Source organism: Ochotona princeps, chromosome 12 (genome assembly GCF_030435755.1).
Source record: "Ochotona princeps isolate mOchPri1 chromosome 12, mOchPri1.hap1, whole genome shotgun sequence".
Lineage (NCBI taxonomy): Eukaryota > Metazoa > Chordata > Mammalia > Lagomorpha > Ochotonidae > Ochotona > Ochotona princeps.
The window spans coordinates 35,749,019-35,821,107 of record NC_080843.1 but is presented as its reverse complement, the minus strand read 5'-3'; the positions used below and the strand labels follow the sequence as shown (position 1 = coordinate 35,821,107).

Here is a 72,089-nt window from a genome sequence, read left to right as displayed (position 1 = left end):
ACATAGTATGATTGGTACTTATGTGCACCCCCTTTTGTATCTATGATAACCTGAAATACTACTATGGATAATCAAAGTTTTGGCAAGATGGTCAAAAATGTTGCATCACCACTGCATATGTGGTTGTCCCCAAACCAAAATCTTTTTTTTTAAACACCTTTATTTGCTTTAAAAACATAAGACTTCTTGTACAATAAAGCATAAGCATGTTTCATCTACAAAGTCAGAATATCTTCCTCATAGAACACGCAGGAAGAAAGGAAAAACACACACATGGCAAAGTAGTCACAGATTACCTCTAAAATAATTAAGACTTTCGGCCAGAAAAATTAATCTTTTGAAAACAAAAGTGTAACAATAACAAAAAGCCATATTTCACACCTGGTACTAACAGTAAACATTCATAGTACAAAATTATCCGTTAAAATCAAATTCCTATATATTGAAAGTATTAATATCATCAAAATACCCATCGTACCAAAATCTTTAGATTTCTGGTTGCATGACAGAAAACATGTGAAAAAAATCTTATTTACCAAGGATTTTTTGCTGTTTATATAACGCACATACATATTTTAGAACAATTTCAGAATTTTAATAGTGCACTTCTAATGGAGTCACATTTTAAAGAACTCCATAACTAAGCTTTGCAAATTAAAAGAAAATAGTAATTACACTTCAAACTAGTGGACAGAAACTAAAAAAGATAATAAAAACAACTGAGAAGAAATGCAAAATGTATTTTAGGCATAGAATGTGGGCAGTTGCCCAGAAATTGTCCATGACAGGGGCCAAGCTTCAGTCTCTCATGAATAGTTGCTTTTTCCTCTGTAGGGCATGCTTTCTCTTACAGAATATATTCACATTTTTTGTGTGTGTCATTACCCTTTGTGAAATTCTTTTGTGATTCTGTATATATCAAAATAACCATTGCCTACTGTGTCCTCACCTTTGATGCAATGGGTCTGTTGTTTGGGACCCTGGCAGTCTATTTCACAGAAATTCCTATATAGACCACAGTTTTGTGGAAGCAGTGCTGGTAAATGAATTGCAAGTCAGTTACATAACTGTTCTCTTACTCTTCTGTGCAGATAATTGTTTTCCAACTGCTCAGTGGCTTTGCTGGTTTCTTTGGTTAAATGCAGCTTAAATTCACTAAAATCTGCTGTAATTTCATCACTGGAAGTGATGCAAATGCAGTCAGAGGCATGTTTTTAAACTGAAGTTTTAAAATAGTTTTTGCACAGGAGGGACAGAGGACAGAGGAAGGAGGGAGAAAGAGAGGAAAGGAAACAGGGAGAGAGGAGAGAAGGATGGGGGGGTGGAAATAACTGGTATAAGTAGGTTTACTACACAAGAACTCACAATGGATCCTGATTCTGTTAGATGCTGAAACTGGCCATGGAGAACTCATTTCAGGTCTCCTATATGAGTATCAGCACTCTAATCTAATCATGATCAGATTAAAAGTAGCAGAGGGGCCATGAGTCTGCAAGTATGTCACACAGGAAATAGCAACGCTGAAATAAAAGCTAGCCAAATTATTGGGAATGAAGTAGAGTAAATTAAAAATTCAATAGAATGTCTCAGTAATAGAATGAATGAAGCAGAACAAAGAATCTCAGAATTGGAAGATATTTCTTGTCACAATGGAAAAAACTATCAAAAAGCTGGAAGCAGATCTGGGTCAAGCTAAAAATAAGTATTAAAGAATTAAGGACACTATTAAAAGGCCAAATATATGGTTTATGGGAGTTCTAGAAGGTGCAGAAAGAGAAGCTATGTTTAAAACTGTATTCAATGAAATAATAAAGGCAAATTTCCCTAATCTGGAGAATTAATTGAGAAACAAAATCAAGGAGGTTCACAGAACTCCCAACAGGGTTGACCAAAAGTGATCTTCACCATGACACAAGATAATCAAGCTATCTTCAACTGAACATAAGGAAAAGATCCTTAAATGTGCACATGAAAAAAATTAATTGACATATAGAGGCATGGCAATTAAATTTACATCTTACCTCTCACAGGAAACTCTACAGATCATAAGACCATGGAGCAACATATTCCAAATTCTAAAAGCAAAATATTGTCATCCCAGAAAAATGTACACAGCAAAGCTTTCCTTTGTTTGAAAAAAAAAAAAAACAAAATCTTCCACAGTAAAGAAAGTTAAAAGATTCTACCTCTTCCAAAGCTGCCCTATAAATGATGCTTAAAGATGTTCTCTTGATAGAGAAAAGGAATGGTACCCACCAAAACCAAAGGAAAATGTGAAGAAGATCCCGTTAAAATAACAACAGAAGACTAAATCAGTGAACAACCCATTGCTAAAATGACAGGAATAAATTTACCACCTATTTATACTAACCCTCAATATAAATTTGTTAAATCATCAATCAAAGGTCATAGCTTAATAGCCTGGTTTTAAAAAAAATCGTATTTGTTGCCTATAGGAGACACATCTCACCAAAAAAGACCAGTGGAAACTATATGTCATGGATTTTAATGTTTTTTCTTCTTTTTTTTTTTTTTTTTTGGCTTCACCCTTTCAAAACACTATTTTTCTCATTAAATTCTTTACTGACTCATAGAGCATACATTACCATAATTCTCTTCAAGAACGTTCTTGATTTATTTTTACATTTATTCAGCAACACATTGGTCATTCAGTGCCATATTATTTAACTTCATGACATTGTATATTTTATCTTTCTTCCCACTGTTGATCTTAATTTTGTGGCTTTCCATTTAAGCGGAGGTATAGTAACTGTGTGATGGAGACTACCATATCCAGATGTAGGGATACAATGTAGCATACATCTCTACTTCCAGATTAAAATAGACTCCGAATGAAACTATTAAATATGTCTTGACAATAGGAAGCTGGACTCTCTACCATTGTTCATGCCTACAATGATGGTCTTATGACTGTTTATGAAGTACTACACTATTGTAATAATATAGGGGAACTCAGTGGGCGGAAGGGATTTTATAGGGGGTAAAGGGAATCCTGTGGCCAGTGGGACTGTATCATAACATACCAGCAATAATAATAATAAAATGGAAAAAAGAAAGTTTGGGTATTGGTGTTCTTCCTAGAAATATGGGAGAACTGGAAGGGTTTGGTATGGCCCATACCTGAATGTGAACATTTGGGAAGTGAACCAGTAGATGGAAGAACTGTCTTTAATCTCCAGTTAAAATAAATGGAAATAATTAAGCAAAAGTAAAATGATATTTCATTCTCCTCTTCTATCTCCTTACATTTTTAAAGTAAGTTTTGGATTTTAGGTGTAATTGTATATATAATGATGTGTTACTAACACAATGGCAGTCCTACTGCTGACAATTCTGATATGTATGAATTTTTGGCTTCTGTATTGCAGTAAATAGCATAAATTCTAAAACAGTATGGTTTAGATTTTAAGTACTATAATGTGCTAAATAGAACTACATAATGTACAGACATAAAGTAGTTGGTTTCTCAGTCCTCAACTAAGTCACCATTATGTACCATGATCCGTAATCAATTGTATTGGTTAGATCATGAAAAGATAAGAGCCAATAAAGTCTGCATTTGCATTGCATTCTTTGCTTAGTGATATATAAACATTAAATTTTACAACATTATTGGAAGAAAGAATTGGCTAACAAAAATTAGTGAGAGGTAAAGAAACAAAATGTTTTAAGTTTGGTTGGATGTAATTAGAAATTTTGAAGATAATTAAGAATGCTAATAAAGAATGGGTGCTGTGGCACAGTTTGTTAAAGTTTGGGACACTCGTTCACATAGTAAAGTGCTTGGATTGAGTTTTGACACAGGATCTTATCTACATTCCTCCTAATGCACCTAGGATACAGCAGATGACAATCAAGTTCTCCTTTCAGCACATGTGGGAGACCTGGATGGGAGGCCTGGCCATGCACTCAGGGTGATGCAGCACTTGCTCATGCATGCATCTGGATAGTTAGCCAGTAGACTGATTCTTTTTATTGCTTGCTTTCTTTCTCTTTGAGACTCTGCTTTTCAATCAAATAATTTTTTACTTAAAGAATACTTAAGAAGGGAAAAAACATAAAAATGAGAAAATTCAATGGATATGAAAAATAGTACAATTGCTTCAACATTTTTTATTGAAATTTCCCCAAGAAGAAAGTGTTGCGCTAGAAAGAAGACATTATCTTCTATTTTAGTTTGAATTCTATGTATAAACAAAGTTCATAATCAGTTTAGCATCAGGCCAAAGTGGTGAAATTTTGCACTATAATGAAAAAAAAGGATAATTAATTACAGCAATCTGAAGAATGCTTTCTCTAGTAAATACTGTTTGTATCATTTCAAAAATATGAATTGCTGATTAGTGTCAAACTCTGCTGAAGAGGCTTGTACAAGATGACTGCTAGTTAAAATTTGTCCATAAATCCCAAGGATTAGCTAATGCATGCAATTTGATGATCATCATATTTGTGGTTGATTAGATAGTTATTTTTTGTTTTTGTTTTGGGTAAGTGAGCTCATTAACAGATTATAACAAAGACAGCATTGTATAGTGGCCATTGTATGATGCTAGCTTTGCGGTCCATTTAATGAGGGTGGATTTTTTGACATAAATGAGGAACATAGTTGTAATGAGAAGGAGTGACATGTCACCAGTGAAGAGACATTGGAAAAATACTTTTTGTGACATTTCATGAAACTAGAATAAAAACATGCAGGGTGTTAGAAACATAAACGATAACTCATTGGAAAATGTGGTTGGCAACATAATGGGCTTCAAAAGATTTCCATATTCTAATCCCCGAAGCCTGTGAATGTATTAGTTTGCATAGTACAAAGGAATTAAGCTTGCAGATGAAATTAATTTTACTGATTTGCTGACTTTACAGAAACTAGCTGTACGATTCAGGTGAGCCTAATGTAATTGTAAGGGTCAATTAAAAAAAGGGAAAAGGATGCAGAATAGAGACACAAGGAGATGTGACTATTCAAAAGTGAACCAAGAAAGGCAATGTTGTTGGCTTGGAAAATTGAAGAAAGTTAGAGCCAAGAACTCATCCCAAGATGCTGATAAGCACAAATATGCAAATTAACCCTTTGATTCCACAGAAAGGAGAATAGTCCTTCTGTTTCCATGACTTAAGCTTAGTGAGATGTATTAGACTTTGACCAAGAGAACTGTAATATATCACATAAGAAACATATACTTACACAGCATTTGCTAAAATGAATAGAAATTAAGTGTGCATCACTCAAAAATTGAAAAGATAAGAGTAAACTAGTTGCCAATAATGAAATGTTGATTTGCAGTTCTACCACATGTAAATGTGAAAAAAAATTATAAATTCAAGAATGAAGTGTTGTAGTTCCCACTGGTGAGCATGAGAATCAGAACTGGGGGCAGGCCTGGCTAGGTAGGTGCTGGCAATTGCCAGCATGAGTGTGGGCATGATAATGGGGTCGGTTGGATTGAGCTAGGCTCCAATGCCTATTGGTGTGTACAAGAACTGAAAGGGATATTGGCTAGACAGGAACAGTCTGCTGCACATAGTGGCATGCACCGAAACTAGGACTGGGGCAGGCCTAGTGGGAGTTGTTGGAGATCATTCCGACTAGGCTGCAGCTCTTGCTGGTGTGTGTGAGGGCCAGTGTGTGGTGGCCAGGGTTAAGCTCGGCTGCAGCATCCATTGGTTTACCTGTGAGTTAGTTCTGGGGACAGAACTTCCAAGATGACTGCAATCACCAGTGTGTATGTAGGTTGATGTGGTTGATAGCTGGACCCCACACTGGTTGGCACACAGGAGTCAGGTTGGGGTCACTTCTAGTTAGGTTTCTTTCAGGGACCTTCCCAAGCTGGAACACTGGACTCGGAACGCCAACCACAGTGAAAATCACAGGATCTGTGGTCTGATTGTGAAGTTCATGGGTCAGGACTGGGTCTCCATGGTTGCTGGGGCCTGTGTGGTAGATGGCATGCCTAGATTTGCATAGGGGATGTGACAACCGGTTCATTGAGGCCTGCAGAGAACATCCTGCCATGGAGGGCAGAACAAATTGGACAAATCTCCCAACAAATATCTGGGCAAATTGAGACTCTGCAGCTAATGGGCCTTGGAAGGATTTCCTCAACCTTGGATTAATGAAATCAATAATATCTTAGAACTATCAGAACCACTTAGCCCTCTCCGGAATGTGTTCCACATCGGGGAACCTGGGATAACATTGGGTGAGCTTTCCCCAGTCCAAGTTACTGATGTGGTTGGGTTGCTGGGAGAAGCTCTCTCTTTTCTCTCTCCACTTTCCCTAGATACCAGAAAAATCAAGGATGTTGGAGGCAGTTGTCTCATCCAATGTCCCCCATTCCTCCACCTTTCTCACCCTATTTGGTGGTCCATATAGGCATGCGTCCCTCTCAACCATAAACATCATAAAAAATAAAATGAATTTATAGTTAAAAAAATGAAGTGTTGCTCCCCCCAAAAGTTAATAGACACTAAAAACATCTGTTATAAAAATGTAGAGGTTTTAAATCATAGCTTAAAGTGCTCTAATTTCTAAGGTTTAGTCTTAATGTATTTCATGCAATTAACTTAGCTAGGTATATAAATTTGTGGTATTGATTTACCTCTTAGATGTCAATAGACACTACCCTTATGCATTGGGAATCTGGAACCAAACATGATTTAAAGCCTTTTATAAAATGTGAAATACTGTTATTCATTGCTTTCAAAGGAATGCATTATTATTATTGAGAACACATGATAGGACTCCTGGTACTAAGTTAAGTCCAAAAGACAATTATAGTTTACCTATTCCTCGAAAGTGTCAATTTTATGCAAATTTTTTCTTTAGAGGAGAGAAGTATATTTTTAATGCTAAGCCACTTGCATATACAAGGATAGAAAACCATGAAACTTTAAGATAAAATGCTAAAATAGTTCAAAAATTCCTAGATGTAACAGAAAATTTAGAATATATTCTTGCTTCCTTATGGGTGCTTTTCCTTTTCCACTGCTGTTAATGCCTCTGTTAAAAGTAGATGAGACAAAGAGAAAAAAATCTGTATTTCAGGTATCTGACTTCTTTCTCTTCCCATTTCCTTATTAATATTTGGAATTACATATTTCAGAATTCATTGTATCATAGTCATTCTGCCAGAGCAGGGAGCCTTTTTTTTTTTTTCTGCAAAGGGCCAGTTGGACACTTGCAGTATCATTCATGGACCATGCTAATCCTTAATTTTGAAAGTAGCCTGGTATATTTTAATTAAATTTCGAGTCTTACTTGTGGTTGCCTTGGTAGGGACACACCAGTTCATTTTTTGAGCTTTCTAATGCCTGCAGGATAGATGTTCCCCAGCCCTGATAGATCAAGAAATGTTGAGAGAATTACAATACTAAGCAAGATAAAGCTGCATGTATGTGAATTTAAGAAACTTCTCATTGATTTGCTAATAAAAAGAATAATTAATTTAGGAGTAAGCAAAATTTTTCTAATGATTTATATATATTCATGTGCATGTTGGTCTTTTGATAAATCTAGTAAGTGTTAGGTGCATATTATGATTTTGGTATTGGTTTGAGCAATACATTTATGTATTCATCTTATTCCAGCACATGTGTGATTTTTTCTTTTTCCCTAGAACTCAGTTTAAGCATCTACTCTATCATTAGCAATTCTTTCAAATTACTACTTTAATCTTTATAATATTCTACATATCAGAATCTTTCTTAAACCATACCCTAATTTTATATTTTAGATATTTCTGGTTTTTAATTATTAGAAATGTTTTTTTTTTCTGGTTAGCATCATATACACATCTTGCTTTCCCATCCTGGCTTTTATCTTATCACAAATTATTAGAAATAAATTGCTGGGTGACCATATATAATTATTTTAATGCTTATGAAATTACCAATTCAAAACTTGAAAGGTTTCATTATCTTTATAGTTTTTGTAGACCCTCATTAACTGCATGCTGGTCTTTTAAAACGCCAGTTTTTGCTCATTTAAAATGTAATATGTGCTCGAATTCCTGAGCAAATCTTAATCCTCTTTCTGTCAGAGGTACCTTCTGAGGGCCAGAAAAGGAAGCCCCCACCTGTCACTTGGTTATGCAGTTCTGAATATGCGTGGAAGGGAGTAGTTATTATGAGGTAATTAGCTCAAGGTAAATTTTACCAATAAGGTTTTCCTCTAATGGTTAAAATAGACACACAAAAGCTGAGTAATTTACTGGAAAATATAAAACAGGCAGCCATTAAAATCAAGAAGTAATGTTATAATTCTAGGAAAGATATGGCTAGCTGTATGCAATTAGAAATGATCTACAGAGAAACAGTGAAATCATTAGAGTTAGCAAAAAGAGCAGAAGTCAATATAGGAACCGAAGAGAATTAGATATAAAAATGAAGAGAATGGCCACTAAAGCTCTGACTAATATTGGATTCTATGGAATTATTCTTCATCCTTAAATTAAGTGTATGGGTAACTTATTTTAACTTTTGCAATTGGGATTTTAAACACACTTACTAACAGATTCACCTGTATGAATCAATGCAGACTAGATTTTCCTTGATCTAGAAGGAAGAAGTTGGTATGACCACTATTTCACAGTCATAGGATCTGTATAGAGCCCATTGAAAGAAAGGTCAGCTAATGAAATGCTGTGACTGGAATGCTAGATACAGCGCAGGGTCAGACTGCATAGTATCTTAGAATTAAAAAAGAATAATATAAATTAATATATTTAGCTAATATAAGTTAAGAAATCCTATGGAGATGAAAGCAGCACTGCAGGTTACACTTAGCCCACTGGTGGACCATCTCTGGATATAATTATGATGATGAGATATCATTTGAGAGAGGAACCCATTCCTCTCTGTACGTTGTTGACCCTTGGGAAAACCAGGATGTCAGAATGCTTAGATTCTAGAATTTTGTTTCTATATGTGCATTGTGGTGATTGAATTAACTTTCTTATAAATTGCTATGTTCCTTTAGTTATTTAAGGGGGAAGCTATCTGATTATTTATTTCAAAAGTAAGCTAGCTAAAGAAAGTGAAAGATCAAAATACTTCAAAAATTACAGTTACATTGTCACTGATTTATCATTTTGTTAGATTGCGGACATCAACCTGTTAAAATTGGACCACTATTCCAAAGTGGTCAGGATGACATAGATTTTCACAGTAAGTTCTCTAATTCAGTCTTAAAATGTTAGCAGAATACTGATGAGCACTTGTTGACCTCAATGTTGATAGCATGCTGAAAGTTACACCTGATGCTCTGAATGACGATGATATATACTTGACAATGGATTTTGCCAAACTGATATTGTTATTTTCTACTGACTACATGTAGCTAGATTTTTAGTTAATAGTTTTTTAACATGACAAAATTTTTGAATGTTTTTAATCAAAACCATCCTTAGGCTGTTTTAGAATAATTTGATTAGCTGATAGAGAATATTCTAATGATAGGCCAAATGACCAGATAACAGTATAACAAGAGCATAAAATAATTTTCTAGAAATTTTACTGTCTATATTGAAGTCATCCCCAGCTATTTTCTGACATTTATGGCTGAATGACTATGTTATGTTAAAAACCACCTCTGTTTTATTTCCCTTATGTAAAATTAGCTCTTATCTTTAAATATAATTTTTATGTTGTCTGGTTGAAAAGTAACTTGTTCAAGGTATGTCAATGCTATTTTGATTTTATATTTTCTATAAAGTATAACTTAATATCATGATGCTATATTGTTTCAATACTAATATAACAATATTGAGTCATAGAAATGTCCAGTGTTGTTGTAGTATTAATTTCAAACACTAAATTTCATTATAATATTAAAACCACTATATCAATGTGAAAACCCTTTTTGTTGACAAAGTTTCAAAATATTTCATGATCTCCTAGCACACATTACTATTAACCCATTTTAGTCTGTTGTTCCATTTTGAAGCCATTTAAAAAATACTTCCTGGAAGTACAGTTAATTCATCATGAGAATGCCTGGATTATTTTATGCAACATTTTATTATAAGGATGGTTTTATTATTTATCATAATTATTAAAGTTACGTTTATTCTTTTTTAAATTCATTAATTACATTGTATTATGTGACACAGTTTCATAGGTACTTGGATTCTCCCCACCCCTCCCCAAACCCTCCCACTATGGTGGATTCCTCCACCTTGTTGCATAACCACAGTTCAAGTTCAGTTAAGATTCCCCCATTGCAAGCATATACCAAACATAGAGTCCAGCATCTTATTGTCCAGTCAAGTTCAACGGCTTCTTAGGTATACCCTCTCTGGTCTGAAGACGAGCCAGCAGAGTATCATCCCGATCAATTAAAAGTTCCAACATACCATCAGCAAATGTTGGAAATACTCTGCAAGATCTAGGGGTAGGTCCTGACTTCCTAAAAAGGACACCAAAAGCATTAGCAATAAACACCAGAATAAACAAATGGGACCTCATCAAACTAAGAAGCTTCTGTACAGCAAAGGAAACAATCAATAAAGTAAAAAAGCAGCCCACAGAATGGGAGAAGATCTTTGCGCACTACGTAGGTGATAGAGGGCTAATCTCCAGAATATGCAAAGAACTACGAAACAGCCAAAACACCAAAACGAACAAGCCACTCAAGAAATGGGCACAGGAAATGGGCAGACACTTCACAAAGGAACAAACCCAAATGGTAAATAAACATATGAAAAAATGCTCAAGTTCCCTGGCAATAAGGGAAATCCAAATTAAAACATCAATGAGGTACCACCTAACGCCAGTAAGACTGGCCCACATGAATAAAAGCACCAACAACACTTGTTGGCGAGGTTGTGGGGGAAAAGGGAACCCTACTCCACTGCTGGTGGGGCTGCAGGTTGGTACAGCCTCTATGGAAATCAGTATGGAGAACATTCAAACAACTCAAATTCAACATACCGTATGATCCAGCAATAGCACTCCTAGGAATATATCCAGAACACTTGTTTTATGAGAAACCAACATGCACTCCTATGTTCATAGCAGCACAATCAGTAATTGCAAAAACATGGAAGCAGCCAAAATGCCCATCAGCAGAGGATTGGATAAGAAAGCTATGGTTCATCTACTCCATAGAATACTACTCAGCTATTGAAAAAAACAAAATGCAGTTCTTTGTGACCAAATGGGCCAAACTGGAAACCATAATGCTAAGGGAAATGAGCCAATCCCAAAAGGTTAAATACCACATTTATTCTTATAATTTTAGTCAATGTGATCCATATGCAGTAGAAATAAGATCTAATTCTTCAGTTAAGGTGGTCAACTTAGTGAAAGCGCTACATCTTGCTTTGAACTTAAACATATATGAAATAAAACATTACATATGAAGTTAACTATTGAAATGTGTGAAGCATTTAATATAAAAATGTCACAATTATATGGTGATTTCAGGTGCTTTTCTACCCTGTGAAATATCTCTAAAAATGTCAGGTAATGAGTCAGATGAAAGTGAAAATATCCTAGTAAGTATTGATGGGAGAGTTGAATTTGTCTCACAATGACTTGGTAAAATTGTGAATAATATTTGTGTTCCAATCAGTATCAAATAAATTTTTGCTGCTTGTAATTTTATGTAAGTTAAATAAAAATAACTATTTCTGGAGAACTACAAGAAAACTATTATTTTGAGATTCAGAATACAATGGATGTGTCAGTGAAAATTTCTCTTCAGGGAAATTGCTTTATAACAGCCGTGATTTTATAAGATGGTTCTGGCTCATTAGCTGGGCACAAAAGTCAAGATAGGAAATGTCAAGCCTTAAATCTGTTAAGATGCTGATAATGGAAACTGATAGAAACAGTGGGAAAGAAAATGGGACAAGATTTGGCTACCAATTGGCTTATGAGTGGAAATAGCAAGATATCTTTTTGTCTATAATACAGGAAGCACCACTGAGTATAAACTAAGATAAAAATACAGATTTGGGACCATATCAGATGAGCAGAGATTCAGTTGAGTAAAAATAAAATTGGAGTAATTTTCCCTTTGAAAATACTATTGGTATTTAAAGTCATGTAATTTCATAAATATGTGATTGAACAGACACGAAGGAAGAAGATCTAATGGTATAAAAAAGCAGAATAAAAAATAAGCATAGCATATGATTAGAAATATTGAGGGCAGTGAGAAGAAACACTTTACTCATAATGCTTTTTTAGACAGAGAAACTAGAGTAAAGATGTGAAGGAAGCTAAGATGATGTATTGATAGGGAGACTGAAACTATACTAATTTCAGGGGGTGTTTGAGCAGTCAATGAAAAAAATGTTGGATAGGCAGAGCAGAAGAGAAGAGATGATAGAGATAGGTGTAATACATTACTTCCCTGAAGCATCTGCAAAAATAAATAAATAAAATGAAATAACAGGTCATAGCCATTGATTATTTATTGCACTTTTTGGTTATTTTGAGTTGGGGCAGCATATCCTTTGGCAGAAGGAACAAAACCCATCAGGAGGAGTGGGAAGAAGCAGTAGCTACCTTGAAGGTGCAGTCTTCAGAGCACACATCTTCTCAAGTAGGCTGTCAGAGTCTTTCACCATTTCCTGAGACCTAGAGCGGAGTACAGCAAAGGGAGGAGTACAGAATAGCAAGATGTCCCATGACATCTACACTCTTCTCAAACTGGATACTTCTTGGTAGCAAGAACATTTGATAACTTGTTTGGACTGCTTCTGGGGATCAGTTGAGGACCCAGGATAGTCCTGGAAATTGGTGGAACTGAAACCACATATATATATATATATACATAAATACACATACATATATATATATATATATGTATATATTTTTTCTAGCTCCCTCTTTGTTAGTTTACAACCAGTTAGGCTAAATCTCCTGAAGACCTTAGTCTTGCTCTGACTATCCTCAACATGTGTTTAACTCTGTTGTTCTAGCCCACACTCAGCAAAATTAAAGGCTACACCTTATACATCAGCACCATTATCCACATTTTTAATAGTTACTTTCAAAAACATTATTTAACTTCTTCGGCTTTCAAAGGGTCATGTGTTTCCCATTTTGGTTTTAGAATAATGTTTATGATGAGGTGAAAATAAGAGAGTGTTCAGTAGATCTTCAAAAATATTGAGTAAAGAGAATGAGGGTGTGGATTCTGGATGAAAAACATAATTAAAAGAAGGTATAAAGCTTTATTTGGAGAAATTTATTAGAGACCAGATCTTTTTTTTCCTTGTATATAGGATTTTCTTCATCAGAATTCAATTCTGTTCTCTGTACATTTATTTAAATACTTTTCTGATTTCAAATTTGCTATTTAAGTCTTTTATGTTTTTGTTTTATTTGTTTTTAATCATTCCCCTTTGGATCCATAACCCTGTTTTTAAAAGAAACTGATAAAATTTGGATAAGTTAGTAAATCACCATATTTTATCCTGGAAAGCACTTCCTCTAGCCATATGGATATTCATTCTAATATGTGTTTTGACCAAATTGTCATAAATTGCATCTGAAGTGAATCAAGTTAGAATTATACATTTGATCATGAAGCAAATATTTATCAGATACTAAAGTGATCATAAAAATAAGAAATGTCTCTGAACCTCTGAAACTTTCAGTCTGCTGAGTGGCAAAGATTAAGTAATGGAGATATATTTAAGGTAATTTTAGTGAGCATTGAATTCAGTGAAGAGAACACTGGGCACAGTAGTAGCCAAGGAACATTTCTATTTTATTGGAGTTGAGACGTAAAAGAAAATAAAGGGTAGATGGAAAGAGAGGTAGTAAAAAAGTCATATACAAGAAGATCTCAGTATGGCAGTTGGAGGATTGGTAAGGACTACATCAAGGTGGCTGGAGAGCAGGTGACACACATTGACAGTGTAGTACCAGGTCACTGATCTCTCTATGCCCATAAAAGTTAGGTTGAAATCGAATCTCCATGTCCAGCAAGTTCCTGAATAAATATTGTGGTGACATTATTATTATTACTATTATTATTAAATTGTTAAAGGCATTCCTGTTAGTGCTGGAAGAAGCATATATTGGATACTGCTGATACAGTTTGTAATGGAATCAGTCATAGGGGCATTTGAATGCTCATTATTGCAAAGCGTGACATTTTCTTATTTAGCCTCAAAACACCCTGTGCTTTAGCCACTGACATTAGATCCAATTTGGAGATGAAGCTACCCAGAGGAATCGAGCAAGCTGTTCTGTGTGACATGATTAGGATGAGGTAGAGGGCAAGTTCAAACTCAAGCAGTCTGACCCTACAACATTCATTATTGCACTGTGCTCCTAATTATGGAAATGTATATTCATTAGAGTTGGCTTTTAACCCAACAACCAATACTGAAGTCTTCAAAAATAATCTTTTATCATAGCAAAACCTGTGTCAGTGGGCGGAGGTGGAAAACATTAAAAACATTAACAGCAATGAGAGATAAGACAGTGAATTACCAGACCTCAAAAAATTTCAGGACAAGCTGTTCACTTACAAAAGCTTCCCTTTGGCGCTGTTTAAGCCAGGTCTTACATATCTCAAGTCTATTTTCTTTCCCTTGAGATCATTTATTTTAAGCCATTTTCAAATTCAGAATGCTAGATTATTTGAACAATTTTTAATATGGAAATTTTGGTGATCTCATTGCTTAGAAAGTTCAATGTAGAATTCTAAAGATTAAAAATATAACACTGCTACAATGACTCTTCAGCTCAGAATTTTCCTTTTTAAAGCACATCCAAAAATAAAACAGATTTGAATGAGGCTTACAAAGCATCAGTGTTCTGGTAACACAAATGGCAAGTGAAAATGTGGCAGTGACTAACAAGTTCATTACAGATGGCAATAAGCAGTTTGTAATCACCTCTGGCCAGGAAATATGCTGCCATACAAAATGAGAATGTCCCATAAATGCAGAGTACTAAAAGCTTAAAGACACATTTATAAAGTTAACTAAATGACCAAAAATATGTCTATCTCTTTTGCCCTTCTAAGTGTAATAATGTGGGTGTAGCTGTCTGTTATTTGACCCTAAAGAGTAATTCACAAGTGTGGTTATAACTGGGTTGTATGCTACCTTTCTAACTCCTGCTTTCCTTACCTGGGAAAGATAATGCTGGTGAATTTTTTTCTGAAATGCCATCTTTTTCCTGAAACATGAAGAAAAGAGCTTTGAAGTTTAGACATAAATGTATTCCCTAATTAGAGAAAAGTTCATCTTTCAACAAGAAAAAGTAAAACCTTTTGCTGTATTTGTTATAAGTAAATACTCATTGAAAGCATGGTAGTATAATTCATTAAGACTCTCTGACAAATACAGATTTATTTTTCTTACCAAGCTCAAAGCTATGTGTGATTTCATACAATAGCTGGATCTGTTTTATTGACTGAGTCCTAGAACTTTATACTGGCCTTTAACAAAATAACTTCCACCAATTTTTCATGCCTTTTGACAGATTGCCCCCATTTTCCTCTGTTAGGCCTTCTATCGAGAAGCCACAAGACAATTATTAAGTGTCATCAAGATTGAAGAGTAGGATATATACTTTTATTCAGTTTGAAGGGCCTAATGCTCAAAGGCTTCGGAAATTTTTGTTTTCAAATTAGGAGCTCAGAAAATCTTATGTTGGATTATTCTAAAAAATACATGTAGTAATTAATGAGTAAAATTAAATGAGAATTCAGAATACTATTTGATTTAACAATACATTCAAATAGAAGTATTTGGAACAGGTTTTGAATAGTGCTAAAGTTGCAGAAAAATGATAGAAGTAAAATATGTAGTATTTAAAATGCATTATTTTCCTTAAGAAGCAGCATTTACAAATATTAGAGATCACTTTTAGAAAAATATCATTCAGTTTTTATTTATTGGGACAAACATGTTTTCAGTGTTTTTTAAACAGACAATAATGCTGTTTTAATCAAATCACATTGAAAAATTATGTTTTCAGTTGGAGGTAAAAAACAGAAAAAAATTCAGCCTGATGAAATCTTCTCTAAATATGGAGTAAATGCTGCTGGAAAAAGTTCAAGGCATTACAATTAATTCATTTGCTTCACATTACAGACTATTCCATAACTTTATTAAACAATAGAAATTCAAGTGAAGATAACATTTGGGTTGAAGAAAATAAGATTTGATTTTTGAAAGATTATTATGGTGTCCTGTTTTGAATAAATTAACACATTCTGTTAAGTGTTCATATTCTTTGAGAAGAATCTTTTCTGTGTTCATCTCCATTGTTCCTTTTCCAGTGACCGTTTTCTGCCAGAGTTCAGCAAAACCCAAGAAAAGATTTATAAGACATCACATAGGAACAGATAAAACTATTTCTGAATGATTAGTCTTTTGTGAAAACCCTTATTTGATTGTGAAGTTCAGTAAAAAACTGGAGTGAAATTCAAAGCTCTTGAAGCATGAATGAAACTGCTATGTCAGCTGCTCAGTGATGCCCAGTGGCAGAAAGCCCTGAGCGGATGTAATAGAAGAACAAGACCTTGGGTATCAAGCTTGTGTTTTGCTCCTGCGGCAAAAGTAACAGCTGTAAAACTTCAGAAAATGAAAAGTTAAAATCATATTTTGGAAGCATTTTGATAAATAATATAAATCCTGTTAGCATTTTAAGGAAAACTTATATTAATCTACAGTGTTCTTCTATAGCACTTGTATATTGTTACTTTGATTTCTTAAGAGCTTATTTTCTCCTAGATTGTTTTACATCTCCCTTCGCATCTGTTTTCTCTTCCTTTCTTCTCTTTTTTCCTTCATATGAGTTCAGAATTTTTTTTTTTCAAAAACATGCCATTGCTTTTAATTTATCTCAAAGACAAACATCTTCACTCCAAACTTCTATTTTGTCTGGAATATATGAAAGCAAACTGATGCCCATCTAATGTAGGATAAAGTGTACTTTGTTATCTTGAAGTTACAATTTCTTTTCTTCATTTTCTTAAGACCTGGGATTTTTGGGGCACAGCAGTAGAGCTTAAATGAAGTGGAGTTATCCCAGTACTTTGTTACTTTTTTTTCTAAAATAGGGCTGTATTTCCAGTATCACAACCCACTCTTCAATCCTCTGGTTTTACTTATGGGACATTTCATCTAAAGTGACCTGAACTCTTTTCCCACTACTTTTGGCATGAGAACATTTGAAATGAATTTTGCTTTGAGTTTTGCGTCACTGGAATTGACACATATATGGATAAGCCAACTTGTGTCTTGGGGACAGTTACCTCTAGTAGTCAGTGCATTTGGCCTGCTCATTGGTTCCATTATTTTATTTTATTTATTTACTTTTTTTTTTTTTTTTTTTTTTTTTACAAAAGTAGCTCTTCATGTGGTGAGTTTTGTAGAATTTGTTAATGCATGGGTAAATAAGTCTTATTATATAATTTGTGTTAGGCAGGCATATACAGCGTTCACATGGACAGTTTTATAAGTAATATAGTCATTTTTATCCATATACTAATCATTTTCATCTTAATTATTGACAGATTCAGATAGAATGAAAGTAAAAGCAATGCTTGCTGGCCTCTTGCGGTCTCTAACTTGCCCTTCATAGTTTGGGTAGTGTTCTGGGGGCCAGGGAGCTATGAATACTCCTCTAGTCTTTGTTTAAGTTCTCAGAATTTGTCAGAGCTTCTACTCCACAAAATCTTTCCCTTGGCTTTTGCTGTTATTTACTGTCCTTTAATTTATAAAATTAAAAGATATCATTCAGCGAATTTTTTCCCCTTGATTCTGTTTGAACTGTCATGAGAAGAATAGAAGGAGCCGGATGCTATTTAAACTCAGAGGCTTTAGTTTCTTTTTTCCTGTTACATTAGGTGAGTTTAAAAATTTCATGTACAGGGCCCGGCGGCGTGGCCTAGCGGCTAAAGTCCTCACCTTGAACGTGTCCGGGATCCCATATGGGCGCCGGTTCTAATCCCAGCAGCCCCGCTTCCCATCCAGTTCCCTGCTTATGGCCTGGGAAAGCAGTGGATGATGGGCCAAAGCCTTGGGACCCTGCACCCGTTTAGGATACCCAGAAGAGCTCCTGGCTCCCGGCTTCAGATCGGTGCAGTACCGGCCATTGCGGCTCACTTGGGAAGTGAATCATCGGATGGAAAATCTTCCTCTCTGTCTTTCCTCCTCTCTGTATATCTGACTTTGCAATAAAAATAAATAAATCTTTAAAAATTTCATGTACAATTTAATTAAAAGAATTATGGCCCAATGCTGTGGCACAATTTCTACCATGTTGAAGCCTGTTTGAACCCCTGCTGCTCCATCTTCAAATCAGCACCCTGTTAATGAGCCTAAGAAAGCAGCCGAATATGGGCCAAGTGCTTTAGTCCCTGCCACCCATGTGGGAGACCCAGATGACTCTCCTTGACTCCTACCCTTGCCTTCACACAGCTGTACCTGTTGCAGCTCTTTGGGGCATGTCTGTTGCTGTCACTCTCTCCCTCTCTCCCCGTTAACTCTGACTTCCTTACGATTGTTTGATGAGAGGAGGAAGAGACTTGGCATGGTGTATGGCTTTTGCTAAAGCTGTAAGAAACTTAAAAATCTCTCTCCATGATCAGATTTTTTCATTCTTTGGTCATGTGGAATATCAATAAGCAAATGACTAGAGCTTCTGAAAGCTGTAGTCATTACCTTTGCTCCTGGCCAGTCTACTATTGCTTTGAGCCATATCCACCTCTGACTTTGATCCTGCTGTCTTTAGGATCATATTCAGAAACAGATGTTTCATCTCTTGTTCCAGTTCTTTGAAGAAATGCTTCAGGATTCTGATCCTGTTTCTTTAAACCATTTTCTTTGAAAATTTTGCTCTTGTCTGCAGCTGATGTGGACACAATGATCTTGGAACCCAAAAAGCAGAAGATCTATTCCACTCTAATTTTCAGTTAAAATCAGGTCAATTGAATCACTTTAGGTAGCCAGATTGTTGGCCTTGGTGTCTGCTGCTCTCAATTCTGTTTAATTACAGAATTATCCAGATTATTTCTTTCTTTAAAAATTAATGTAAATGGTCTGCTACTTTAGATCTCACCTTCAACATCATCTCATTCCCTTTATTATCTGTTTAACTGTTGATTTCTTTGGGGGCATGGTTTGCATAAACTCTTTCTAAAGTATTAGTGATTCATCATTCTTCCACAATGTTTCACTATAAATTGAATTTTGTGTTCATGTTTCAATTATAGCAAAATTCATATTGTCTCGTTAGGGGCTTTTTCTTTGTTCTTTTTGTTATTGTTTGTTCATTTTAGAGATTTATTTATTTATTTATTTGAAAGATGGAGTTACAGAAAGAGAGACAAGTAAAGAGCTATATCTTACTCCCTAAATGGCTGCATTGACTGCAACTAAGCTGACCTGAAGCAAGAAACCTAGTGTTTCTTGCTGATCTCCCAAGTGATGTGGAGCCAAGGACTTGAGCCATTCTATGCTGCCTTCCCAGGACATAACCGGGGACCTGAGTTAGAAATAGAGCAGCTAGATCTAGAATCAGTGAGAATACGGCCTGGTGGTTCTCCAACCTACTAGCCAGGCCACTGGATGGGCTCTTTTCAAACACATGTATTATCCTTCTTAGTGCCTGTGAATATAGCCTATTCACACCTGATATTAAAAATCATCATACATTTTTGGATGTAAAATTTTTGGAATTCTTTTAAAAATTTTGACAAATATGTATTTAACCCTGTTTTATCAGCTATCAAAGAAAAATGCTATATAAAATAACCTAGTAATCTTAGAGATTTGTTTATTTTCCTAACTTGAGGATTATCTTGAAATATTTTTAATATAAAAATAATATATTTAATGTGTTTTGTAGATAACAATTTTAAAAGATTCCTCTGCCCCTCTCTTCCCTGCTCAAGTCTCCCTCCTCCTTTTCTTTCTTTCTTTCTTGTCCCTTTAGTATTTGTAATAATACATTTTCAATCTAATCTATCATCAAAAGCTTAATGTACCACTAACAGTAAGGATTAGCAAGTAAAAAGGGAAAGACCTCTGTATTGCTGAAATATAGTCAAGGGGTATAAACAGTAATCAAATCATAAGATTTCAGCTTTCTCCTTCTAGTTTGTAGTCTATATTATCTGATACATGTCAGATAAAATATCTTTGTCGTTTTGATGACTGGATTATTTAAGCACAGTCTCTCATTGAATCAAATTTGTTGTAAAAGACACAGTTTCATTCCCTTTATGGCTAAGTAGTATTCCTTCGTGTATGTGTGTGTGTGTGTGTGTGTGTGTGTATTCACATATATATGACAGTTTTTCAGATCATCAGTTATTGGATCTGCATTGATTCGGGGTGCTGTACACACAACATTACAAGATACACTTTCTTTTGCTGATTTCATTTCTCTTCAATAAATTCCTAGAAATGTGATGATTAGATTATATTAGAAATCTATTTTCAGATCTCTGAGGATTCTGCATATTCTCTTCCACAATGCTTGTACTAGTTTATATTCCCACCAACAGTGTATTGCTTAATAAGGTACCTTTTCCCACAGTCTCACTGGCATTTATTCATTTATTTATTTTGAGTTTGGGGGATGAAAGCCATTCTATCTAATGTAAGATGGAACCATGTTGTGTTTTTGGGTTTGTGTGTGTGTGTGTGTGTGTGTGTGTGCATTTCCCATGCATTAGTGATCCTGAACATTTTTTTCCTGTGTTTTTTGGGCATTTGTATTTCATCCTTTGAAAAATGTCCATTCATGTCCTTTGCCCATTTCTCAACTGCATTGTTTTGTTATTGAATTTTTTGAGCTCCTTCTACATTCTAGATATTAATACTTTATTGGCTGTATAATTTGCAAACATTTTCTCCAATTTTGTTGGTTTCTTCTTCAATTTGTTCAGTATTTCCTTTGCTGTGCAAAAATTTGCTAGAAATTCTTGCATAGCTTTTCGTGATACTTTTTTCCATGAAAATTTTCAATTAATATAAAGAGAACACATTTCATGTATTTCATAGATACTTAATTCTAAGAAGAAAACCATAATTTCTTTCTTTAATTCTCTTTGCTTCTTTCTTCCTCTCTGCCTTTCTTCTTTCCTGTATTTCTTCCTTTTTTCGATTTTTCTTTTCCTTTTTGAAATAACACACTTTGAATTTATTTATAATCATAAACTCATTAACCATAATATTTCACAATTAAAATATTTTTGTTTCCAATTTATAATTGCTGCTGGTTTTTACTGAATAATTATTGTATTCTGTGCATTTTTAAAATATTTACTTTTATTTGAAAGCCAAAGTCACAAAGGGAAGGCGGGACATATAGAGTTCTTTCATCTGCTCTTTCACTTCTCAAATGGCACCAATTGCCAGAGCTGAGCCAACTCAAGCCAGGAGCTTCCTTTGGGCTCGCACATTGGTTCAGGGGCCCAAGGACTTGAATCCTCTTCTGCTGCCTTCTCAAGCTGTATGCAGTGAGCTTGATTGGAAGCAGACAAGTAAGGACAAAAACCAGTACCAATATTGAATGCTGGCTACATAGGCAGAAGATAAGCTTGCTTGGTCACAGCTCTGGCCCCATATTTTGTGTAATAAAATTAACTAATGGCTTCAAGGGATTCCAAGGGTTTATTCTCTTCTGAAGTTTCCCAGATAATAGGAAGAATAGCAAAATTTGAAGTAGGAAGTAAGCTATAGAGATGTATTACATAAAATTTCTTATGCCTTCTGAATCTTATCATGTCCTATACTTCACCAAATGGATTACATCAGAGAAAGAAAAATGGATATTTCATGTTCTAAACTATCTGAGCAAGATCACCTTGTGTTTCCTTCTTTCACTCTCCTGGAAACATACTCGTTTCAAACAAATTTTGGTACTGACCTAAACAAGACTACTTCTAACTTCACATTAATAATCTTAGATATTTAAATGGACTAATGATCAGAGTATGCTAAATAATTGGCAAGTAGAAGCTCCAAAATAAATAAAATTCTAATTAGACTTCCTGAAAGGCTTAAACTGTGCCAAACTCATCTAGGAATACTATTACCCCCAAACTGACTTATTAATGCTAATTATGATGTATTAGTTAATAGCAGGGGCACTAATAAGAATAGAGCAACAATAAGCAAATAGGACTCAAAAAAGATGGTATAACATACAGAGTGAAGGTCCGCTTCACCTTTGTTTAATCCTCTGAATCTTCAACCTTACTTTTGGGGTCTTGACTTTACTGTTAGTCCTGGAAAATACATAGGAACAATCCTTAGCTTCTAAACCAGTTTGCTCCCAGTTAATTTTCTCATATAATTTAGAACAAGTAGCGTGACAAAGCACTGCAGATGGAAATCTAAACACTTTTAATCCAAACATTAACAGAATATTTAACAAGAAACAAATCACCAAAAATGTTATTGTGTATTTTCAGGTATAAAGATTAAAAGAATGAAGACAATATGTACAATTCCACCACGTTGACCATCGAGCCAGCTAGTTAGCAATGAAAGGACCACAGAAGCCTGTAAGTGGAAAAATTGATTTTTGTGTTCAACCTTTACTGTTTGAAGTGTGAATGTGTCCTGGTGGGTGGATAAACGGCTGAATATTAATCATCATTTGCTGCTTGGCATCGTTTCCCAGCTTCCATGGCTGTGATGGATACTTTGCTTAGCTTGTTGCTAGACTGGCAACTGCTCTTGAAGAAGCACCCGTGCGTCATTTTTGCTGCCTAAGGAAAAGTTTTACTTTTCCAAGTTCATCTCTTTTACTCAAAACACTTAAAGCAAAACCCACTGACTAATGCCTTGTGTTTCTATCTCATTTACCAGGCCTCAGCTTGACACTGTAGGATGCCTCAATATGGCTTATTATTGCTTGGCTTGAGTTGCCTCAAGCAAAATCTAGCCAAAGCTTAATAACATTTCCAGTCAGCTCCTCACTAGTCTATTATTTATTTTAATGTATTGATTATGCTTATAGCTACAGCACCATACCTTGCTTGTAGTAAGTACTCGGACAGAATTTTGCTTTTTAGAGAATGAGAGAAATTAGTGTAGGTGTTTAATGGTTATTTTATTGTAGAATAATTAAATATTAGAAACCAAATCTTTCCTGCACGTGTGTTCACAGAATGTTAGGTTGAGATTAAGGAAGAATATTGATTCAGTGGGAGAATGCTAATGATAAAATCCTCAGATTCCCAATTGTTTCTTAGCTGACAAAAATTAAGATTTTTGCTGTACTTGGCATTATTCCCAAAAAAAGAAAGTCTTGTAGGATTATACAGAATTTATTGCCATGATCATCTAGTCTTATTTTAGCTTATACTTTACATTGGAGATTTTTAAGTAAATAAAGTGAAATTAATCATAGCACTGTGAAGAAATTACATTCAGCTCAGTAGCCATGAAAGCTACTTAGAATTTCCTAAAATATGAAGAAATATTTTTATCAAGATTGCTGCTTGAGAATACTTTACTTTCAAAATCCAGACAACAAATGATAACAACAATTTTAAATTTAGAAGACTTGCAGTTCTTTATCAAACTCGTCAGTTAAGAATAACAAAATTTACTCTATGATGTTTGATTAAGCTTAAGCCATTTACATTCAGAGTTTAAAATACATGGGTGTGACGTTGGTCCTGTCATTTTAGGAATGGGTTGTTCATTGGTTTATTCTTCTGTTGTCATTTTACTGGGATGTTCTTCCCATTTGCCTTTGGTTTTGGTAGGTGCTATTCCTCTTCTCTGCCAAGAGAACATCTTGAAGTATCATTTGTAGGGCAGGTTTGGAAGACACAAATTCTTTTAGCTTTTCTTTACTGTGGAAGAATTTTACTTCATTTTCAAAGACGAAAGAAAGCTTTGCTGGATATGTTATCCTAGGCCGACAATTTTTTTCTTTTAGAATCTGGAATATGTCACTCCATTCTCTTCTTGCCTGTCGAGTTTCCTGTGAGAGATCTCCTGTGAGCTTAATTGGCATTCCTTTATATGTCAATTGATTTTTTTCACGTGCACATTTAAGGATCTTTTCCTTATGTTCAATTGAAGAGACTGGATTATAAAACAAAACCCATCTGCTTATTGTCTGGAGGAGACACACTTCAACAAAGATTAGCGGAAACTGTATCACATGGGTTTTGTTATTCTCTGTTAGTTTTATCTCTTCAAAACACTTCCTTCTGATTAAATCATTCAATGACTCGTATATCATACGGTAGCATCATTTTCTTCAAGAAGGTTCTTGATTTTCATTTCTTCAGCTACACGTTAGTCATTCAATAGCATGTTATCTAACTTCTTGGTGTTGTTAATTTCTTTTTTCTTCCTGTTGTTGATTTTGTTTTGTGGCTCTTCATTTAAGGGGATGTATAGTAGCTGTGTAATGGAGACTGTCATATCTAGTAACATGTCATTTAACTTCAGGCATTGTAAATTTCTATTTGTTGATTTTGAAACATGACTTTTCATTTAAGGGGATGTACAGTAGTTGTGTAATGGAGACTATCATGTCTAGTAACATGTCATTTAACTTCATGACATTGTAAATTTCCTCTTTTCTTTCTATTGTTGGTTTTGATACATGACTTTTCATTTAAGGGGATGTACAGTAGCTGTGAAATGGAGACTAACATTCAGATGTGAGGATGTAGTGTGGTATGCATTTCTGCTTCCAGACAAAGATGGACTTACAATGAAACTGTTTACTATTTCTTGACAATGGGATTCTGGACTCTCTGCCATTGTCCAGGCCCGCAATGATGGACATATGACCGAGTATGAAGAACTATATGTTAGTAATGATATAGAGGAATTGGGGGGGGAGGGAACTGGGGAGGGGATAAGGGGATATGAAACTGTACTGTAAAATAGTAAGAATAATAATAAAATGAATAAAAAAGAGTAAAAAACAAACAAAGAATAATAAAATTTATTTCATGCTATTTGGAAAGAGACAAAACAGGACTAAGTCTGAGTTAAAATCATACTCATATAAGCACAAAAGTAGAATGTGAAATGTTAATGTAATATATAAGAAAGATACAAAAACATGTGAGTGTTTAAGAATAATATGGGTATTTTTCTCTGTTAACATTGTCTACCCCAACAACAGAAAATATTTGTGGAATAGGTATAATTTCTGAAAGATGAAAACCTTGATTCCATACAGGCTGCTACAAAATGTTCCTAAAATATATTTGAAATATAAGTTAATCTTAGGATAATAATTTGAAATATATAAAATAGTGCGAAATTTCTTGGAAAATGTATTTGATAAAAGAATCATACACTGACTTAAATGGGTTTCTTATTAAAATAGCCTAATTTTAGCACCATTTCTCTATGAATTTTTATGAGTACCTTTGTATTTCATACACTATGAAAAAAAATACTCATGCATTTGTACACACTTATTTGTTTCTAGACAAGTATAGATGTACACTAAATTCAATTATACTTCAAGGTAAAGTATTGGTTAGTCAACATTTCTTGGTTTTTTTTTGTGTATCTGTTTTGTTTTTTTAAGATTTCTTTGTATCTTTGAGCTCTTGATATAATCCTCACTCACAAACCTAATCTGGTAGGCAAATCTTTCCTGACATTTATTTCCCAGAAGCAGTACCAAAGTTCCACTCATCTCAGAGATTATCCCTAGGATTGAAAGCACCTCTAATGTTGGCAATTATGAATCACGACCTTCTATTTTTAATCCGTTTATGCCTATGAAATTAGATCTCCTGTATTATAGGATATTTTCAGATGACTTTTTGGAGGATATCAACACTGATTAATATAAATACTTTTCCTTCAGGAATTACTGATGAAGTAGATCTTATTTTAAGGATTATGGGTAGTGCTTTAATTTCCTATTGCTATTTTAATAAATTATCACCAACTTGGAGGCTGAAAATATCACCCTGTCCTGGTTCTCCCGGGAATCAGCATGTGCTGTGCTATAGACTGGTCCAGACCAGCCCACCTCCAGACCTGGTTCACACAAATGCCAATGGATGCTGCAGCCTGGTTGGATAGTCTGTAAAACAACTGACAGATACTGTTCTAATATATTAGGGTCATGAACAACAGGCTTAGTAACTGTATCATGCTGGAAAATCTGAAGTCATCTTGATAAATAGATGCAATGTGTAATAGTGGACAAGGGAAAGAAAAGTAGTGAAAAACCACGTGAAAGATTAGTGTTGTCTGTAATTTAGTTAGCAGCTTGAATCAATGTAACTATTAATTTATTTATAAATAATAAATTATATAAAATTCTAAAATAGGTCTGAGAGAAGCTGAATTTGCTTTACAATGTTTGCAGCTTTTATGTAAATTGAAAATTCTTTCTAATGTTGAAAATTCCTTCTCTAATACTGCCAAGATACCAAATCGGTTAAGGTTAACCAACTTCTCCAAGTCTCTTTAATTTTCTAAGGTTGTTGCTCCTACCTACTTTAAGGTCAGTGTCATTTTGATGATTTTTTTGGTATCATCATTGTCTGTTTTTTGCCACTTTGTGAGTAGGTGTGACATCAACATCTTGGAAGCTATTTTATTTTTTCTGGCAATTATTCTTGTTTAGATTTACTGGTGCATATATTTATGTTGGATATTACTCATAAAGGCATCTTCTTTGTTTGCAACTCTGGTATACAGTAAAATAAGCTATTGTGGATTATTCTGTTCTAGAAGTTTTTGTGGCATAGTTACAAACCAGGATTTTTGTTTGTGTTGTTTTTCGGTTTACCTTGTAAGTGTGTTAGCTTAATAAATGATTTGGCTTGTCTTATTTACATTACTAGTCTCAAAGATCAGCTATTCGATATCCTGCAATTACATCATAACTTCTTAATTCCATGTGGTCGAAAAACAGAATAAACAAGTAAGATTTTTAAAGATGATAAACAATATTCAAATACTGTGCTGTCTTACACTAAAGTTTGAATTACTAATTTTTTTAGGCGTGGTTTATGCATAATTCATTTTTTGCTGGTTCATTATTAATGAAATGTTAGCTTGTCAGCTGATGATCAAACCAAGTCCTGACATTGCCACTTCTGAATTCACTAGAGTACAACTTTTTTGAAAGATTATTTATTTTAAAAATAGAACTAGAGAGCAAGAGCAAGCAAGTGAGAGAGATTGATTCCATCTGCCTGTTCATCCCCCAAATGACCAACACGCAAATCTGGGCCCATTACAAATATGGGAATCAGGAACTCCATCCATCTGGGTCTCTCACATGGATGGCTTGGGCTGGAGTACTTGGGTCATTTTCTGCTGCTTCTCCAGGTATGCCCCCAGGAAGCTGGATTTTAAGCAGAGTTGAGATTCAAACCCACATGGGATGACAAACCTCTCAAGCAACAGTTTAACCCATTGCACCACAATGCCAAACCCAGAATACACTTGTTGAATAACTCTTAAATTTAGGATCTTTAATTATAAAATGAAGATGTAAAATTATTTGATGCAGTAGTCTTAAAAAAAACAGATTATTTTTCTGGGCTTTTAATCCCTTCATATGAAGGGTAGCTAAAAGTATACTCAGATGATTAACAGACTTTTGTATGGAACAAATAAAGATAATCATTAGTTTCAGAGAATATAAAGTGTATTAGTCTAAATAATGTAGTAAACCAGCCTCCTCTACTATAGTGTCTTGAAATTTAATGTCATTTGAGAAAAAAATCACAGATTTTAACTTTGTCTCCTGACATTTCTAAAAGTGGGAAAGGTGTTTGGAGGAATACCTGTAAATACAGTGGCCTTTTAATTTTTAGCAATTATTCTTTGGAAGCTGGTATCATTTCCTCCTGGCATATAGTGGGTAGAGACCTGGGATGCACAAGGCCATGGTATTTTAGATTAAAAAGTGAACAGTGGGAAGGTTGAGATATAGCCACAGGAGAAATTTCATTAGAGCTCCTTCCTAGTTTAAATAATTACAGTGATTTTATTGTTCTCCTGGTTATTTTGTTTTTGTTTAAATTTGATTTTTATTTTTAATGATATTTGCATAGTTGATCAGTGTGGGATAGATCGAGGGATCTGGGAAGGTGGCTGAGACCATTGTTTCCAAATTTTCTTTTTCTTCTTCCTGTATCTTCAGGAAGGGAGAGGAAAGGGGAAAAGCTACACACAAGCTCCTAACTTCTCCAGGAACCCAGGTATAGGGAATGGCCACCTAAAATCAATCTACAGTCTCCGATGTGAAGCATGTTCCTGGGTTCTGCTTAAGTGGTTTCGATAGTTCTGATATGTCAATCTTGCAGATCCAAGGATGAGGAAATCTTTCCAATGACCATTGGCTGGCATAGTTGACCTTAGAGTTTTCATTTGCCCAGGTACTTGCTGTCATCACTTGGTTGGGATAGTTGTCCAGTTTGTTCTGTCTTTCTTCCTCTGCCATGGTACCAGATATCCTCTGTAGGCCCCAATGGGCTACCATGTCCACCTTCTGCATCTATACCTGACATCCACTGCTCCAGCTTTTCTGCTGAGGAGGCAGAATTCTGACACATGCACGCTTCATTCAACCCAAAATCCTGGACATGAGCTCTCATGTCCCCTTATATCCCAACCTGTGTCATCCCACATACTCCCTGCAACTTCATAACCGAGCCCCAACCAATACACCACAGGGTGGCCAGTGAGCTTCACCTAGTGCCATTGGTGGCCCAGGTTCCCCGACCTGGGCCTCACTGAACCCTCTGCCTCTGAGGCTCACAGACTCAACACCCCTGATGTAGGTGGGCCTATGGACACAGGCCAGGCATCCCAGGCCATGCAGGAACCCCTGTCCCTGGGGTTTATGGACCCAGTACTTACCATGCAGGTGGGCCTAAGGGACTCCTGGTTGTTTTTAAAAGCTAATTTTCTCACTGAGCGTCTTTGCCTTTAAAACTGAAGATGAAACAATTTATAAAGTAGTTTCTTCTAAGATTTTTCATATTCTGGCTGATTTTTCATTCTATGGGTTAGCCTATCACAGAGACTGGGAAGATTCCAAATATAGACTGATTCCACAGAAGGACGAATAGTTTTACCTTTTGGGAAGGCAAGTTCACATTTATGACAGCTTTTCCTCCTATGCTATTTTTGCCTCTGTGTGTGTGTGTGTGTGCATGTGAGTTTTTTACGCTAAGACTATGGAGTGAGTATTCATAACATCAAAGGAAAGTTTGAAACAATGCACTGGCAACCCAAAAAGAATTGCAAAGACAAAAATTAGAAATGATAGTTATTTTTATAACATGGCCAAATATAACTTATGTTAGAAATTTGTTATTCTGAAATCTGTTATTATTTTGTTTAAAGTATATCTGTTTTAACAGTTCTAAGAAGTGAATAAAGGCAATGGAGTTACTTATGATAACAGAGATTTAGTAAACCATTTGAAGTTCATGGTTCAGTTGGCTGAGGAACTCTGAGTGTCCCAGCACAGACAGAGCATTGTCCTCTCTCCATACTTTCTGGCTTGTGATCAGATCAAACATGCAGATCTTTAAATCTTCCCTAAAGTTGGCTCAGGGTCAACCCTGTATCATGGGTAGAATTAATGGTTAATGTATTACATATAAAACTCATTTTGATAACATGCCCCAGGCCATTTGGCACTACTCTGAAGGATCAAATGTATTGTTGACACACATATACCGTATATCATCCAAAGTTCAAATTGTAACCTACAGGAAATAGTTTACGCCGATTTTCTCAATATTAGGAAGTCAGTTTGAATCTTACATGTAAAATGTAATATCCATTATTAAGTATCTATCATAAAAAGATCAAAATGATAGCTATTAATGTGAACAACTTACCTCCTCCTTAATTCTTTTAACTCCTAGCTTTTTATTGTCTATTTTTCCTGTGGTAAACGCGTTTCATAACTCACTAAAGCCTGAGAACAATTTATAAATAGGAGCTAAGAGTCAGCTGAATTCAGATGTAAGACATCAAACAATTGACCCAGGACTTGTTGTTTTTCTTATTAGTTTCTGTAAAACTAAGACAAGGGCATTTTCTTGGCTTCTATTTAGCAATATGTAAAAACATGAATCTTTTAAAGTGGAAGAAGAAACACAGAAGGCAAGCTTTTATTTCACTATGAAATCCCAGAAAGTTAACAAGAGACAAGTTCTTAATCAGCTTCCCTTGTTGATGCTACAGGATCAATTTGTTGATATTTGTTATACTTGTTGGCGAAAATAAAGCCAAGAGTGGGGGGGAAGGGATTACAGAGCAGTGACTGAAGAACATCAGTGGCCTTACAGTTTGCTCTCTGTTCTCCCACTTTTTTATTTGAAAATTTTAGTACTGTGTATGGTTGTTTCAACAACTGTAGCACAAAGTAAATCCGTGAAAAATGGTTCAGCATGCATGCCTCTACAAAGCCATATATTAAATCACAGGTATATCATCAACTCATGAATATCTCTTAGAGTTAACTTGTAACTACTGAGAACACATGGTGGGGGAGATGCTGAATAATTTCTAATGCAAAAGAAAAAGAAGCAAAAAATTTTGACCTGCTGGGAGTTCCTCATTAAATATCTAGAGTTCTATTGGTTATTATTTCCTAATTTAGTTATTCATTGTTTAGCATGTGTTTTGAACCATAAAGATTACATTATCCTTATTATACTGAAAAATTCATACTGTGTAATCTAGTTCTCCATATATTTTCACTTGTCAGGCTTCCAAGCTATAGATCAGGGTTGGGAAACATTTGTCTTGCGTATAAGGCCAGGTAAATCATTTGATATGGCCTTGTCAAGGCAGCTACAGGCAAGACTCAAAATTCAATGCACATATAGCAGGCTAATTTTTAAGTTGATAATTTCTGTGTCCTGTGAATGATGTCACAAATATCTAAATGACACCTGACAGAAAAATCTTCCCATCCCTGCTGCAGACAGACATTCTTTCAGATCAGATTTACTCTTTAAAAGTTGAAAGTTTGCAGGGGGGAGAGCAAGTGAGAGCAAAAGTGTGTGTGAGAGAGAGAGAGAGAGAAGGAATTAGGAAGAGGGATTCATCTGCTGGTTCGTGCCCTGAATGCCCAACATGGCCAGAGCTGAATCAGGCAGAAGCCAAGAAAATAGAACTGCATCTGGATTTTTCATGTGTGTTGTAGTTGCCCAAGCATTTGGATCATCTTCAGCTACTTTCTCAGATTCATTAGCAGGGAACTGGATTGGAAGTGGAGCAACCAGAACTTGATCTGATCTCAGATGTTTGCATTACAGGCAGTGCCTTAACCCACTGCTTTAAGGTGCTGGTCTTAGATCTATTTATTACCAAGAGCCTTAGTTCTTTTAAATTCCCTCTATGAAGTTATTATCTAGAGGAAGACTGGTTGTAAGATTAGCCAGACACACAGGGAAATGCCAAGGAGCCCTTTGTTCAAAAGTTATTAAGCATCTTAAGATGGAAACAGCAAAGCATTTAAAATCATGGAATGTTCTCTGCGTAGGAAGCACACTCATGGGACATCTGTGCACCTAGCACCCCCATGATAATGACTACTGTTCATGAAGGTCGTCTCGAAATCAGAAAGGCCATTGCACACAAGAAAATCCCTATTTTTAATATTTTAAACTCTGAGGCCAGCGCAGTAACCTAGCAGTTACAGTCCTTGTGTTGTATGCTCCAGGATCCCATATGGATGCTGGTTCTGCTGCTCCACTTTCCTTTCAGCTCCCTGTTTATGCCTGGAAAAGCAGCAGAGGATGGTCCAAAGCCTTGGGACCCTGCACCCATGTGGGACTCCTGGAAGAAGCTCCTGGCTTCAAAATTAAAGTTATTTCATTAGCATGTAGATTCAGCCAAAGGAACATTTGCATGGGGAGAGTAATAATTATTTCTGTCATTCCCCTACAAGTTTTCTTTTTTTTTTGGTACTCTTTCTCTCCCCAGCTCATCTGCAGAAAATTCCTAACAGGCTTTTCATCGCTGCAAAACAGTTTTCAACACCTAGACATAGAATATGCACCTTTACCTGGATTTGCAGTCACTATTTGAAGTGATGATTAAAGAATTTACTTATATTGATAAATTTATCGATAACACATTTTGAGTTGATAATACTCCCATGGCTGGATTGTTTATTCATCCCAACCCTAGTGGATACTCAGGTCATCTCTAGTATTTGATTCTTTTATATAAAGTTGTTATAATTACTATCCTGTTGAGAATATATTTTTCCTTATAATAATTCATTGTTTTAAAATTAACAATAATTGTACATGTGTATGGGCTGGAGTGTGACTTTTCAATGAATGTGTCTACAAGGCATACAGTAACCACAGTAGTCAACATTTGTGCTTCTATGATTAGGTTTGGAGGCTTGGATGATTTTTTGCTTTTAATTGTTCATACAATATATACTAGGTTAAGTTGAAGTTTGTCTCACTATGGTATGCAACAATAATGACTTGTTTTTTTGAAATAACTCTGATTTGGTACACATTATGTCAGTTCCCTCTAATTTCCTACCAGTCTCTGTAGTGATATATTTTTTTTTTGTTCAGTTTATGGCTTTTTAAGCTTCCATAAATAAGGGAGAACATGTAGCATTTGGTCTTTATGTGTCTGGCTTAGTTCACTTTACTATGACATCCTTTAGTACACACAGATTGGTGTAAATGAGAAAAAAATCAAATTTGAAGGGATAAATGATACTCTTGTATATATATAGTATTTTCCTCAACCATGCATTGGTGATATATACTTTGGTTGATATCTTCATTATTGTGAACAGTACAGTAACAAACATGATGCTTTACCTTTTTGACACAATAATTTCATGTCTTTGAACATAAATCCAGTAGTAGATTTGCGGTATGATATGCAGGATATGAAAGTTCGATTTTCAACTTGTTAGGAAATGTCTATAGTATTTCCTGCAGTGGTTATGCTAATGTGTATTCCCACTGGGTGTGTGTGTGTGTGTGTGTGTGTGTGTGTGTTTGCATGTGTATGAGTCAACCTTTTCCCACATCCTCACCAGCATTTGTTATTTTCTGTCTTTTCTCAATTTTATCATTTAAAACCCATTATGATAGAGATAATATCTTATTGTAGCTTTGATTTGCTTGTCCCTGAAGGTTAACATTGAACATTTATTTGTATATTTGCTGACCCTTTGCATTTCTGGTTTTGAGAACTGTTTATTCAGATAGTTTGCCTGTTTGTTTTTTTTAACTGCAATGATCTGTTTTTGTTGTTGACATTTTTGGATTTCTGATATATTTTGCATATTAAATATGTTTTAGATACAGAGTTTGCAAATATTTTCTCCCATTTTGCCAGATGTCTCTTCATTCTTGATCATTTCCTTCCCTATGAAGAAGCTTTTGAGTATTTTTTTTATTCCTGTTGTTCTTATGTAACTTTTATTTCCTATGCTTAGGGGCTTCTATTCTTGAAGTCATAACCTGTATCAATGGCTTGAAGAGCTTCCCTATTGTCTTCTAGAAATGTCAGAGTTCCAGAATTTTCATTTAGCTCTTTGATCAATTTTGAGTTGATTTTTATACTTTGTGAGGGGGTAGGGGATTAATTTAATTTGTCTACTTATATGCATCCAATTTTGCCAGTTTTATTTATTGAAAAGACTATCCTTTTTCAATATATGTTCATGGCTGCTTTGCCAAAAATCTTCCTGTGCAGTGGTAGCATGCTTTCAAATAATGTATTGTGAAAACTTCAGTTTTATTTTTCCAGCTCATGATTTTTCTGTAAATTTTGTGGTTTCATATGGAGTCTAGGATTTTATTAATGCTGTGATTGCAGCTGTTTAATGGCAATTGTATCAAATTTATACATTGACTTAGTTGTATAAATATGTTGACAATATTAATTCTCAGAATTCAGGAACAAGGACTATTTTTCCATTTTTGGTGTGTCCTTAATGTTTTTTCCCTCACTGGTGTCTTACAATTTTTTTTATAGAAATCTTTTTTAGTGCTTTGATTACATGTATTCCTACACATTTATTTGTTCTAGCTATTGTGAACCAGATTTCTTTCTTGACATTGCTTTCAACAATATCACTATTGGTGCATAAAAATGTCCTTTTCCCCTTGCTGATTTGATGTACTATGAGTTTACTTAATTGTTTTTCCAGTTCTAACAGATTTTTGGGTAGTATTAACAAATTTTTGGTAGAATTAATAAATTCTTAGGGTAATATTTAGTATTTCTTATGTATAATATGCCAACTGCAAACACGACTAGTTTTATTTTGGTATTCTTCATTTTTTTCTTTACACTGCAAATAATTACAGTAGTTTATAAGTATATAAACTACATAAAGTATATAAAGTACATAAAGTAGTAGTTAATAAGTACATAAACTTTGTAATTCTGAAGTATGTTCCTTTTATGCTTATTTTGTTGAGAGTTTTTATCATGAATCTTATTGTTAGGCTCAGAGGTACTTGGACTCACTTTTGGGATGGAAAGAGAATGAGAGAGAGAAGGAAAGTGAGAGAAACAGAGGTGGGGGGGCTCTTGGTCTAGGCAAAGAGCTTTTTAAACAGAATCTGAAGGATTGTTCCCTTGGCAGCAGATGGCCATTGACCTCTTTCACTTGGCAGGGTGACCCTGTGAAGAGAATGGCCATCTAGGGCATACAGTACTGGATTTTTGTAAATCTTACGGGAGGGGGACTCACGGAGGGATGAGGTCAGAGTAAACTCCTCACTCTATGCATGTGTATAACATGTAGCACAGGGAACTCATCATGGCAGGTGATGAGCTTTTGAACACTGAGATAAGTTCAAGGTGGTTTTAGCTCTGGAAGTGCATTGCAAGCATTCCTGGATGGGAGTGTCCATTTGAGAAGGCAGTGGCTTTAACAGGTTGATCATCATGGAATTACTTCTGCTCCACCCAGTGTTAACACCAAATACTTGTATCCAGTGAGATGATTATACAGTTCTTGTTGTTAATTCTGTTATGTGATTTATTCAACTTATTGATTTGTGAATATCGAACCATCCTGGCATGTCTGGCATAAATCTTAGTTGACTGTGACATATGCTTCTTTAGAGATTATGATGGTTTTAATGTAATTTAATTTTATTATTCACTTGGCAAATCTGTATGTTTCGAATAAGAACTTTATTCACATGTAAAATAGATATCAACTAAGCAGTCATATTGATTGCTTAGTTATTGCTTTGCATATTGTTCGTTAATTTCTGTCCAATTATTTACTTTTGTTTCCTAGTAGCTTTCTTCCATCATAAACTTGGTTTGTCTTATCTCATAACCTTTTGCTGTTTCTGCACATATGAAATGCCAGCTTCTTCTTGGTGTAGCTTTCATTGCAAAAGATATTTGTGCTTACATGGAATGCAGGGTGTCAGTTGGGTAGTTGACTCTGTTTTGGTTCTACGTGGCCCTGGAAGCATAACCTTTGAGTGACATCATCAACTGTAAAAAGTCATTACTTTCTGAGTGCCACAACTGTGTAGTTTTCAGCAATTCATAGAGATGAATGTTTCTGAAATAGAAAAGGGCTGTCATCAGGTGTGCATTTACAAGCCTTAAAATTGTGTGTCAAGGGCCTGGCTCAGTAGGCTAGTAGCTAAAGTCTTCACATTGCGTACCCTGGGATCTCATATGGGTACCATATTGTGTCCCAGCTGCTGTACTTCCCATCTAGCTCCCTGCATGTGGCCTTGGAAAGCAGTAGAGCACAGTCCAAAGCCTTGGGACCCAAAACCTGCATGGGAGACCTGAAAGAATCTCCTGGCTCCTGGTTTCTGATCAGTTCAGCTCCAGCTGTTGAGGCAACTTGGGGAGTGAAACAGCAGATGGAAGATCTTTCTGTTTCTCTCTTTCTCTGTAAACCTGCCTTTCCAATAAAAAATAAGTAAATCTTTTTTTAAATAATCAGGTGTCAATTATACTAGGATTTTTGATGCTGGTATACATATTCCAGTTTCTATGGGACAGAAAGTCTCTGCTTTTCCCACCAAGTAATACTGAGTGATGCTAGGATTTTTAGCATCCATAGCTGTAGCCCTAGAAAATATCATGTGAATGTGACATTCTTCAGGCCTTTCTTGGTGGAGGTGGGTGATGTTTATATCACAAAAAACCCATTCCCAGCACTGGCATATATGAAGGGGATATTGCACTTGTCATGTGGGGGGCAAATCCAGGTTATGCTGGGGGTTGTGCAATGGCAGGTGTGATTTTGGAGCAGATACCTTCTTTCCTTTGTTCTGCATGGTGAATTCAAATGACTTTGAGAAATGCAGTATTAGCAGTCAAAGCCCCAGAACTGCATGACTGTAAAGATGCCTCGCCCACATTATACAGAACAGCATAGGCTACTCTGGGGATTGTACATCAGCCGCTATAGTATTTAGCTACAGTAGAGACAGACTTTTCTGTTTCCACAGTCATGTACAGGTGTTTTTAGGACTTTAGGACCAATAGTACAAGTTCCATATGTGCAAGTGGCAGCAGAGATCTTACCTAAGTACCACTGTTTATGTGTAGATTATTTTGGATGCCACACATTAGCAAACATGTGTTTGGAACAATGGAGTGCAGTTTGAAATCATCACAGGCCCTATAGGGTGAACGTGGGTGATTCTTAAGTTAAACTTTTGCACTTCCAGTTCCAGAGTGACAGGACTCGGAGTATAACTTAATCAAACCCCACAGGAAGGTCACAATTTAAACTGAGGGTGCACAGCAGATACAGGCCCACAGTCCAGATATGCAGACAGGGTCTTCTGTAGGTGCTGGTGTAATATGCCTCTTGTTTTTATAGCATTGCGGGATGTAATCCTACCCTAGTTTCTGCATGGTGAATTTCAGTATACTGAGGATTGTGTCCTAACAGCAGTCAGCATGAACCAGATAGCACACACCAAATTTCTCAAGTATAGCTGATACTTCAGGGATTTTAGCAGCAACAGCCATGAGTTCTATAGCTGAAGGACACAAAAGGGACTTGCACCAACTCCAAAGAACACATAGCAGTGATGTTAGGGCTTGTGATTTGGCTTCCAAACCTGTGTTAAGATGTATAAAAGGGGACTTCCTTAGATCTGATTCTCTGGGTGTGTGTATCAGCTGTTGCTGATTCCAAACCCCATGAAATAGAAGGGAATCCCCATGGACTGTGCAGAGTGAGCAAGCCATGGCTTCAGGGCTTGCACTTAGTCATCCTGAAAGTGCAGAATATAGGATATTTTGTTTTTTGCCTTGTGAAGTGGTTGTGTGCACTGTGGCTGGTCTTCTGTGGGCAGTGGGGCTGTGGCTTTGCTGTGCTCTGTTTCCTTCTGCTGGTTTCCCCAAATATTGTGCTGTTTAAGGTTCTGCAACTCCTTGTTTTAAAAGGACTGTATTTTATATAAAAGCCAGAGGAAAATGTGGAAATACAAAGAGATAAAGCTTCCATCTGCTGATTTGTTACCCCAAAGTCTGCAACATCCAGGCCTGGGAGAGACAGAATTTAGGAGCCTGTAACTCCATCTGGGTCTCCAATATGGGTGGCAGGGATCCAGGTACTTGGTCAGTCATCTTCTGCATTTTCAGGTACATTAACAATCAGCTGGATCAGAAATGAAGGATCTGAAACTTGATTTGGAATTCTGATATGGAATGTCTGTGTTGCAAGTAATGTCTTAGTTTGCTTCACCACAATTCATTTGTCTCATTTTTTGAATGAGATTTTATGAGTCAATCTGCTAGAAACATAGTATTTCCTTTGTTGTTGTTCTTCTCTGTGATTGAAGCAAACAAAGGGCCTTCTCATTCAGCCATTTTGGATCTTTCAGAATACTATTTTTCTGGGCCTGGTGTGGTAGCCTAGCAGTTAAATCCTTGCCTTGCACACACCAGGATCCCATATGGGCAACAGTTATAATCCCGGCAACCCGGCTTCCCATCCAGCTCCCTGCTTGTGGCCTGGGAAAGCAGTAGAGGATGGCCCAAAGCCTTGGGACCCTGTCCCTGTGGGAGACCCAGAAGAGGCTCCTGGCTCCTGGCTTTGGATTGGCAGTTGTGACCACTTGGGGAGTGAATCAATGGAGGGAAGATCTTCCTCTCTGTCTCTCCTCCTCTTTCTATATCTGACTTTCCAATAAAAATAAAATAAATCTTTAAAAAAATATGAGTTTTCTTTTCTCAAATATCCTAAAAAGGAAAGACTGAGTCATTTAGTAATTATAATCACCTATTTATAAGGTGCTTCATTGTTTGTCTGTTGTTTGTTTTCCAATGGCTTATGCGCTAGAAGGTTGGTTCCCAGTGTGGTGAAACTGAGAGTTGTAGAAATTGAGGATGATGGAACCTTGTGGAAAACAATTACCACAAGTAAATCACCATCAGAAGGGATAAGTGCCCATCACATAGACGTGGGTGAAGTCTCAGGAGACTGGTTTAGTCACCTTCTCAAAGGGTTGGTCCAAAGTGAGGCTGACCTGTGTGACCTTTTCTGCACTTGCAACTGAGCCCTAGTCATGTGTTCTTATCACAGAATGCTGCTGCTTTGCTGACATAGAACAGAGTCTGCACCAGAGAACAGATTGATGAGCCTGCCCAATGTTGGGCTTTCATCTACAAAAACTGTGAGCCAAGGAGTTGTCATTGTGGAATACTGGGTTAAACCACCGCTTGGTACACCTGCATTTCATATCAGAGTGCTGCTTGAGTCCTACTTCCATTAAATCCAACAATCTGCTAATACATATGAGAAGAAGGAGATGATAGCCTAAATACTTAGGTTTCTGCCATATTGTGGGGAACCTAGATTAAGACATGAATCCTTATGTTTGACATGGCCTGAATTGGCTGTTGCAGAAGTTTGGCAGTGAGCCAGAGATGAAAGATCTCTCTCGCTCCTTCTCCCTCTCTCTCTTCCCTTCTCTCCTTTCTTATATGTCTCTCTCTCTTTCTTCCCCTACCCTATTGTCTCTTGATTGCTCTGCTTTTCATGTTCTTACTTTTTTGTCCATCTTGCCTATCTAGCTTTATACCAGAAACTTTATTGGGGAATTTTTAGATGAATATAGCGGAAATGGAACGAAGAGAAGTCCAATTTTATTTGTCAGTTAGAAGAAGGTGGAAAGTAATGGTTAAAATTGGATTTTTAAACATCAGTGGATATAATTTATTCCATCATGCTGGTTCCCTATTTGACTTCACTTCATTGCAGGTAATGGAGAATTAGTCACAATTGTTATTTTTAGCACTCCTTGATTTTGTCTGGAAATGGAAATTAAAGTATAAAAACAGGTAAAAAAAATAAAGACTCACAAAATATCCTCCAAAATGTTTTAAAAATCAGAACTTCTGATTGTTAGCTAGGAAATAGTAGGAGACTCATAAAAATATTGCTTAAAATAAAAATTTAGTTTGTTCTTTGGGGGGATATTATTCAGTTTAATTTAACCCATGATTGGAATGACTCACTGAAAAAATCTACATTTTCACACACCCTAAATTTAGCATCTTGTTTCTAAGTGGAGAGCAGGGGCACTCACTTCATTTATTCTATTGCAAATGCTTGGTACTGAAGGAGAGAGTTCTGAAGTTTGTAATGCTTATTTCCCTCTCCACTTATCCCTAAAATGTTAAACATTTACACAAATTATGTTTCCAAAGAAACTGCCGTAGTTGCATTTAAGAATGTGGTCAGTAGAATTTTAAAACCTAACCTGGAAAAAAAAAGAGAGAAGGAAGATTTGTATTTCCATTATATTTACAGGTTTCAAAAAGAAAAAAAAAAAGGTAAGGCTCTCTTGATAAGTTTTTAAATTCATGCACTGGCTATTAAAATGAAGGGCATTTGAAGTTTGAATTATGATGCATCAGTCACACTTGAAACCTCAGGCAATTAATATGCACAAACATAAAATTCCCTAAACAGTATTTTTGTCCGTAGTTCATTTATACATGCTTATAAAAATTACTCATGTTAAATCGCAGTTTATCAAGTCTCTGGTAACGAAACAAATCACTCTGTCATATTATACTTAAAGATGTCAATGTTTAATACTGACTACTTTAGATAAAAAGTATGGCCTTTAAGTGCAACTATCTCATGATGCCGGGGGTTTCAATGATTAGATGGATAGATATTTCACTTTATGAGGCAGTGTGCTAATTAACAAGTATCCATTTAATAAATGATTGCTTCCTACATTAGTGTTGTCTTCCAATGTCTGGAGACTTACAGCACATCTACTAATTGAAAACTATTCACTTATCATCATATAGGAAATTATCACCTCATACATGTACAACATATATGCACTTCAAGTAACAGTGCATTCCTTTATTCCATGATGAATCATGATTAGAAAAAAAGATTTCTTGGGGCTGGCCCTTTGGAGTGGTGGGAAGCTGCTCTCAACAGTGTTGCGATGGGTGCTTGTTTGAATGCTGCTCCACTTCTGATGGAGCTTCATGCTAATGCACCAGGGAAAGCAGCTGAGGATGGCCCAAGCGCTTGGCTCTCTGCCTGCATGTGAGACAGGGGGAAGAAGCTCCTGTAAATGAAAATCTCTCTGTTTGTGCTTGTTTATCTGTAACTCTGCTTTCCAAATACATTTTCATTAAAAAAACTGGTAAATATATCTTGACAATAGGATGCTGGACTCTACCATTGCCCATACCTGCAATGTCAGGAAACACTTAAATAGAAGAGTGATGGACTTATGACCATTTGAGGTACTATATTATTGTAATAATATTTTGTAATTGCAGTTATATGTAATAATTGTATTACTGTTGTAATAATATAGGGGGAGCCACTAGGGGAGGGTAGGAAAGAGGCAAGGAAAAATCCAGAGCCTAGGGAACTGTATCATAAAATGATAAAATACATGCATTTAAAAATGTGTATCTATTTTTATTAATTTGAAAGAGAAAGCAGAGAGAGAGAGAGAGAGAGAGAGAGAGAGAGAGAATCTTTAGTTTATTTGTTCATTTTCCACGTATCTGCAAAAGCCAGGCCTAAGCCAGGCTGAAGCCAGGAGTCCAGAACTGCATCTAAATCTCTTACATGGGTATTATGGACCCAAAAATTTGGTTCATCTTCTAGAAGTCAATGAGAATCTTAGTAGCCAGGACTGGGATGCTGCTATCCCAACTGACTATTTCACTGTCTGTCCTACAACACCCACACAACTTGTTTGATTTTCGTATGAATAATCATGTAGCAATCCTCTGTCATTAAAAACTGGTAGAAATAACCTCTGAATAAATAAAAGTAATGCATTTTACACAGATGTATTCACAGGAATTTATTTTGCTCATTCTTTTGTTTTTTCTGTTAAGATTTGAGTCTTCAGAGTGCTATGAAATTTTAATAATTTGAATAATATTCATTTCGTAGAAATACAGGAAATAATCTAGTTATTTTAATGGTTTTAGATGTTCAAATTTAATAATTGATAATTGTAAAAGATAATTAAGATAATTAAGATAATTAATATATTTGATAAGATTTTTTTTAAAAGTATGGCGTTGTATGGCAAAAAATGGATTATAAGGATTTTAAATTTATAGAAGCTTTACTTGTCAAGTTATTCACAGAAGGGCAACTTTCTAGTTTTATTCCATAATTATTACTCTGCCTAACTTCCCGGTCTCAGCTTTTTCTAGCACTTTTATATGGGATTGACTCATACTTTCCAATGAGTCCAGAGAAAGATTGGGCATGGGAACTGATTATACCTCATCTCCTCCAACTAAAAAGTGACTCTCTTTCATGAGTATTAGACTCCTTTTAAGAGAAAAAAAAAAAACTGAGGTTCAGGAGAAATATTCTGATGGATGCCAGTTTGCCTTGAGGGAAAGAAGGCAGTTAATTTGAAAGGAGCATCATGTTCAAACTGCAGAATGCTCCCGAGCCCTGTGTTTGCAGCTCTTAACTCTAACACTCATTCTTTCTGAACCTACAGATGTTTTTATTGTTTCTTTAGTTTCGACCATCCTTTCTATTTGACATTGTAGCCCCTCTGAGCCTCTTCTTGGATATTTACTTACTATTTTTCTACTTTAAAATTCTGATTTTTCTATCCACACATACTAGAACTTTTCCACAGTATGTTGTCATCTTGACTGAAACTCTGCCCTTTTCATTTGTGAATCACAGAATGTACTGCTGTCTCAAAATTCGGTGAGGCACTCCAACTTTCTCATTTCTGGGATGCATGCATAATTATAGTAACAGTTCATATGCTAATAGGTAGATCCAGTGTCATCTTCTCATTCTCTGCTTTTAAATGTATTCATTTGTGTTAAGTGGAAAATTTATTATATATATTGCAGAGCACATACTTATACTTACTTTGCTACGCCTGCTCCTGCCTGCAGTCCCTACCCACCTCCTCCTTAGTGTTGTTTTTACAATAGAATAATTTCATTTCACTTTGCACCCACAAGTTTAATATTCCATTAGGTAAAGACCTCAACATCTGGCCAGTAGAAAATAATAATAACAATAAAGAGCAAAATAATCAAAACCAAACCTAACCAAATCAAACCAAACCAGAACAAAATATTTTTATTCCTCAGGCATATATTAAATCCTAGAATGTCATTCTAACATCTATAGGTTGCACTTTTAGTTATCACAGATTAGAGGAAACATATGCTATTTGTCTTTTTGGGACTTAATTAAGCATAAGGGTTTCCAATTGCATTTATTTAGTTGCAAAAACACTGTTTCATTCTGAGTAATGTCTGAGTAGTCGTCCATTGTGTATGTTTTCGCTGATCTTCACGTCTTTGCTATTGTGAATTGGGTTGCTGTAAACACAGGAGTATAGACAGCTGTCTCACATGTTGATTTCATTTCATTTGGACAAATCCTAAGAGTAGAATGACTGGATGAGAAGAAGGTCTATTTTCAGACTTCTGAGGAATCTCCGAGTCAACTTTCACAATGATTGCACCAACAGTGGAATAGGGTGCCTCCCCCGAACCCCCATCCTTGTCAGCATTTATGCTTTTTTGATTTAAAGGTTGTACATTCTTTGATGACTTTGCAAATAACTTTTACCTTTATGTGACCAGTCACTGGGTCTAAAGCTTTTTAGTTTTTCCTTTCATCTGCTACTGCGAGAAATTTGTCCTTGGGTTTGTACTCTTTCTAAATTGATACTTTTGTTCCGCTGGAAATCAGAAATAACTTGTGACCATTACATCATATGTAATTTTTTTCCCACAAAGCATTTGAAAATAACTAGATTCGTTTAGGAGAGTTTTATGTTTTTGAAGTCAGGCACTACTCTAGAGTTCTACAGTAGATGATTACTAGAGAATATGGATTGCACTTCTATTTATTTGTTCATGACATGTTTTAAAAATACATTAGTCTTTTTAAACACTCAGACTTATTTTATTGAAAATCAATTTCCTAAGGCCAGGAGATTGGATATTACTATTAGGCATTTGCATAAGGACCAGATTTGTTAATTTATTAAAAGGAGGACAAATAATGTGATTACATATTGTTTATTAGTTCACCTATGTTTCTTTATACCAATAACTCCTAGAATTTACCTGTTTATTTATTTTTATTGAACATTATTTTTTGCTTTTATCACATTTAGATATTTTATAACTTTCAGCTGCTTCAGGATTTGTACATTGGACTTCTTGATGTAGTGCTCCGGGTGGCACTAGGCAAGATAGGTATTATGATTTACATCTAAATTGTTTTCACATCTCTTGAATCATATACCAGGAGATAAAAAACGTAAATACTTCTATTAAGGGTTCAGTAGAGTTTTGTCTCTTCAAAACTCGTGCAGCTATGTAAACTCTTCATGGTTGATTGGTTAGGGGTGGAGATGTGAAGTATCGATGGCCTCAGGGAGGTCTGGGGAAAGTCGCTGGATCACCAGGAACGTCTTCAGAGGGTGGTTCTCTAGAGAGGCTTGACTATTTCAGTTGAAATTTGGCCTAGATTCTCTCTCTCCTTCATAACACATTATGTGACTGTCACCACTGCACACCTCTTTCCCAACAACCAACCTGAACCAAACACTGTGCTAGGGAGCTGCCAATAATGTAAATTTGAACTGTAATATGAAATAACCCTTTTCTCTCCCAAATCAACCAGTCTCAGGTATTTTAGTTAAAATAATGAAAAGCAGAATAATGCAGCTTCTTTATCATTTGTTAAACGATTTGTTAATCATATCATTACACTGCATTCATCATAGAAATTTGTATTTCTCAATTGTAGTCTACAGTGATTATGAGCAATTTATTTCAATGCTCCATCTTCTAATGAAGTATGTATTTCTTTTCTTCTTTTGAAAATGTATTTCAAGAGGCCTTATAAGCAGGTTTTAGGAAGTGTTATTAATTCACTCTTTTTATATAGTCATACAGATACAATCTTTTTATGTTGACGTGATCATTCAGATTTCTGGGTTTGAGATTTCATGGAGAAGTGCATGTGTGCATTTAAGAGTTCAATAAAAACTACAGTTAGTGAGATAAACCAGGGAGATATTTTTAGCAAGTCCTTATACTGAAAGATGTTCAGTAAAGGTGGATTATGTAGTCTTATCAACCATTTCATAGGAGAAACAGTTGAATCAGGAATGAAATCTTACAATCCTTACACAATCCTTACACAAGCACTGCTTGTGGTTGAAAATCACATTTAGGAAGCTCCACCCTCTGAATCTAAATGCATTTAATTCATCAGTGCTTGTCACTGCTTGCACATTTTGTGCATTTTCATTAACATTCAGTTTGTAACTGGCTGCAGTGACCAGTCTATATTCATGCACTGTTGGTTGTCTTCAAGACAAAATGTGCAGGCCAAATCACATGGACATTACTGCCCCAGCACACTGTTGGCAATAGAATGGGAACTCTGCCACTGCCCAGCCATCACTGACACACACCCCCTTTCATATTTTGGGGATCATCCCGCACACAACAATGCCAATAGATATGAAACACACATACACACACACACACGCACACACTATGTATTCTTATTCAGATATATGTCATTTGGCCTTTGTCTTAGCATCTCCCTCATTTGGGATGCTCTTGAAATCTTTTTTTCTTACCAAAATTGTAACAAAAAAGGGACAGGAAAACCTAAAGAGAATACAGGGATGTTCAGCATTATTGTGCTTTCATGATTTTGAGTTAGACTGTTTATTTCGTCACAAAGCTGATCCTATGGCCAGCTAAACTTCCCTTCCTCTCCCTGAGGATAACAGAATCCTCTGAGCTTTACTCTCCAAACTATTCAGGCCTTTGTAGGCTGTTCAATTATAATTGTTTTTAGATTGTTTGGACACAAACAACACAAACTTCCAAATAATGGGGGCATGGAACAATATGCAGCAAATGGCAATCAATAGGCATTCTTTAATGAACCAAGCTAACACATGGGCAATGTATTGTTATTGAGATAGGATAATGGCGAAAGACCAAAGGCCTGTTAATTTTTCTTTCAACTGACATCCCAAAGTCTTTGGCAAATTGGTAATTTCTTCTGTATTTTGAGCCAATAGACCAATAATGAACCTATAAAGCTGATTTAACTAATAATTTCAAGAAAACCATAAGATTGAGGAAATGATAAAATGTTTTCTCACATTGAAATTTTATAAAATATGTATTTTGTAGCAAGAAAATATTCTCCCTTGGGCTATTATTACAACCAAGTGATCTTGTATGAATTAAGCAAGAGAAAAGCTTATTTAGTTTGGTATGCTTGGAAGTTATCCAAACCAATTTATAAGTGTCACTCATCCTTTTGTTAATCCACATTACTGACAGGCTTTGAAAAAAAAATATAGACATTTCATCATCAGGTCACCTGTGGGCCATATGTGAACTAATTGGAAAGGTGGCTTACTGTGAGTGAGATATTAAAGCATAAATAATAGCTTCAAATTTCAAAAGATTCTTATTTATATCTTCTTAGTCATTCCATGCCAAGAGATCATTATATGACCTTTAAAAACAGTACTTTGTCACTCGGCATATCAGTTATAGTGATCAAAATATAGAGTACAATAAAGTAAACAGCAATCCCAGTTTCCCATTGTTTCCTCTTTTATGATTAAAGAGGAATGGAATGTACAAAACTACTATGTTGAGAGTCAAGTGGGGGATAGATGATTACCTTTGTTTAAGCCCTGTGCAGAAATGCTGGACAGCTTACTGAGGAATATTTACTAGTTATAAGTTTTCCTTGCAAAGACTGAATAACTTAAGAGTCTATGCACTAGCCTTTCATGAACTTCATTATTGGACAGGAGGTATTTTGACTATTCACTATTTTTTGTCATGATTTACTTTGCTGGTTTCTTTGGCTGAAAATGAAATGTGTCTGCAAAGATTCTCCTTGAGCAATAATGAGTTTTTTGAAATGTTGTTTTAATAAAAATAACTATCTCTTGTGTGCAAAACTCAATGTTCAAAACCACACACAATATTCATTTATTCATTCAAAAACATTTATGACATGACTTATATGCCTACTGTGTAATACTGCCTCGGATATGAAACCCTAATAACTTGGAAAATGTATTCATTGTAATCTGTCAAGATCAAAATTCAATTAAAGGGAATAAGGTAATTTGAAGAGTATTAAATGCTGATAAATATTACAGAGGAAGATAAAACAACAAAGGTGGGTAGTACTGGAGGGTTTACTTTTTAAATCTAGTGGTCACAGAATGTTTCTACAAAAAGAATGGAGTCAATAGAGTTAGTAACAGGATGAAGAACATGGCAATCAAAGAACAAAGCCGCCTTCTTGGTTATGTATGATGGGTTTTTAATACTTTGAAATATGGGTAGCAGTCTATATAAAAGATAAGAAATGAGTGCATTTAGTGTGTGAAAATTGGGTATCATAAATTATGGACATACCTGTGACTTCCAAAGTTTTTCAATACGGAAAATGCTAATTACATACATTGTGAGGTACATATAAATTTATCAAGGCTCCATTTCCTTGTTGCATTTCTGTCCAGTACCTTTTGTTGATCAGAATTTAGAAATCTAGCATTTTCTATACGTTCTTATGATCTCTGTTAAGTATTAAAATAATAGTTTGTTTTGCTGAATAAAAGGAGTATATAAAATCATTACTCATAACTTACACCTCAGTTAATTTTGGTTCTAAATGCACATGTCACTTTGATTTGAAGATTATCTTTTATGGGAATTTCTGTGTTGTTGACAACTACTAAACTCAGTTTTATTAATGAGCACTGCCTTATATCTAACTTGGTGCTTTGTGAGGATATAAAAATATTACTAAAAGAACTATTGAGAGCAATTTCAGAAAAACCTTAAAGGCAAAATGGATTGTGCTCATAGATGGTTTCCATAGTTATAATTTGTAATACCTGGATTCACATTGGTTTCTTTGCCCCAAATTATATGGACATTTACACTGGAATTTTGTTAGAACCACTTTACTGGATATTAATGAAATAATTTATTGGCATAATTATTGGGAAGAATTGTAACTCCTTTGGAGAAAATGAATTCTTGATTTTTGTAGAAGTGAATATCTACCATAGCAATATTTTTGACATCTGAATTGCTTCCAAAACACATCCTAAAATGGTAATTTGGGTTTATCAATATTTTTGCCCTAAAGCTTTTGAAGTCTCCAGCTTCACATTGGGGGAATTCACTCTCATTGTTTTGTAATCTTTCCTCCAATTCTTAGTTTTCATTTTAGTTTATTGAATCTCGTAGATGATACTATGTCCATCCTTCTGCCAAAACAGAAAATGCAGACGTCATCTGTGTTTCCACAATCCGTATTACCACCTTCAAATCAATCCATACTGTGGATTGATCCAATAATAACGTGTTCAAATTTTATGTAATAAATATCCCTACACTCGTCCATTATCAATATCACTAACTTTTGTGAACCCTTTGTATTCTTATTTGGATTATAACATAAAAGTGTTAGCCATTAGTGTTTAATTTGGTTTCCTTACTCCTTTACCTGAACACAAAAGTAAACAAGCAAACAGACTGGACTCTGATTTAGAAGTGGACGCTCTCAAGGAAGACAGCCCACGGCTCTTGGCGGTCTGCTCCTGGCTTTTTTCTTTGGCCTACTTCATTCTCTTGGCCAGAAGTTTCACGTATTCTGCACCCTCTTATTCTTGTTAGCCCGCTGTTTCTTCTGAGCAATGCGCCGATGTTTGTGCTGGAGAACTTGTGGTGTTACAAGACGCTGCATCTTAGGTGCTTTGGCCCTTGGTTTCTTACCTTCTTTGTTTAGGGGCTTTCTCACAACATTACTGGCGTACATCAACTTCTTTAGGCGGATTGAAAAGTTTGCGGATTCTGCTGACGCTGTTAGGTCCCAGGCAACGAGGCTGCGTGGTATCAGTCAGTCCCGGAATATCTTTGTCTCTCTCTCTCTCTTTCTTTTTTTTTTCTTTTACTAAAATCAAGTTTTTTCAGTACCTTATGCAGTACTTATGGATAGGATTACAAAATATCAACTTAAGGCCTAAGTTGTAAACACTCTCCTTAGTGTTGAACATTTGCTGGAGAGTTCTTTTAGGTCACATAATACGAAGTAAGTTAGAAAGAAGTTCAACTTTTTTTGAAGATTTATTTTATTTTTATCGGAAAAAGTCAGATATACAGAGAGGAGGAGAGACAGAGAGGCGCTGTTTCGTGTCCTGGTGGCCCCGCTTCCCATCCAGCTCCCTGCTTGTGGCCTGGGAAAGCAGTTGAGGACGGCCCAAAGCCTTAGGATGCTGCACCCGTTTAGGATAACCAGAAGAGCTCCTGGCTCCTGGCTTCTGGCTTCGTATCAGCGCAGCACCGGCCATTGCGGTCACTTGGGGAGTGAATCATTGGACGGAAGATTTTCCTCTCTGTGGTATCAGCCAGTCCCGGAATTTCTCTCTCTCTCTCTCTCTCTCTCTCTCTCTCTCTCTCTCTCGTTTTCCTTTTACTATAACCAAGTTGAGAACACTCAAGTTGGCATTGACAATGCAGCCCCGTACTGATTTGCGCTTTCTTTCCTCAGTTCTCCTGGGTCAGTAACAGGAGTGCCCCATGCTCAGTAGTAGGCGAACCCAGCCATGGGTCGAGACACCTTGCTTCATGGGGAAGCTTTGTTTATCATTTCCACCACGGATCCGGACCACGTAGCCCTTCCACTCCTCACCCAGAGCGTCGGCAGCTACTTCAGTTGCCATGCACTTCTCAACAGAAAGTTCGAAGTTTATGCTCATCGTCCACTTGGATGAGCTTTTGGCAGCCAGTGGCTGGGAAGGAGATGTTCAGCTTCATCTTGAAGCTGCTGATCCTCCGCGAGGCACCACAGCAACGAGCTAGATTCTTATTTTAAAAGCAGATCTGTTTGTTCCTTACATTATTAATGCTAGCCAGTTTGCTCATTGATGTGAGCATTTGGTGAATGAAAACCAATGGAAGAAAGAACATAGTGTGTCAGAGAAAAGACTTCCCAGGTACCCCATTTAGAAACAGCGTTGTTCACTTGAGACCCATAAATCATATGAATGGCAGGGACCTGGCTTTTGTTAAGAGATGGTCAGAATTGAGAGCTAATGAATTTTAAAAGTGGGGTTTTCTTGCCATACTAAGGAGTTGGGATTTTGTATTAAAAGCCCCAGGTGAGCATTGATGGCTTTTATTAGAGTTACTGTGGATTTTAAAAGTCTGGGATTCAATTTTTCTTTAGTTTGCTAACAAAATTCTCTATTGCTCTACTTGCACATACAAGCCAAATCCAATAACTTCAATTCAACCAATATGAAATATGGCTTGAAACATACTGCAATAAATGCGGATGACATTTTTTCATAGTTACATTTCCTCAGATTGTTTCTCCCACATCTTTGAAGTAATCATAGAATTTCCAGCTTTGGCTAAGAAGGAATGAAAATGCTTAATGACTAGAAAGAAAAAAGGAAGATATTCTCGGAAATGAACAACTGAATCGCCAATTAAAATTACTTTCAAACTATGTTAATTTGGAAATGTAATACAATGTACAGAAATGACTGATAGGATATGTTTCACCAAACTTGTTACTTAGGATTTGCCTTAGCTTTATGTAGCCAACTTCTAAAACAGATAGTGTTGAACTTATGTATTTAAAACAGCAATTATTTTAAAAAATATAGCTGAAGGATTTACAATTAAAGCTATTATAGTTACTAAATTATGTGTGTATTTTAGGTTCATCTATATAATAGTAAGTCATAATCTCAAAACATGCTAACTGAAAGTATCACATAAAATGAAAAATCAGACATCTGCTTTCCCTTTTAAATAATGTTTCTCAAATTTTAAAATCAAATTGTAAATTTTTGTTTATATTGTAAAAAGAAAATTGAAAAAAATGACTTTCCTCTTCAAATCACATTTTGAAACTGGTATCTTGGAAAAAAAAAGGACAAATAACTTCATGTAACAGAAGTTACCTCAGTAAAATATGCTGATACAGCTAAACCAAGGGGAAGCAGTAGAACTGAGGGAGCAGGTTGTCAGAATGACCTAGATGGGGATGAGAAACAGCTGAACTCCACATTCCAACTTCTTATGCACATGTGTTATCCTAGGTTTCTTCTGTGCATGACTGAGCATCATTTGGGAAATAGTCTGTGTGACTAGTTGGGGAGCGAGCGAGCGAGCGAGCGAGAGAGAGAGAGAAAGGGGCTGAATGAGAAGAAAGGGTGCTTCAATGTGGGAGAGCTCAGAAATTCTACACTGCTGAAAGATATCCTCTCTTAGGAAATTTTGGTAAACTGCTTATAGGAATGAGAGCAGTACATTCTCATATGCTATAGTGAAAAATATGTCAATTATTAGACATGAGGTAAATAAGGTTTGTAGTCTGACTTAGTGTCGAACACTAGAAAAAGTTAAGATTTGAGTCTTGATTCAACTACCTAGATGTATATCAAGTAATTGCTTGATTTTATAGTGTTCTATTTATTTATCCATGAATTTGGGATATTTACGCCTCTCTCAGCTTATGGGTGTAGATTGAATGGTTATTGTGAACAGGATATGTAGGGTCTCTGACACAATAGGCTCATGTCGTTGTGGTAGAAACACAGTATTTAAGTTGCTGAACCTCATGAAACATCTTTTTCTAGTTTTTAAAAAAAATTTTCATGTTGTTGTCTATAATGGCTACATTAATTTACATTCTTACCAAGGGCATGTAAGCAGTCTCCTCTCTCCACATACTGACCAACATTTATTACTCTCTGCTTTTTGGATTTTAGCCATTCTGACAAGGGTAAAATGATCTCTTGTTTTGGATTTTGTTTTAATTTCCCTGCTGTCTAGTGATATTGAGCAATTTTTTCCCATAAACTTTGGGAGGGTTATGGCATTTATTATTCTCAGAACTATCTATTGAAGTCCTTTGCCTTTTTCTCAGTTGGTTTTTTTTTTTTAATTTTACTATTGAGTTTTTAAAGCTGCTGATATATTCTGAATATTAATGTTTTGTCAAATTGGTGATTTTTTATATGGTGAGAGGTATAAATTTAATTTCATTCACGTATACATACTTATATATATTTATATTAAAATTATATTTATTTATTTTATGTGTTTGAGAAACAAAGAGAAGAATGAGAAGAGATTTTCCATTTCCAAACTCCTTTTTCCAGTGTCAGCAGCAGCTAATACTGGGCCAAGCAGAAGTCAGGTGCTCAGAGCTCAATTTGAGTTTTCCATGTGAGTGTAAGGAACCCACATAACTGAGCCATCAAATGCTGCCTGCTAGCGTGTGCATTCGTCAGAAGCTGGCATTGGGAGTTACCACAGAACTTGAACCGAGGGACTCTGCAATGCAGAAGTGGCATTCCAATCTGTATTCTCACCTCCAGAAATATGTCTGGTTATTAGTTCTCTTGGTCACTCCATATTGCCTTGAAAGTTCCCATTACATTCCTATTTAGGTGATCTCCTCACACACTTGTATTTTAAATCAATTCTGATTTTACCTGACGTGCACTTCTGATCTTTCATCATTCTTTCTTTCCAGTTAATCTGTTCTAAGCCTGTCTATCTCTATTAGCTTATTTAGGATCCCTTCTTTTCTACAGTATCATTGCCTTTATTTAAAACTTCGTATCCTCTATGTATATTGTCTGCATTGAGTGATTTAGTGGACATTATGCTGTCTTTTTTTTCTTCACTGATGTTTCACATTCCAATTCAAACCATCTAAATCTCTGGGCTGCCTCTGTGAGTTCCTTTGCCCTTTTCATAGAACTTTACAGAGTCATGAAGAAACAGCATACATTTAGTACATTTTGACTGTAATATAACACAATTCACCATAATTTTGCTAGCATCTTCATTTGGCTATTATTCATCAAGTCAAGTGTCTCTGATACCAAGTTAGATTTGAAATAAAATTTATTTCACTACATTTAATATATGTTGCATTCAGTTTGTGTAAGATAAGCTATGCAGAAGGAAATCCTTAAGAAATCTTGAGTTTTATTTGGAAATACTTTCCAGATTTAAATGTATAATTCTTATTAACTTAAATAATTGTAGTTGTATAGGACAATTTTGTATAGTAAAATGACTCCTAAAGATATGGCTAGAATCAGAAAAATTGAACTCTATTCCCTTTGCTCTTTTGGGTATCATATGTCCAGTTTTTCTGAGACACACCTCAGATTGAAAAACAGAAAACAACAAAAAAAAAAGAGTGGTGTATTTCACCTGACAAAAAGCCAAGTTAATATATGGTGCCCAAATAATCCTAGTTCATTACTGAGTCACAATATTACAATTAGCCCAAGTGGGACTTAGATGTCCTACAGGAAAAACTCATGAATGTTGGAAATCACTCTGGTAAAAATCTCCATTGGTCATAGGATGGAATTTTAGTTTAAACCAAAAAAATCATCTTAGATTATAATTAATAACATCCCTTAAAATATGAATTCTAACAGCTATTTTAAGTTAAAATCATGTTTTAATAATTACCCTTCTGAACTTCTAGGACCCATCAAATATTACTGAAACTTTTGTTCTTTTTGAGGTTTTTAAAGAATCAATGTTAAGCTATAAAAAATTAAAACATTCTTTTTGTCAATGCCTGATAGTGAAGTTATAATTTTAAAAATGTATTTAATTTATAATGGATATATTTTATACATTTCTCAATCCCTCTTATATATTTGAGCATTTTTAGACCTTTGTAAGTTTCATCAGTATTTTTGGAAGCCTGTCCTGGAATATGACTTAGGATGTCCTCAAGACTTTATATTTCTGTGTACTAATGGGCAATTAAATGATGAAGCTGTGAAATTATGCCAACCCTGTGTTCAAAATAAAATCTCTCTAAAATCACTTATTTAATAGATGAAAGTAATAAACAAGACCTACTAACATGTTACCACATATGTAGTCCATGAAGAACCATGTACTGGAACCCTGTTTCTCAGATAATAATTCATACTTTATCATTTTTCAAATTCTCATTCATTTATTTGATAAAGAGGGCAAGAGCAATAGTGCTGCAGCAGTGTTCCTAGGCAATGTTAGGGCCTAATCCAGGACCTAGAGAATCAACCCCAGTCTACCATGAGGAAGAAATGAGCTAAATTACTTAGGCCGTATCAAACCCAGCTACTCCGGTATGGGATCTGGTGCCATAAATGGTGCCTTAAACACTTTACCAAATAATTATGCACTTTGACACTTCTGAACATCAAAGTTAGCTAACTTTGAACTTAAAGTTGAGATAATATTTCTGCCTCTTAATTTATCATATAAGCTGTCCTCATTTGTAATTTGTAAATTTACCAAGCAGTTGTGGATGAATGAAATCTGATATGGTAATTCAAGAGGAATTAAAATGAAGTTTCTGACTCACATCATGAGGAAAAGGGAGACAGAAAGGATATAGAAGGGAGCAGAGAGATACTTTAATTTATAGAATTTGTATCTTCAATCCTATTGCATAGGGAAGGAAAAATATAATCTAGATCACTTATGTGATGTCGTCTTTCCTTTCCCTAGAGTGATGATTAAATCCTAGGAGCTTTGTACAACCGAGGCCATGAGTGTCTGCTCCCTGAAGTAAGTGACATATGTGACTGTGAATGGCCCAGATATTCACCCAGTCATTCCTTATGTGGTATTATTGTCTCTCTGAGAATCTAACCCAGCTGTTCCTAAACAGACTTTTCTCATTCCCCATGTCTCTACTACATACCTGGCTATTAAACCAAAGAAAATTGATAAGGCTCCTCACAACACCATTCAGTTTTCCATTCTCATTAGTTACTTTCTTCCAAAGCTTCTTTTCCTTCAGACACAACTAACATAACCTCCCTAGAGGGTGTAAACATTTGGATGTAAATCAAGAGACCAAGAGATTCATTCCTGTATTCTATCATGCCACATCCCTTTCTCTTTAAGTGGAAGAAACTCCAAATAATATCTCCTTCCTGGAAGATAAAGTAGGGGTGGACTTTGTACAGAAATAAGGAAATAGGTTGAAATATTATGGTACAAGGATTTAATTAAAACTTTCAGAAAAATAATGCTTAAAGGTCACCTACATGCATACTGGAGGTAAAGAAGAGCTCACAAAAAGATGTATTTTACTTGGCGTTTGAATGACAGTCTTGCATATCCGCTGTTGAAATGCAGCTCACAAGGAGAAATGTAAAAACTGCTTTTACTTTCTGTACGACAAGCCTATGCATGATGATAACGATGTGAAACAAAATCTTGCTGCCCTGGTGGAGTGGCAGGAAGGGAGAGTAGGATAAAGAGGCGGTGTCCAAGCATTAAGTGGCTGAACTCAGGAGTTAATGTGAACAAGAAAAGAATGGAGTGATGCTTATAGAAAACTGTGGACTGATTACATGAATCTCAGCTGGCATTTCTGAAGAAAAAGAAGTGTGTTTGAGTATGTGATACCCATCCTTAAACCATGTGCTGAATGTTCCTTTAATTCCTGGGATATCTAGATTTGTACTCTTGAATAGTCTTAAGGTTATAAACTTTCATGCTCAGTAGTGTATAATGTCATATCAGTTTAGTATAATTGTACCAAGCCACGTATTTTGCAATCACTAATAGCTAAACTCAAGAGTATATTATGACTGAGCTCCATAAACTGAATGATGAAGGACATTTGTTTTGTGGGAAGAAGCATAACTGCAGGAATCTTGGCTTAAACTTTACTTTTGTCCAAAATCTCTTGGTGCTTTTAGAGTTTCATTTCCAGAGAAGGGAACTGCCAGAATGAACGTGAAAGACTGACTTAGTAGCTGTCATATGGTAGATACCAAGATTTCAGAGGTTTTTACAAAATTAGCTTTCAGAGTCAAACAATTCTTCATTTTATTATTTCTGGAATTTATTTTTAAACTCTTCTCTGGCTTCATGGTATGGATAATATAGGATCCGGAAGATAGGATGAGAATGAAAGGTGTTTGGTTGTTGTTTTTGCGGAAATTATTAGTTTCCTTCATTTTCCCTACATACATATGTTTCTGCTGGCATATTTTATGCTGATATACTTTGATGTTGATAAGTTTAGATTAATAAGCATTACAGAAACAGAAACTTATTCATTATTATATATTCGTGCATACTTTTGAAAATTAATACAAAATATTGACATTTTATTGCATAAAAGTATCCTCTGTGCCACAATGCTAAGACTGCATGAGTTTGGGGTCATTTTTATGAGAGAAACATATATTAAATAACAGACAATATAATTTCACTCTTAAGATATGGCATATAATGCGTTTATTTGTTTATCTTTGTCTGTTAGAAAGGCAGAGTTACAGACAGAAAAAAAGAGAAAGAGAAATCTTGTATTGACTTGCCTATATGTCAAAGGTCTGCTACTACCAGACAGAGTTGGACCAGGCTGAAGTTAGGGAACTGGTACTTCATACAAGTCAGCCCCAAAGATTGGCAGGAGCGCAAACATTTGAGCCATCATGAACTGCCTCCCATGATACATTAGCAAAAATAAATAAACAAATGGAAGGAAGGAAGGTGGTGTAAAGGGAAATGAAACTGGCACTCTGATATGGAACGTGGATTTGCCAGGTGGTGACTTAACATACTCTGCCATATTGCCTGGCCTAAAAGTCTTTAAAATCTAAAAAGAAGTATCATCATAATATTGTTACCTTAAATGAGTGAATTTCACTATATATGGAACTTTTTGCCCTCCAAATATATTCTTGAGTTCTTGGGTGGGACAGGCAGAGCAAAAGCAACTTGTCCAATTGTATCTCCATAGCATTCTGAATGAAATAGGTCTTCTCTTCCCATGCCATAGACCAGGAAATCTCTTGTGAAGTAAAATGACATTCTCAAGGCCACAGGCAGCACATTCAACAGTCAAATTCAGAAATCTGTGAATCAGAATCTAGCAAAACCTGTTCTAATTCAATCTGCAATTAATTAGATATTATCACAGTTGTTTTTAAATTATTGATTCTATTTTACATGTAAATTGAAAATCAAATAAGGACACATGTATTAACTTTGTTCAGTGATGGCTAAGAAATCCCATAGCTGTGTGCACTATCTTTAATAAATGCACTTTCTTGTATGACTTTCTGGAAGTGAATCTAAGAGACTCTTCAAAGGAATAAAGAGTGACTTTGGAGAATTAGAGCAGGCAAAGCAAAGGGTTTCTGAGAATTATAGCAGAGAAGTAAGACAATGTAGGCTACTTTAGTTAATTATATCATTATTTTAGTCAAGAAACTCACCATTTGAATTTAAATTTTGTAATTATGCAAAATGCAATGATATAATCTCCAGCTTTCAATAAAGACCACGTTTATAATCTTTGAATAATTTATTTTTATGAATGTGCCAAGGAAGTATCAGTCTGCTTCTTTTTGGATTAAAGAATTTTATTCATCATTACTATTAACTTTGTAATTATGAATTTCTCTTCCCTCCCCACTTAGTCATGTAGTGATCACCAAAAAAACAACAAAGATTAAAGGTAAATTAATTAGACAAATAATTTAGTAAACTAATCTGTAGATTTTTAAATCACAGTACTCTCCAAGCAGTTCTATTTACCTAGAAATATTATTACCCACTATAAAGTATAAGAATGACAGCATTTTGGACTTTGTAAATTAAATTGTGTGATTTATGTATTTTTTCTAAGAATTTGAATGACATTCAAATGAATTAGCTACTTTATGTTTCTCTAATCCTTCTTAGAAAATAAATGGAATATGCTACTTTAATACTTTCACCAAAACCTTTTAAATATATGCTCCAATCATTTGTTAATTGGATTGCATATTTTTCTAGTCCTTTCAGAATCACAATTTGGTAAAAAAAAAAATCCAAACTGACATTTATTTTTGAAGGTAGCATTAAAGTTTTAAATCATACAGCAACTCAGAATCATATTGGTGAAATGTTCACTGTGTAAGATAACTTATGCTAATGAATTATTTTTGATATGAATGTTCTAATAAAATTTATAAAGAGAAGCTTAAGTAAATCCATCTGTATTACCTGTCATTGAAACACAATATGGTTCAGGGTCATTTGCATTTGTCAGTTTGCATTATATTCATAAATATTTAGATTACTCAGCTATAAAGAAATGCAAATATGCTTTTTAAAGTGATATTACATTTCCATAGAAGCATAGCAATTAAACTGTATGAGAAAGAGGTATTAAAATCTTGTGAAAACAGTGAATGACTAAATTGTAAGTTTCACCTTTATGTCATGGAAAGCAGACCTTTGCTCAAAACTGGAAATCCAGGTCACTTTGTTACCTGCAAGGGAGAAAGGATTGTGCATGGAAGGTCTTCACTGAAAGGATTGCCTGGCCACTTTCATCTCGACTGGAAATGCCCTTTCAAGTGACAGGTTACATTAACGTCAGCTTTGAAACAGCAAAAATTGAGAACACTGGGGATTTATCTGCTTATTTCTTTGGATTTTAAGTAACCATAGGCAACATTCCAGTACTAAGAAATAAGACTTTAAAATAAGAAAAAACTGAGAAGATCTAAAACAGGCAGGAGTGTCACTTCACTTATATAAAACAGATTGTTTCAGAAAACAGTATAAACTTTTGAATATTTATTAATATAAAAGAGCAGATTAGTATATTTCATAAACCTAACTGTATGAATTAACTGTTCTTTCCTTCTATCTCTCCCTTCACATCTTTCCCTTCTTCTTTTTTCCTTAACTTTTTCAAAAACATAATTTCAATCCATTCTAGAATCACAGGCTTAAATGCCGCTAACTATAATATTCTGCAAGGGAAAACAGAAATATCTCGACTTTTCAGGAGTATAAACAAATAGTAAAAACATCAATCAATCCAAAAAATCTATCTCTTTTCTATACAATTTTCTGTATTTGTCTTAGCTGCCAAATATCAGAGAAAAGCTGTGATTATTTTTTGAGATTGTCTTATTTCAATAAGCATAATAGTTTCCAGCTGTACTGATGTTGTTTCAAAAGCCAGGATTTCTTGGGATTTTGACATCTGATAAAATCATATGCAAAATATAAACAACAAAATGATTTTAAATTGAATGGAATTTTTATAGATTTTTTTAGTATAAACAAGTATTTCCTAGTATTTATGTAATTGTATATGAAATAAATGATAGTTATTTCAAGATGGAAATTTAATATATTCATTATTTACCAATATTTTTTAATGCCTGTTCCCAATCTGAAAGTTCTTAATATATAGCTTTAGGCTGTGAACTGATTTTCATACCCTTCAAATTTCACTATATTCTGAATTACAATGCATTCTTATTCAAAGATGAAGAGTCTTTGGGAAATAATTAGGTTTAGATGAGCTCCTAGGTGATTTGTCTCTGTGATTGAATCAGTGCCTTTAAAAAAGGAAGGGGTGGAAGTTCTCCCTCTGCCACACGAGGACACCAAACTAGGTGCCTGTTCTCGAGCTACAAAGATTTTGCACTAACATTCTCTGGTACTGTGATAAAATAACTTCTTGTGAAGGCACCTAGTCTATGGTGTTTAAATTTGGCAACCCAAGCTCACTGACTCTGTCATACAGGTTGATTAACAAAGATGATAGAACCATTTAACTAGTGTTAGCATTTTTAAAACATCAAAAATTAACTTGTTCTTTTAAAAACTATAATAGTCACTAAACACAATATGTTTCAATTTACAAAAGTAAATCCATCACACCTCAGGGAGCCATGAAACGCAGTTAGGGCCTATTTCGTCATTTTAATTTTAGAACCTAAATAATATTTTATATAATTTTAATGAAAAATTATATGTTCAAGAGGATGTTATTAGAAATAGGGTACCAGAACTAAATAAAAGATAACGTACATAAATATAAAGCTATACAAACATATCTTTTTAAAGGAATATTTATTTTACTTGGAAAGTCAGAATTACAGAGATAGAAGGCAGAGATATCATCCATTTATTGGTTCACTCACCTAATGGCTGCAAATGTCAGAGCTGGTATGGGCCCAAAGCCAGGAGCTTCTTCCAGATCTCCCACATAGATGCAGGGGTCGGTCCTAAGACATAGGCTGTCCTCTGATTTCCCAAGCAAAAGTAACGAACTGGACTGGAAGTAGAACAGCCAGGACCTCAGTCAACACCCACATGAGTGCTGATGGCAACACTATGCCAGACTGCCAACCCCTATGCAAAGAATTCTAAAACCAAATAATAAGCTACCTATAATTAAAATTATAACTGCTAGATAGAATAATTTTAAGCTGTGCCTCTTAACATTAGCCCAGTTTTTATGACGGAAGTAAATCCCAGTGCATAGTGACAGAATGACTTTGACCTGCTTATCTATGAAAAGTTTTTGAATGCTTAAAATTATTTTAGGTATTATTATTTCATCTGAAATTAGGGAGGCAGAGAGACAGAGCGCAGATCTTTCAACTCCTAGTTGACTACCCAAGTGCCTGCCAAGGTTAGGGTTTGCGTAGATGGAAGCCAGGAACTCAGAGATATATTTAGGCCTCAAAATGTATTATCGGAATCCAGTACTCCAGTCTCTGCCATTCCCCAGAAGAAGCTGGATTGTAATCTGTGTAGCTTGAAGCAAATACTTCTATATGGGATTCCAGGGTCCTAGCAGTGTCAGAAGTGCTATGCTAACACTAAGAGTTCACCAAGTATGTGATCACTGTTGAACCCCTATCTTACTAAATTGTAGACTTCACTGGGACAGGACTTTGTGAACTGATCTCTGCACGTCTTCTGTATTCAGCATGATGCATACTGCAAAAATCTGCAGAAATGAAGGATCCACTGACTTAGTGTAGGAGAAAACTGTCCATATCAGGGAAATGGTGCAACTTGAAAAAGGAAACAATCAGATATGGGGCATGTCAGCTGTGAGATGACACCACCAGTCTTAGATGACTAGATGACTGTATATATTTATCAATATATATGCATGTATGTACATGTATAGATATATATTACATATGTGTGTTTATATGTATTGTGTATATATGTATATATAATAGATGATTTTAAAAATCAATAACAGACATTGATTCATACCTAATTAAAGAAGAGGTGAAATTATTTTCTGTGTAAGTTTAACTATACTTTTATGCAAAATACAGACAATTGCAACTAGCTATAGATCATTTTGTCCCTACTATATCAGAGTGTGCAGATGTTAATATTGAAATAAACTATTTAGGAACCTTGAGATAGCCAAAATTTAAAGTTATATTGATTTATTATTCTCTTTGTATCTTTCACCACTGGCTTTTGTTCTTCTTGGCACCAAATGTTGGCTGCATGTAAAACGTACCTATATCTGTGTGTATCAACTTTCTTCAAGTTTTGCCTATCTTTAAAAATGTGTGTCTTTGTAAGATTTTTTGTGGTCTTGGTCCTGTTAGGACAAGTTAAATTATTTTTTCTTCACCCCATTGTTTTATTTTATTACATTAATCAATCAATGCAGTCACAAAATCTTTTACTGATGGTGCATGAAAATGTCATCTTTCTCTCTGTAATGTGGGGCATATATTTCCAAGTTAGGGAAATCATGGCATTTGGACCTGCTTTAATTATACAGTATATACAATTGTCAATAAATTTCATCTGGATACTCTGCTTTTATGTTTCTTTTCTTTTTTTTTTTTTTTTCTAAAATTTAGTTCACTCGAAAATCAGAGTTATAGGGAGAGAGGAAGAAGTAGAAAGAGCACCTGCTGGCTCACTGCATAAACGTCCACAATGAGCAGAATTGGGCTGTCTGAAGGAACCAGGAGCCAGGAGCCAGAAGCCAGGAATCAGCAGCTTCCTCTGGATCTCCATGGCTGAAGGGGGCCCAAGTTCTTGTGCCATCCTGCACTGCTTTCCCAGGCACCAGCAGGGAGCTGGATCAGAAGTGAAATAGCAGGGAAGTGAACATATTCCCATATGGTCTACCAGCTCCACAGCAGTAGCTTTACCTGTTACCTGCCTCTGACACTGTGTCTTGATAATGCTTGCCCAAAGTTACTCAGGTCATGTTGGTTTTCTGTACTACTGACAATATAATCTAATCTATCTTCAAAGAAATGAGTGACACAAGCAAATCAGCTTTTGGTTGCAATGAGTTGAAGACTAATTTGTAAAACTTAAAAACAGTGGCTTTCACATCAAATGGAAAAGAAAGAGCAATATTCCAACTATTGCTCATACTATTTAAACATAAATGATATAACCTTCAACAATGTGTATTTTTAGGAGACAGTTATAGAGCTTAAAAAATTAAGGGAGTTTGGGCCGTGTGGCATGGCCTAGTGGCTAAAGTCCTCGCCTTGAACGCGCCAGGATCCCATATGGGCGCCGGTTCTAATCCCGGCAGCTCCACTTCCCATCCAGCGGAAAGCAGTCGAGGATGGCCCAGAGCACTGGGACTCTGCACCCGCCTGGGAGACCCGGAAGAGGTTCCAGGTTTCAGGCTTTGGATCGGTGCAGCACTGACTGTTGCGCTTACTTGGGGAGTGAATCATCAGACAGAAGGTCTTCCTCTCTGTCTCTCCTCCTCTCTGTATATCTGAATTTGTAATAAAAATAAATAAATCTTAAAAAAATTAAGGGAGTTTCCTTAGATACCTGATATTTACATTTCTGTAAAAAAAGTATTTTTTTCTTTTTTTTTAAGTTTTATTTTTTTTAAATTGCATTTCATTTTTTTAATTAATTATATTACATTATGTGATACATTTTTTATGCACTGGGATTCCCCCCCCCCCCCCCGCTCCTCCCCACACCCTCCCCCCAGGGCAGATTGCTCCACCTTGTTGCATTTCCATAGTTCAAATTCAGTTGACATTCTTTCATTGGAGGTATTTGCCAAGCATAAAGTCCAGCATTTTATTGTCCTGGTAAGTTCAATGGTTTCTTGGTGAGACCATCTCTGGTCTGAAGATAGAGCCGGCAGAGTATCATCCCAATCAATTAAAAGCCCCAACATAATATTTCCAACCATTTACAACATTGTGGTATTAATCGACATGGTATTGATTAACCAGTATGTTAATAGGAAAATGCAGGTTCTCAACCACAACCTGTGACTTCTTCATAGACATTTCAATTTTGGTTTATATTCAACCGTGTTCTATACACCTTAAAATGGCTTAGATTGCTATTCAGCTGTCTCATGCCTATTTTAATTTTAGTCTTTAGCAATTTATAGCATTGAAGCACGTTTTCGCTGAACCTGGCTGTTTTCCAGGTGGTCTAACTCTATAATTTTAACAGGATATATGTCAACAGTTTAGGTGAGCATGTTTAGGAGGGGTGTGCAGAGAAATCTTCCATACCCCAGTGAGGAGTAACTAATCTTTGTGTCCCACCCAGTGAGTTATAAGTGCATCCCTGCTGACCATTTCTTGTCTGTTTCTAAGCTTTCCTTGTTGTTCTCTGTCTATCTATTCTAGTTTTGTTTGTTTGTTTGTTTTGAGGGGTTTCTGGAGCGCTCCTGATGGTTATTACGAGAGAGGGTGGGGACCCAAAATTGGAAGCAGACAAGGACCAGAGAAAGCGCCTCTCCCTAGTCCCGAAGGAAGTTTACTGTTCTTCTGTTTCTGCGGACCGCTCAGGGATCCTGGTTGTTGTTCCAATGACCTTGGATCCTGCAAGGCAGGATTTGGGCTTCTTCCATCCCATGTGGTAGATCCAATTGGGGGTGGTTGACCTCAAAGTTCTTGGTCTCCGAAGGCACTCCATTTCCCCGTGGTCTCCTTGGCAGTAGGGATGTAGTCTTCAGTGCTCATACTGATAGTCCTTGGTGAGGATCTAGGAGTCTTCTGGTTTGGGATAAAAGCCTCCTCCTATCTGCCTGCTCCACTCTGGGGACCCCTCCCTGCTCTATGCGCATGACCTCCTGTTAAGAGGTTGTTAGGATTGCTCCTGATTCCCCTATTTGCCTTTGTAGTTTTGCTATTGTCTAATGCTAATTCGAGCCTGTTGTCTATGAGTTACCAGTTATGATCCTGATAGGTTATATTTCCCATCTTCCTCACACCTTCTAGGGTGATGTAAGATTTCTCTGCTCTCCCTCCCCATTTCCAAGTATCATGGGGTCTTACAAGTACATTAGGTTTTACAATTCTTTGATGTAGATCATAAGCAATCTGCCTCAAATCATTGTAATAAAAATAAATAAATAAGTAAATCAAAAAATTAAGGGAGTTTCCTTAGATACCTGATATTTACATTTTTGTAAAAAAAAGTATTAATGTTATGCTTTCAGGAAGGAATTGAGGCAGGCATTGTGGTGTAGCATGTTCAGTTGCTGCTTGGAATGCCAGAATCAGTTGGGGGACAGGGTTTGAGTCCCAGCTGGTTGCATTTTTCAGTCAAGCTTCCAGCTAATGGTCGTGGAAGGAAGCACATGATGGCCCAAGTACTTGGGTTCCTGTCTACTGCTTGGGAAACATGGATGGATTCCTTTGTCCCTGGCCTCCACCTGGCCCAGTCTCTGCTTTCTGGCCATCTGGAGGGAGAAACAGCAAGTGGAATATCCTCCTTCTTTCTCTTTGTGTCTCTTCCTGTCTTTTTTACACTCTTTCAAATAAATCTTTTAAAAGCAGTAAATAAAAGTAGAAAAATAAATTGATAATTGCTTTCCAAAGGAATTATGATTCTGTTCAGTTACTATTCTGGAAGCTGAAAATATCAGAAATCAATCAGAATGAGAGATTTCTTAAATATATTCACTGGAAAAGTGAATTTTATGAAGCGTAAACATATCATTAAAGTCTTGACTTTTATTTAGTGCACATTATTAATGACTATTTAAACATAATATCATGACCATGATAATTCAGTCATTGTTTTGCACATTCTACAGTGTTTGCAAAATTATTATTTTTTTTATCTTGGTTGCATATTGATGAGAAAAGCATGATTTATGGTGATGAATAAAAATGTAATAATACTTGCAAAGAAAATTAGATAAGTTAACTCTAAACTATTGCCTTTGTCTTTGTGTTATCATTATCAATTTCTTGGGCTATGTTTTGCATGGATCATAAAATAATTCATGACTACTAGTGGAGAAAATATATAGAAATGGCTCCTGTCTATTCTCTAACTTAACTATTATAGATTGTGAGACAAACGTTGTCATAACACAGATGCTTATCTAAGTAGAAAGAACATGTATCTGTAATTATCTTTGTAGTCATATATTAGCCCTTAAAGTAGATTTAATTTCAGTTTACCTCTGTATTATCTTTTCTTTGTTTTTTTTTAATATATCATTAGGAAGATGTAATTTGATTAAGCTGGGAATCTAAATGCCAAAACTTTTTAAGAATCATTTAAATTAAATATGGAGAAAATTAATCTTCAAATTTTCTTTCCATTCAACATATTCCCTTAGTCTTTCTTTTACTTGACACCCTCTTTTCTTATTCTCTGGAAGGCGTTGTTCTGTATAGTCCAAAGACCAAGTTGGTATGAACATGAATTCTAACTACTTCTCTTATTTGCTATATGTCTTTCAAGAAATTGTTGAATTTGTTATTTTATTCCCAAAGTAATGAGTTAATAACAGCAGTTGGCACTTTCTATACAGGCATCAAATTTGTCTTTTCTCTTCTCTCATATTTTATCATAGAGTGAAGGTCAAAATAACCATTATCACTGTCATAACACTGTTCTTAATAATGCAGAAGTACAAATGAAAAATCTTAAAATGCCTAAAAATTGATTTAAAAACTACATTTCGGTAGAGACATTGTCTTACATATTAGGGATTTCTTTCTCCCAAAAATATAGTGTTTCATTATTTTACTATGAATTATTTTCTGTATCATTAGGTTTATTTCTAAAATTTAATAATGAAATCCTGATTTCTAAAGTTTGGAGACTTTTAAGTTTCTTTTATATTGAGAGTATCCTTAACCTTGGTTTATTCATTTTATGTATTAATGTTGCAAGAATATTCCAGTTTCAGTTCATTAGTTGTTTTAATGAAAGCCAATTAGTATCTTTAGAGGATTAATCGATGGAGTTTCTAAAAACTCGAGAGTAAATAAAATCACATATAGTATCATATATTGAAAATTGAAATTATACTGGGACATGTTTCATTAATTTTAATGAACTCATGTATAAATACAAAAATTATTGATGATGCACATATTTATTTATACCTTATTCATATTAGATAATTTTATTTGGTTTTGTGTTTAATACTGAATTTGATTTGCTATATTTAGAAAATTTAGCACTTAGCAGTTGTAGAAATAGACATCAAACTTTTGAATAATATAGTTCTTTTAGGAATTGTTGTCAAAGAATAGACATTTTTTTCAATAAAACAGTGATTTATTTGAGTCCTGGTACACACACTTAACTTCAGTGTCTACTTGAACAAACCACAGTTTATGCTATCTTCTGAAGTTACTGTAAGAAGTAGAAATAATGTGTGCAAAGTCCCTAGCCTAGTAGATGCTATAATGTTTTGATGGTGGTGAATGCAAGCTCTTTCAAAAGTACAGCACAAAGAAATGCATATCAATTATATGATGCTCTAACTGCTGAGTTTACTGTTCTAAAATGAATGTGAAAGGCAGGGTGCTTTATATAGAAACTGTGCTAGAATAAATAAATAGCAATTAACATATAAATAAGAGTTTTCTTCAGAGACATTACGAATTATCAATATTTATTACATAATATGGTCCATGAAGTAAAAGATGTGAAAAGACCTAAAACCAATATATATGCTATAAGATTTTGGAAGTTTTACTCACCTTGTTCTGAAATTTTGCTGTTCTATATGCACTTTAAACTGAAAATATTATGACAATTTATGGGATTGTCAAATTTTGTATCTCTGCATTTAAATTACAGATTTATTTCTAGAGGTGTTTGCCTTTAATGTGAAAATTACCATATGGTATATCATTTCTACATTGAATACTATTACTAAATTGCCTTGGAGCAGTGCTACTAGAGATAATACAGAATGCAAGTCAATTGAAATGAGTCACCACTCAAGACATTATTAAAATATACTGATAAACCTGAACAGGAAAAATTGGAAAATTAAATATTAAAATGGATGAAAGTGTTACTGTGTAAGAGTGAAACTGACATCTTGGATTTTGATTATTATTTACAGCCCATTTCAGAATTTCTAGTTTTTGCTTGCTGAACTCTTTTTGCAGTAGCTAATTAAGATTGTTATTATAAAGCAATTTAAAGTTTAATAATTAAAAATTTCACAAGAATTATAGAAAGAGGAAAAAAGGTGGAGGGAGGAAGGAATGGAAAAGCAAAACATCTTTATATTCTTAGGATTCCATCTATGAGGTGCATGAAATATATTCTCCTTACATTAATTTAAAAAACAAATGAATTGATGGATTAAAAATGAATAACAGGTTAATAACAAGCTATTGTGAAAAATTATGCCAGCATATTGTGTGTTTCATGAATTATAAACACTTGTAAAAGTACTTTCTGAAAAGAGTTGAGGGAGAAATAATGATACTTACATTTGTCTCATGACAAATCTGGTCAAATTATTTGTTGCACTTTAAAATTATTGTTCTATGCTCCAACTCCCATTCCTCCTTTCCTATATCCTGCAGCCCCTACTTCTTTCCCCCATATTATTGCAACAGTATAGTCCTTCAGCAACAGTCACAAGTTCATCATCCTTCCATTCAAGTGTATCATGGCATTGTAGCTATAGACAATGTTGGAAAATCTGGTATTATACTGTCAAGTTATATTTCAAAATTTCACTAGAAGTCCTCTTTTTATTTCGGAGTAGAGATATATGCTACAACATATCTTTACTTCCTGATACTGTATCATAATTTACAAATTAGAAACATAAAAAATTAACCCATTATGAAAAGAGGACTAGTTAACTAATGAATTATCAATGACTGAAGACAAAATAACAGTAATAATAGTATAAATTAATTGTGTGTAATTATAAAGCAAAGCAGATAGAAAAATACACATTCCAAATAGAAATTACCCTGACAAAAAAACAATCTAAAAAATACATTTAAATGATCTTGGAGTAAACCATACATCTTTTATGTATACCATAGTGATTTGTTTGTAATAATACTTCAGTTAAAAAAAAAAAAACCTTCTGTGTTTAGCTACAATAAACAGGGACTGAGTTTTCTTGTTTTCCTTAAGCAACTAAAAAAAAAACCATAAGTTTTGAAATAATGTTTTGCGTGTTGCTCAGGCTCAAGATTCCTGAGAGAAGGTAAACAAATGATGTGGGGGCTATAATTGCCCTGATATATTGCTTAGGTTTTCTCCAAAGCTGTATAGTGGTGGTGAGCCCACACCCCATGTACAGGGTGCCTGGAGGACATAGAGCTGGCAGTCAGGGGGAGTGAAATGCATCATATTTTTAGTACGGTAGGGCAAATGACCACACAATTGGTGCTTTAAAACAATTTCAATTTCAGTGAGCCATGACCTGAGTCCTTGCTCAGTGCCTCTCAAGACCATAACTCAGGTGACAGCAGAGGTACATTCCCGTCTAGCTCAACTGAAGAAAGCTCAGCTTCTGAGCTGGTGGTCCAGGTTGTGTGCCTTACCTATTTCCCCAGGATCCTCATTTCCTGGGGGCCACTGGATATCCTGGTCAGCCTGTTTCCTGCAATGGGCTGGACTCCATAGTCGGATGACAACATGGTTAATAACTTCTTTAGCATCAGTAGAATCTCTTAGGCATGATAAGTTAGAGTCATCTATGGCATAGCCATCAAAAGATGATATATCATCATCTTTGCCATACTCTGCCAGTGCAGAAGCATGCTAGGAACTATGCCAGTACTCTGGAGCAAAAGATTATACAAATGTAGCACTCACTTGGGGGCTTTCCTTGGCATATGATATGCCACAAAAATTGTCAGGGGAGAGTGCCAGCAAAAGAAGCCAGTACACAGAGGACTGTATAGAATGAGAGATCGCTAAGCCCCCAATGAGTTCTTCAGAAAGATATTGATCAGCATATCCTTGTGAAGAATCTACGTGAGGCTAAAGAGAAAATGTGATCTCTAGAACTTAAATGGGGTTAAGAATAATCATGTTCCCATCAGCCAGAAAATGGAGCCCTGGGTTCATTACTCAGACTATTGCTTCTGACAAGGGAAAATTATTTCCAAATTAAAAGTCGCTGGGGTATTCCTTAATGAATCTTAAAAACAACTTTAGGGCCTGGCGCCAGGATACCATATGGGCGCTGGTTTGTGTCCCAGCTGCTCCATTTCGCTTCCAGCTCCTTCCTTGTGGGTCCACTTGGGACCCTGGACCCGTGTGGGAGACCCAGAGGAGGCTCCTGGCTTCTGGCTGCAGATCAGCTCAGCCCCAGTTGTTACAATTCCCTGGGGAGTGAACCAGTGAATGCAAGATTTTTCTTCTCTATCTCTCCTGCTCTCCACAAATCTGACTTTCCAATAAAAATAAATGAATCATTAAAAAAAGTCAAAAATGTCAAATGTTTTCAACAATTGGGAACCAGCATGTTACAGATCTCTGTCTTCCAAACACACAAAAATAAATGAGCAGAAAGTAAGAAAATAACATTTAGGGCCCGGCACCGTGGCCTAGCAGCTAAAGTCCTCAACTTGAAAGCGCCTGGATCCCATGTAGGCACCAGTTCTAATCCCAGCAACCCCACTTCCCATCCAGCTCCCTGCTTGTGGCCTGGGAAAGTAGTCGAGGACGGTCCAAAGCCTTGGGACCCTGCACCCGTTTAGGATACCCAGAAGAGCTCCTGGCTTTATATCAGCACAGCCCCGGCCATTGCGGTCACTTGGGGAGTGAATCATCGGACAGAAGATCTTCCTCTCTGTCTCTCTTCTTCTCTGTATATCTGCCTTTCCAATAAAAACAAATAAATCTTTAAAAAAGAAAAGAAAAATAGCATTCAAATGACAAAAATACTATTTCATTTTTATATACACAATCACTAGTAATTTGTAGTTTTCTACTGTTTGCTTTATCAAAACTCTAAATAATGTATTATATATTAAAATAAAAATTCCTTTTTGCCTTTTATGCTATGAAAGAAGTTGAACTATTTCCTAATACCTATTTATTTTCTACTAAGAATGTTGAATGAGAAACCTGCTTGGAAGAATGACTTCATTTTTTTCATGTGAAATAATTGCAAAAACTATTACAGGGAGACTGTTTACCTTCGCTTTTATTGCCAATATCTACAACTGAAAATTCAAGATAATGTTAAGGATAATCTCTACTAAAATGTCATTCTTCTTTAAAATTAAATTACACCACAAACTCAAATAACTCAAATTTCATATCAGAGATCATTCATTTTAGATATTTTCTATATAGCATGTATTCTGTATGTAGACACTTATTGATTACGATATATTATATTCATCTTGCCCATAGACTCATGCATGATTAATTGGCTTGTCACCCTGAAGTAGAAAGATCTTGTTTTAGGACTCTCGAATCAATATGAGAATTAAAAATAAATCATAGAAAATTGCAAAGAAAATATCAGCAGTCAATATTTCCTTCGCTGAAGATTTAGTACAATCTTTTGTCATATTTGCCTTGAGCCTTCTTTCTTCCTCATTTTATTTTCTTTTTAAATTTTATTTCTCCTGTATTTGCTGAAGTATAATCAACAGATAATACTGCTGTTTGTGTGGTATACAATATTGTATTCTGACGTATCTATACATGTGAAATTATTGTCACAGCCAAGCTAATTAACACACTTACCACTTTACATAGTTAAATTATGTAAGTGCCTCCTCAGTGGAGCATGTGTTTTCAAAAGCCCTTTTTGTTGTAGAGAACAGCCCTTGATGGACCCTGAGTCCACTTGATCTTGACTTTCCAGCCTGCAGAACCCAAAGAACGAAATTCTGCTGCTTATGAATTGCCTGGTCTGGTTTTTTGTCATAGCAGCACAGAGGACTGAGACAATGCCAGAGTGTTATGAATCTGATTCAATATGCCTGCCGTTCAAGCTCCAGAATCTATCCACTCTAGCCAAACCGTTGTTGTCTTTGCCCAGAGGACTCCCATTGTCTCCATCTCCCACGTTTAGCAACCACCATTTTTACCCTCCATGTTTGGTATTTTTAATTCTATCTAAAAGTACAATCTTGGGATATTTATATACCTTATGTCACTTAAGGTCATCCTGGATTGTCTATGCCTTCCTAAATTAAAGGGGTCCTTAATTTTTGAGCCAGAATATTTTTTCATATGCTTGTGCATACATATCCTCTTTATCCATGAATCCTGTGATGGGCATCTGGGCTGATTCCATATCTTGTCTAATGTAAATAATGCTATAGTGAACACAAAAGTACATTTATATCCTTGACAGAATGACATACTGACATAATGATTTCACTTTCTTTGCACATAAACTTTTCTTGGAATTGAAAGGTTAATCATATGGTAGTTCTATTTAAAATTCTTTTTTGGTGATTTCATACCAGTTCCTGAGCAGTTGAAGGCAGGAGTCAGGAGCTTCTTCTGTCTCTTCCGTGTGGCTATCCTTGTCTGGTGTATTAGGTCATGGACATAGATGGAAGTGGAGAAGCCAGGACTGGAACTGGTGCCCGTATAGGAAGCTGGAGCCACAGGTGGGGGGCTAGACTATTGCAGTACTGTGCTGGCCCCATTATATTTGCATTTTTCTTTCAATTTTGAACATATTTTCATGTAATTTATTTATTTAATCATAGTTAAAATATTACAGGTTTGGTAATGCTCATTTTATCTGCATTCAAAGAGAAATTCAGAAATGCTGAACAAGTTATTTAAAATATGCACAGCACCCTGTAAGTAGTTCAGCAGGGTTTTCATCTCTCAGCATCGTTATTCAAATGCCTCATTACTAGAAATTCTAAAATTTTTCCTAGAATAACATCTCATAGAATATTAGCTTATTCTGATTTGAATTTTATAATTGTTTTTGATCAAAATGTTCAATAAAATGGTTTAATAATAAAATAGAGATATAAATGTAGCATGTGCTATGCTATTAAAAACTATGCAATGGTGATGGCATGGTAGGCTAAGCCTCTGCCTGTGATGCCAGTATCCCAGATGGATGACGTTTTGTGTTCTAGTTTCACCATTTCTGATCCATTCCTAGCCTATGGCCTGGGAAAGCAGCAGGTGATGGCTCAATTCCTTGGGTCCCTACATCCACATAGGAGAATCATAAGAGCCAGGTTCCAGGTTTTAGATTGGCTCAGCTTTGGCATTTGGAGAATGAACCATAGGATGGACAATTTCTCTCTCTCTCTCTTTCTCTGTAAGTATAGCTTTCAAACAACAATAAATATGTGAATTTTGTTTACATTAATGAAGGAGTATTTAACAGAACAGAACACAATGGTAGTTTTACCACTGTTGGCACAGCCATCTAAATTTATTCCCATAACGTACCTTCAAAATAAAATGCTTGGAGTATGAAAGTGATGATGAGCAAAGGAGCAATCTGCAAATATTAATATATGCTCTAAGGTGATATGGCTTTTCCCAAACAAGTCA

At 35.5% G+C, this 72,089-nt stretch overlaps 1 pseudogene; it reads right to left on the bottom strand.

Moving 5' to 3' along the window:
* Positions 1 to 47,986: 47,986 nt before the first annotated feature.
* On the bottom strand, positions 47,987 to 49,351 carry LOC101517034 (small ribosomal subunit protein eS6-like; annotated as a pseudogene).
* Positions 49,352 to 72,089: the final 22,738 nt, after the last annotated feature.